This window comes from Physcomitrium patens, chromosome 1 (genome assembly GCF_059467195.1).
Source record: "Physcomitrium patens ecotype Gransden chromosome 1, ASM5946719v1, whole genome shotgun sequence".
NCBI classification, from domain to species: domain Eukaryota; kingdom Viridiplantae; phylum Streptophyta; class Bryopsida; order Funariales; family Funariaceae; genus Physcomitrium; species Physcomitrium patens.
The window spans coordinates 8,807,974-8,880,062 of NC_143410.1; the positions used below are offsets into that span (position 1 = coordinate 8,807,974).

The window sequence follows — 72,089 nt, forward strand, 5'->3', positions numbered from 1 at the left end:
TTAAATCTTAATCAATTCTTAGATCAAATCTTAATTGAAATCTTAATTGAATATTATTCAAACCTTAGGTCAAATCTTAATGAAATCTTAAATAAATCCTAAATTCTAAATAAATCTAAAAAAATCCTAGTCAATTTCTAATCAAGTTCTAAACCAAATTCTAAAGAAATACTAATCCTAACCAAATCTTAGATCAAATCTTAAGCCCTAACAAAGTTGTAGATAAATCCTAAATCAAACTCTATAGCAAAAAGGAACTTCAACAATTAATGATCAAATCTTAAGCCCTAAAAAAGCTGTAGATAAATCCTAAATCAAACTCTATAGTAAAAAAGAACCTCAACAACTAATCATCAAAACATTATTATCAACTCAAAATTTATACACTTATTAATATCTTAGTTAAAAATATGCATAAAAAAGATGAAATTGATTGCATTTACTAATGGAAAAAAATACAAGATAATCCAATTGGGTGTTAGAGGGCCTCCTATTTCAATCTAAATGTTAAACTTCCAGCACTAATACTTCTTTCTTGAACTATTGAATTGCTCTCAAATTTCATCTAAATATTGAAAATCAACTCCAAAATCTATATAAAATAAAATCATTTTAATTCAATCAATAAATTTTTAAAGATCTTAGAAACACTCACTAACCTTTAAATTCGAAATTTTGAAACCTCAATCCACAAAAACCTTTACATACTTTGATCTAACTATTTCATTGATCTTATAATTTGTGTACACATTTACAACTAATACACCAATATATTATCTTAAATTCACTTATGTACATACCACAAAACTCAAGAAATCCTCAAATTTACAAACATGTTTTTATTTCTTAAAATCTATACCAACCAAGAACATCACTAATTTTGAAAATCCCTCAAAGATTCAATATTGATTCAATTGACATGAAACCAATGTTAAAAAATCTTTTTTCAAGTTTGCTCTCAAATCCTACTCTCTAATCTATCAAAGAATCATAAAGTCACGACATAGGCATGGTTTATGTCTTAGAATCTGATTTGACCTAGATTGACAATTTGTCCTCTTTGAATATCAATTTTTAGTAATTTTAAATAAGATTTATTTTATCCTATTGTTAATTCTTTCTTTAATATGTTTATATTAATTTCTTATTTCAATTGCTTTGATTTGGCTTATTTATATCTCTACAAAATAAATAGAAGTTCCTTATACGAAAAAGAAGCATCAAGTCTAAATTTTTTATTACTTATCTATATTTTATCTTTATTTTTCTATTACATCTTTGTGTTAGGATTTTTTATAATAATATCTATATTTTATTTTTTACTATATAATCATGTTATCACATAACAATATATTTGTAGTTGATTACTAGGTTTAAAATTTGGTCAACAAGTTAACTACGTATTAGCAGCTTGTGAAATAAGCTAACTATGTAGTGCACATAAAAAAAAACTTATCTTACAAATTTAGATACATATCTTACAAAATTAACATGTGTTGGAAGTCCTATAGAACATTGCTACATAGCTTTTGATTAGACAGTGTATATAAAGGCAAGAGTGAGGCCTTCAAGTATTGCAAATCTTTACAAACTTGTCAATATTCTTAGAGTCAAAATTTCATGCATCACCAACACCAATCATGGAAGTATTAATCCTATACTTATAAAAAGAAGTTTAGGATATATGTCAAAAAATTATTATGTGTCATCCTATTTGAAATAACAGGTATTTGGCTATAGAAGGTGATGTTGTGTTTTACAAGTATCCAAAAATCCTAATATATTCCATGCTTATAAGAAGAATGTAATTAGAATTTTAATTCAAAGTCCTTAAATTCAATAAAAATTGCTCAAAAATACTCATTTTAGTATTCTCAATCATATGTAAATTCCAATTGTATTATTACTTATATAATTAGGTAATTTTAAATTTTCTTTGCAAGATCCTAATCCTAATTACAAAGCTTAAGTGAATTGTGGCTCTTAATCTAATTATCTACTTAGAGCAAAACTTTGCATAAAAATGCCACTATAAGTCTTTTATGTGTTCAAAAGAATATACCTCAATCCAACATAAAAATCGTGAGAAAACATCCAAAAACCACATTAATGTTACTTGGCTACTAACTTGAAAATTGATGCAAATATTTCAGAAGTGATTTTTCCTTCTCCAACCATTAACTTCAATTCAAAATTGGTGTATAGCTTGATCTTCAAATCTTCTAAAAACAAGCTGAATTTTGCTTTGATCCAATTAGTAGATCTTTAGATATCATAGAAATCCTATCCAATTCCAAACTGCCAACTTCTAATATCTTCTTATATCAAAATTCAAATATCTCTTAACTACACCATTAGATTATCACAAAATTTTACATATATTTGGCACACCCAATTAACCAAGCACTATCAAATTTTGAACCATAGATGTGACACCAATTTTACAAACTAGCCAAGTATGCTAGCCCTAATCGCATTGCATAAATCTCAAGTCACCAATATAAACCTTGACTTGGAACAAAAATTGCAAAGCCAAATCAAATCCTAAAAAAACAAGCCTTATATCTCTAGAAGAAGCTCTAAGCTAGCTCTCCAATCCTCATCCTTAATCTTTAAATGCCTCCCTATTTTGCCCTAGGCAGTCATTTTAATTGGCTAGTGATTTGATTTTGATCCTATCTCACAAATGGTTGACCCCCAAGTATCAATTTAATCTATCTAAGGAATTTTTTATTCCAATCCTATCTTTAAATTAATCTTAGTATCAATCGTGCTAATTATTTATCTCTTTTATCCTAATTTTATTAATTTATGGTCTTTTTAAGGAAGTAAAGAAGTCTCTACAACCTAAAAGGTAAAATTACTAACCAATCTTTAACCTACTAACTATTAAGACAAAAAAATAAATTAAGATGCTTTTGTAAAAGCCATGTTTAAATATCTTGACTTATTATTGAACCAAGATAATTAGATATTAATTAAAATTTTATTTTTGATTATATTTTTATGATATAGTCATGTTACAACATGAAAATATCGACTAGAATGACAAAGCCATATCAATCAATTTTGATATGGCTTGAAAGAAAACATCAAAGATTTGTTAATGATAATGATGAAAGTAGAATTTGTAGAATAATTTATTGTTCAAGCTATTGAATATAACAATCGATTATTTGAAATGTATCAAGTAATGATGGCAACTTTCAAGTTTTCATAAACTTATTTATTAACGCTTGAATCAATAAAAATTGATAAAATATATTTTAAATCCCTCACACAGTAAAAAAAGACATAAGGTCATCAAGAGGGTTTATACTTATATTATGGAGAAGCTAAGCATACTACTCAAAATTATTCAAAAAATAACACAATCACAAATTGAGGAGCATGATTACAAAAGAAGAAAGTATATTAAAATACAAGTTTTTTTAGCTACAAGAAGGACTATGTAATTAGAATCATGTATAATTCCTAGTAAAGGTTTTATTTTCTCCTCAGATCCTTCACCTTCTTTTACAATAGATGTGTATTTATAACCTAAAAATCATAAATTCTTTGTATTATTAGATTCAAGAATCTCAATTTTTTTTATAGATGGAGACTTTGTCAAAAAATAAGAAATATTTTTAATCAAAAAAACTAAATCTGTACATGTAAAAGTCATAAATGGTCACTTGTTGTCTTCTAAAAATGTTGCCCATGAGACTGTTCTTTTAAATGTAGCAATTAAAGATCACAATAGCATAGTGATATTTAATAAGATAATATTTTTTTTAATTTGATTATTTTAGGATTATTATGGTTAAAAAAATATAATCTTCAAATAGATTGAATTTCTTGTAATTTTAATCTTTTTAATAATTCAATCCAAAATCTTGTTAGTCAAGAAGAAATACATAAGTCTAATACATCCAAATCCTTACTGGTAGGTGCAAGAACTTTCAAGCATGTTATAAAAAAAGGATCATCTTTTGTTATATATGCTACTTCTATTTCTAATAGTTAAAAGATGTCAAGTGGTATTCTTAACTAATATCAAGATTTTTAAGAAATTAATTCAACTTCCATTCAAACCAATCTATAATTTATTATAAAATAAGTTAGATGCACTAAAAGAGTATATTGATGAGAATTAGGCTAAAAACTTCACGTGCCATTCAAAATCTCCAATATGAACTCCTATCTTATTTGTAAAGAAAAAATGATGGATCTTTGTAAATGTGCATAGACTATCAAGGGCTTAACAAGATCACCATCAAGAATAGATATCTCCTACTTCTAACTTCAAGAATTTTTAATCAATTCAATTGAGCAAAGATCCATACAAAAATAGATCTACAAAGAGCATACAACTTAGTTTGTATCAAAGAACAAGAGGAATATAAGACTATTTTATAAACTACGTATAGACATTTCAAATATAATGTCATGCCTTTTGGACTAACAAACACATTAGCTACTTTTTAATATCTTATAAATGATATTTTTTATGAATTTCTTAATGATTTTGTAGTTTATTATTTAGACTATATATATAACAAGAACCTCAAATACTTCATATCAATACAAGTTTTGATTTGCCGCAAAATCCACTGGACCATGTCTTTATCAAAATTTGATTTTAAGATTACTTATTCATCTAAAAAATAACAAGGTTTATTAGATATTATTTTTAGATATTCTTATTTTGCATCAAAAGAATAAAATAAAGCTTTTGATTAACAAAGAATAGTTGTTTTGAAGCCTACATAATTTTATCTTTAAGCAATAAAATCAATATAGATTATTAATTCTATATTTTTCAAGTAAATTCAATAAGTGTATCCTTTAATCTTATTGTTTATGATACCAAGACTAATTCTTTTAAATCTTATGATACTTCCAAATTTAAGTTCAAGAATAATTTCTTTATTTTTAGAAATAATTATATATTTTAGAAGGTAAAACACGATTACGTGTTCTTCAAGCTTGTCACGACTTTCCTATAGCTAGACATTTTAGATACAATAAGACTTTGGAGTTAATATTGAGAGGTTTTTGATGGCCTCAAATATAGAAGGTAATTAAAGACTTTGTGTAATCATGTGATATTTTTTTAAGATTAAAAATTCCTTGTCATAAATTTTATAGACTTCTTCAATCATTACTTATTATAAAAAAATCATAGTCTTTTGTTACTATGGATTTTATTATAGATTTGTTAGTCTCAAGTTCATATGATTCTATATTTGTGATAGCAGATTGTTTTATTAAGATGACATATTTTGTATTATGTACAAAATCTATCACAAGTGAAAAAATAGCAAAATTTTTTTTGATAAAATCTATTACTATCATAGATTATTCAAAAATATTATATCAGAAAAGATGACTCAATTTATATCAAGATTTTGGAGAACCTCTTTTAATATTTTAAAGATAGATATAAAGCTCTCTTTGGCTTTTTATTCTTAATTGATAGACAAATAGAATGGATGAATCAAGTTTTAGAGTAGTATTTGAGGTATACTATCAACTATCATTAAGATAATTAGGCAATTCTTTTGTCATAGATAAAATTTTCATATAATAATTTGGTACATTTTTTTATTCAACAAACTTCTTTTTTTCCAATTATGGTTATTACACATGACTTGATACTTTTTACTTTTCAAAAGTTTATAATCCTAAGACAAAAGATTTGATATATCATTTGTTAGAGCTACATACAATAATAAAGGCTCAATTGAAGGAAGCTCAAGAATGACAAAAGATTAATTCAAATGCCTATTGCAAAGAATAACTACAATTTAATGTAAGTAATAAGGTATAATTATTTTGTGGCAATATTAAGACTACTTGTCTTTGTGGCAAGTTGAACTATTGTAGACTTGGACCTTTTCTTATTTATAAATAAGTCAATCTTATTGTTTATCAATTATATCTATTAGAGTCTATGAAGATCAATCTTGTATTCTACATGTCTCTTTTAAAACCATATAAGATAGTGAATATCTTAAAAAAAAGACAAATGCCACCTCTTCCTATAGAAGAGAATAATGATTAAGAGTTTGAGGTAGAAGAAGTCTTATATTCAAGGTGGCTCCAAAATAGATTAAAATATCTTATTTATTAATACAAATATAGTATTAGAAAATACATATGAGAGCCAAAAAAGAATCTTAAGAATACAATAAAGAAGGTTGAAGATTTTTATCAATAACATGGACCAAAACCAAGATGAAGAAGAGTAAGATCCATAAAAGATGATGACCATTCTTCATAGAACTCGTTCCTAGAAAGAGGAGTAATGTCTCGGACATACATAGTTATTCAAATAATTTTCTACATAATTAGATAGAAATAAATAAAAGTAGATTAATTTCATAATATCTCTTAAAAAAGCTTCACAAAAGCTTCATAGATGTGATTTTGACTTTATATATGTTTATAATTAATTAATAGGTTAAAAACTTGATCAAAAAGGTAACCATGTATTAGTAGCTTGTAGAACAAATTAACTATGTGGCACATGTAAAAAAAAACTTGCCTTGAAAGTTAAGTTACATATCTTGCAAAGTCAATACGTATTGGAGATCCTATAGAATATTGCCACCATAACTTATAATTAGATAGTATATATAGAGGCAAGGGTAAAGCCTTCTTCACTATTGTTAGTGCTTTTTTAGTCTTTAGACTTGTTTTAAGACTTTTTATTCTTCTTATCTTTGTTAATAGCTATTCTAATTTAATATATTGAATATAAAATATATCTTTAATAAAACTGCTTTGAGATAGCTACTAGTAAGCTTATTTTTTTAAGAGCTAGAGTTATATAAATGATAAATGGTATTTTCTTCTTAGCTATCTTCATAAAAGTCTTTATTCCAAGAAATAAAGGCTTTATTGTTGATGATTTTTTGATAGGTTTTGCTTAAAAGGATTTTGTAGGAAATTTAATCTTATAAAACCTCTAATATATAAATAGATTATATCTTTTTAATCATGAAAGTCCTAGAATGATAGAATTGGATGAAATTCTAATCATATTGAATATTATTTTTTCACTATGGCTTTCAAATGATATTTCTAGCAATATGGTCTCATGAGTAAAGATAAAGATCAATCATTTATTATTTCTATATGTATAAGTTTTTACTTTTGTATTAAAATAATTTAATGAAGTTTAAAGAATTATTTATTTAAAAAGCAAGAAGATGCTCTTGAATCTAATAAGGTATTTGTTCAAAATTTTTGTTGGCCAAGAAATAAAAGAATAGTAAAACAATAAGAAAGGTGGATAGAGAAAAAGAGACCTTGATGAATTTAAAGAGTTAAAATGTTCAGCCATATGATCCCTCTCATATGAAAAAACCTCTTTATTTTTTTCAACAATCAAACTTCTAGTCTTGGTTTTAAGTTGTTTATTTGAACAGTTTTAAAATTTGTGGCCTTTTTTATTATAATACAATTATAGATCTTATTCAAATTGATGCTTCTTCTCTTCTAATATAAGAAATTTAAGTTGTATTGCATCAATTTGCATACCCTTAACTTTGAAGTGTGGAAATTTATTTGTTGAAGCAATAAAGTAAAAATTCTTAATACATTGCTTTATCAAAATTTACAAGCATTGATCTTGATAGAGTTAAAATAATTGATTATCACACTTCACATCTTGGTTGATAGCTTTATTGAGTATTTGAGGATCAAATAATGATAACAAAAAGTCTTTCACATTATTCTTTAGTCTCCAATAGAATCGGCTCATAAAAGCTTATTCATCCTAATTAATGTCACAAGCTAATTGCCTAAAATCAAATGCATAAATTGATATAAAGTATGACTTTTGATGTAATAAACATAATATCTAGCTTAGACTCAAGAAATTCAACCATACTAATATCTTTACCTCCAATTATTCTAAAAGAAAAAAATAAAACTTTTAAACAATATCAGTTTAGAGGAGGATATTTTGCAATCTCTTAAGTGCTTAGATGCCTTCAAAAAAAACGTAATCAACTCTCTATCAAGAAGAATCAAGCTTTAGTATTGATAAGAAGATAATCTTAACAAATTGTCATGAACACACTATACAAAAATTCAAACAAGAAATTGAAGAGAAAAGTTTCAAGAAGAAAGCTAGTAAAAACTTGATTTAATTAGATGAATATAAGAACAACACCAAAAAAGAAGAACTAAGACTCCAAGAATATATTTTTAAGAGTGAAGATCCTCTCAACCTCAATTCTAATATATACTAAGTATTATGAAGTTTCTTGAGAAATTTATATGTTGTTTGAAGATGAAACAACCTTAGGATGTTTTTTGGATAACTTCTTTAATTTTTTAAAAAAATTCTAAATTTTATTAGAATATGCTAAGAACCTTCTATAATTTTTTAGAATATTCTAAAAATATTTTAAAAATATTTTAGAACCTCCTATTAATATATTCTAAAAATCTTTTTAAACCTTTTAGAATCTAATAGAATATTCTAAAAATATTTTTAAAATCTTCTTGTTGAATGTCCATAACACCTTTTTCTACTTGTTGATGATGAACAAACTCAACAATCTTATGATTTTCTAGCTTAATATGTGTATCATTTTTTTTGATTGGATTGATCATGTTCTTGATTGACATTTGATTTCATAATAAAAGACCTCAAAATATGCCTACCATCTCTTCTTTGATTCTTTCTTTACTATTATTGATTTTTATGACTTCAAGTATTTGCTCAAATAATCCAATATCCTTGAAGCAGTTTTATATTATTATTAGAGATAATTCTTCTTAAGCCACAAGTCACCAATGGATTGCCATTGAATAGTCAATCTTGTATAGGTTGAGCTCATTTTGCTCATCTCAATTAAGTCTATTCTACAAATGGAAGCTTTGGTAGTGCCTCTTGAATGTCATGATAATTTTGATATGCATTGGCTAGATTTTCAAAGTGATATTTGGATAAGTATACAAATATCAACGTTGGGAGAAACTTGGTCATTTGTAACATGCAATGGTATATTGTCCATAAAGAGAAGGATCCATTGATGCCCCTTCTCCATTATTTTGTGAAGATTTTTGAGCTATTTTGAAAAATAAAAATAAAAACCTCTAGTCATCTATGATTTCTTGTTGAGATGATAATAAAAATTCAATTGTTTACTTATACAACTTTTGAAAGTAATAAGGCTTTTGGGCATGACCAATAATAAAAAGGTCGAAATTCATAGGTTCTATAACTATTTGCTATAAATGTAATAGTAGTCTTTATATTTTCTTCTTTGTAGCTAGTGATTTATTGTTGAGCGACAGTTTGATCTAGCACCATACTATAAAGCAATTCTATTTCATTCATATTGTATACATTGTATAAATTATATTTTACAATGCAGGTACATAAAGCAAGCATCATTGCATTTATATCATCTTAATTAGATAAGTATATCTCTCTATGTATTTTGATAACTTTGAGCTTGTAGTGAGAAAGAATTTTGTTAAACCAACCATTTAAAAATTTAATTCTATCTTCAAGGATTGCAAGCATCTTTGAAAAGCATCAGTTGCACTCTTTCATGAATTCTAATGACAAGAGCATATTTTGAGATTGATATAAGAGAATCCATAAAGTGTTAGGAACATAATCCTTAGAACCTTCTAGAGACAAGTTTCTAGAACCATCTAGAGACAAGTTTCTAGAACCTTCTAGAAGCAAGTCTCTGAAACCTTCTAGAAGCTTCTTAGTTGGTAGAAGATATTAGGGACATAGTCCTTAGAACCTTCTAGAGATAAGTTTCTAAAACCTTCTAGAAGCAAGTCTCTCAAACCTTCTAGAAGCTTCCTAATTGGTAGAAGTTGCTTGAGAAGCTTCCTAAATAGAAGTATATATTGGAATCGAGGATGAAGAGTTCTTCAGTCTCGACAACACATCTCTTAGAGCTCTAGTTCACCTCTTTGATGTTGTTCTCATTTGATTAATCTAGTTCTTGTCAGTTCTTCTTGAACTTCTTGTTAGATCTCGAGTCTATATTTCTGTGTCTGTGATAGTTTGTCGAGACTACACTCACCTCAGATATCAGAGCTAGTTTCTTCTTTGTTAGAGTGTGGATTACTCCTCTGCTTGGAAGTGAACTAGCATTTTAGAGGTTATGGATTACCCTCCTCTAAACTGATACTTCTTTTGTTACAATATTGGAGTCTTATTCTTCTTAGAGAGAGTGGATTACTCTTTTTCTTGAAGCTCTTAAGGTATTTTAGAGGTTGCGGAGTACCCTCCTCTAAACCAATATTGTCTTCTTGTAGAGTCATTTCTGTCCTTCTCTTAGAATGGCCGGAGGCCAAGACATTAGTATGACGGAAAGTTCGGAGTCCAAGTTGGATGCTATCATGAATGCCCTTACTACGTTATTGCAAAGAACTGCAGAGATTGAAGGAGTCGTGGCAAGGCTTCATAATGATGGAGCATCTGGGAAGGCACAATCTAGGTTGCACTAGCCTCAAACTTCTGCACTTGGAGAAACAACTTTGCCTCAGGTTCGACAAGCACCACTGGTTCTATAACATAAAGAGCCCCGAGTTAGCCTTCCGGACAAGTTCGATAGTACGCATTCTAAGTTTCGAGGATTCGTCAACCAAATCAGGTTTATAACAGTTTTACAGCCCGAACGCTATCCAACGGAAGAGTCATGTGTTGGACTTATTGGAACCTTACTTACAGGACAAGCTCTATCATGGTTTGCTCCTTTGTTTGAGAAACGATCCTCCATACTAAACAACTTTGAAACCTTTTTGGAGGCCTTTGTGGAAGCATTTGGTGAACACGACAAGGTTCGATGGGCTACAACAAAGATCCGATTACTACGACGAGGGATGCGCTCTACATCAGTCTATGCATCGGACTTCAAGCAATTAGCATGCGACATCAATTGAGACGAAGAAGCGTTGATGAGTCAATTCTATTGGAATTTAAGGGACGATGTGAAGGACTTGCTGTTAACTCTTTTTGATCCACAAACGATCAATGAAGCTATTAGCCCAGCTGTGAAGTACGATAACTGCCTATTCCAATGTCGCCAAGACCAACGTTCAAGACAACATACGGTTTGCCACGCCCCAACTATGTCGGCAAGCAGCGTGAATTCACATTCAAAGGTAGAAGACATGCAAATTGATGCGGTACGTGTCAAATTTCTTACTCTAGAAGAAAAAAAAATGGCATATGGAAGAAGGTCTATGCTTGTATTGGGGTGAAGAAGGCCACAAAGTTGGAAATTGCCCCAAGAAGCAAAATCGACGTATTATCAAGACTAGGGGCACATTTATTCAGGAAAATGAGGATGCCCAGCCACAATAGGAACCATGCGGCTGGACAGTGAAACATCGCAACAACAACCAAGTTCCTTTCTTTTCGCTCAACCTACCCTTTATTTTACAATCCCTTTGCTTATTGGCCCTCAAAAATTGAGAACTTTAGCATTATTAGATTCAAGAGCATCTGCTTGTTTCTTAGATGAAGAATTTGTGAAGCATCATAAGATCCCTTTAGTACAAAAATCCAAACCTGTTCACATTGAGGTCATAGATGGGCGACCTTTCTGTCTGGTAGTGTCACCCATGAATCAGAACCTATAGAAGTGACGTTTAAGGGCCATAGTAGTCATATTATTTTTAATATTATTAGAACCCCATCAAATCCTGTTATTCTTAGTCTTTCCTGGTTAGAAAAGCATAATCCATCCATAGATTGGAAGTTGCGGAAGATGACCTTTCTCACAAAACCACCTAAGAGTAAGCCTAGTAGAAAACCCCGAATAGAAAAATCCTTATTTATTGGAGCAAGAGCATTTATAAGATCGTCCAAGGAAGGCACATCGTTTATTATTTATGTGGCTCCAATTACCGGGGAGAAGATCTCGACAACAAGTATACATGAGCAATATAAGGATTTTAAAGACGTGTTTCAAAAGAAAAATGCCGACATGCTATTGGAACACCGACTATATGATTGTGCCATAGACTTATAGAAAGGAGCACAACCGCGTTTTGGCCCAATCTACAATCTATCGCAGATGGAGTTGGCGGAGTTGCGGAAGTACATCGACGAGAATCTAGCCAAGAACTTCATCCGTCATTCAAAATCGTCAGCTGGAACATCCATCTTATTTGTGAAGAAGAAATATGGCTCGTTGCGGATGTGCGTGGACTATCGAGGCGTCAACAAGGTAACAAAAAAGAATCTTTATCCGTTACCCTTGATTTTTGGTCTCTTAGAACAACTTGGACGTACAAGGATCTTTACAAAAATTGATCTAAGGGGAGCTTATAACCTCGTACGAATCAAGGAAAGAGATGAGTAGAAGACAGCGTTCCGTACAAGGTACGGCCATTTTGAGTATAATGTCATGCCCTTTGGTCTTACCAATGCTCCAGTAGTCTTTCAACATATGATGAATGACATTTTTTGAGAGTACCTTGACGATTTTGTTGTCATCTATTTGGATGATATTTTGATATTCTCCAAAAATGAGGAAGAGCATGAAAAGCACGTTGGTTTGGTCTTGGAGAAACTACGCGAGCGAAGACTATATGCCAAGTTAAAGAAGTGTTTATTTCACCAAATCGAGATGGAGTTTTTGGGATTCATTGCGACTATGGAAGGCTTGAAGATGGACCCCAAGAAGGTGGAAGCAATCATGTCCTGGAAGGTTCCGAAGACGGTGAGAGACATGCAATGCTTTCTTGGCTTTGCTAACTTCTATTGGATCTTCATCAAGAATTACTCTCAAATTGCTGCTCCTTTCATTCGGTTGACATGCAAGGATAAGTTGGAATGGAGACCTCTAGCAGAAAAGGCGTTTCAAGACTTGAAGACCGCATTTATTATGACTCCAATCTTGGTACATCCAGACTTTACAAAGGCCTTTTATTTAAAAATTGATACTTCGGATTTTGCTTTGGGAGCTATACTTTCAGAAATGGGAGAAGACAAGAAGCTCCATCCGGTTGCATTCTATTCTCGAAAGTTCTTTGCTGCTGAAATCAATTATGAGATCCATGATAACGAACTTCTTGCTATAGTAGATTCTTTCCAAGAATGGCGTCATTTTCTTGAAGGAGCTACATACCTAGTGACCGTATACACAAATCACAAGAATTTGGAGTATTTCATGTCGACTCGAGTTCTTAATCGATGTCAAGCTTGGTGGAGTATGTTGCTATCTAGGTTCGATTTTGTTATCACTTATCGACCTGGAAAGCAGCAAGGACTATCTGATGCCTTATTGAGGAGATCGTATCTTGTACCAAAGGCTGGAGAAGGAGCGTTTGATCAACAATGTACGATGTTGTTGAAGCCAGGGCAATTTCAGCTTCGCACTACTATTGTGCCAATTGATGCTGACTTCTTGAATCAGGTACGCGCCATGACCATTAAAGATTCAGTAGCCACTGATATCAAGCAGCGTGCCAATGACGACAAATTCAATGTGGAGGGAGATCTTTTATACTTTGAGGAGCGATTATATATCCCAAAAGGACTAGCACGACTCCGAGTTCTTCAATCTCGCCACGATTTTCTAGCTGCGAGACATTTTGGATTCAACAAGACCTTGAAGCTTATTTCTCAAGATTTTTGGTGGCCCCAAATGTGGAAGGATATGAAAGCTTTTGTCCTCTCCTGCAACATCTGTTCAAGATCCAAGAATCCTCGGCATTGCCTTTATGGACTCCTACAGCCATTGCCGATTCCACGTTGACTATGGTCTTCAGTTTCTATGGACTTCATCACGGACCTTCCATCATCGAACTCATTTGACAGCATCTTTGTCGTGATAGATCGGCTTACAAAGATGGCGCACTTTGTTCTTTGCAAGAAGACATCATCCAATGAAGTCACAGCAAGGCTCTTTCTTGATAATGTGTATCAATATCATGGACTACCAGATGATATCGTATTAGATCAAGGAACCCAGTTCGTATCAAAGTTTTGGAGATCTCTCTTTGAGATACTGAAGGTGGATATCAAGATTTCTTCGGCTTTTCATCCTCAAACTGACGTCTAAACGGAACGGGTGAATCAAGTCTTGGAACAATACTTACGATGCAGCATCAACTATCAGCAAGACGATTGGACCACATATCTGTCGCTAGCCGAGTTTGCATATAATAACACCTTCCATGCGTCGACTCAATACACACCATTCTTTTCTAACTATGGGTATCATCCGAAGCTTGATTTATTGAGTCCGTCAACAAATAACAATCCAGCAGCTCAAGGATTTGCGAAACAACTATCAGAGCTTCAAAATACGTTGAAGCTTCAAATACAATCCGCTCAAGAATCCTACAAGGCGTTTGTAGATAGATTTCAGAATCAAGCACCTACTTTCAAAATTGGAGATAAAGCATGGCTTCTTTGACGAAATATTAAGACCAAGCGACCATGTGATAAGTTGGACTATCGAAGATTGGAACCATTTATCATCCAGAAGCAAATCAATCCAGTGGAGTACCGTTTGGAATTACCGGCTTCTATGAAGGTACATCCAGTCTTTCATGTTTCTTTGTTAGAGCCTTATCGAGAGTCGTCTTTTTCTGAAAGAGTACAATGTCCGCCACCTAGTATTGAGATCGAGAACCACGAGAAATACGAGGTTGAAAAGATACTGGATTCACGACGAAGGTGGGGCAAGTTAGAGTATCTTGTTCATTGGTGCGGCTACGACATTAATGAGCGAACGTGGGAGCCAGCTGAAAATCTCGCTAATGCACCGCAAAAGGTATAGGAGTTTCATCAACAACATCCTCATAAACCTAAGTCGGTTCGACAATAGCTTCCTTCTGAAGCTTGCTCACCTAAGAATATAAGAAAGGGAGAGAGCACCACCAAAATTCGTAGTTGATGTAGTTATTTTCTCCAAGATAAAATAGAATTTTTTCAGTAGCCATAGTTTGGACTTCTGATATGGAGAGCCAAGAGATAGATACTATGCCAGTCAGATTATCTCAACCGACTAGCTCACGAAGGCGACCCCGAGATGAAGAACCACCTACACCACGACGACGACGGAGGATACCGAATAACCTATCACTGTGATTGTATTTGAGTCCGAGCGTGCTTACGATGGTCAGCTAGAAGGCGTGTTTGCAAGACAATTTCATAATGAGGATACGGAAGTTCATGCTTGATCAGAAGTTGAAGGAGTGGGCTACTACCATTGGCTTCAAGGGCCGATAAACCACTTGCCTCGTGAACAACAGTTGTTCATAGCAGACATTATGCGACAGATCTACATTTTCTTGCATTGGTACTGATCAACAACATTGCTTCTCAGAGACCTCAAAGCTAAAGGAGGAGGTGATGTTAGGGACATAATCCTTAGAACCTTCTAGAGACAAGTTTCTAGAACCTTCTAGAGATAAGTTTCTAGAACCTTCTAGAAGCAAGTCTCTGGAATCTTCTAGAAGCTTCTTAGTTGGTAGAAGATATTAGGGACATAGTCCTTAGAACCTTCTAGAGATAAGTTTCTAGAACCTTCTAGAAGCAAGTCTCTGGAACCGTCTAGAAGCTTCCTAGTTGGTAGAAGTTGCTTGAGAAGCTTCCTAAATAGAAGTATATATTGGAATCGAGGCTGCAGAGTTCTTCAGTCTCAACAACACATCTCTTGGAGCTCTAGCTCACCTCTTTGGTGTTGTTCTCATCTAATTAATCTAGTTCTTGCGAGTTCTTCTTGAACTTCTTGTTAGATCTTGAGTCTATATTTTTGTGTCCATGACATAAAGTAAGTGCTTCTTAGAGGTTAAGAAAGTGAACCGTCATTATGCACTTTACTTGAAGTTGGTCATTGTCCATTGCTTTGTCTTCATCATGAGCTTGCTAATACTAACTTGTGAAGGTACTTTTGTAAGCTTAAATTTAATTTTGGCCCACTGAGCAAAAGCCATTTATGAAATCAAAGGCTATGCATTCTTTTGTTTACAGATCTGCAATTATTGGGCATTGGTGATACATAACATTATATGCACTGATAAGGTGTTGGACATGGAGGGAGAAATGCATTAGGCAAGTGACAAATATATACTTAAATAAATTCATGATTTTAGCTATCTTGGTAAGTTTTAACCTCCTATAAGTTATATTTCAAAGGGTGAACCAATCCTATAACTTAACAGAGGTAATATTGTATATGTATTTATATATATATATATATATATATAGATATAAACGACAACAATAACAATAATAACAACAAAGGACTATAAAACATCATTTTATATCTTTTTAGTAAGTATGTATAATATGTTAATAATATTATCAAATAATGTATAATTATATGTTCAAATGTAATTATATCCATGTTTATATTTTTTTTGTATGATTTATTTTATATTAATCATAATGATTATTTTTAAAATATTATAAAATAAATGAATTTCTTATATTTGAATAATACATACATACACATTTGATTTTAAAATACAGTACAAAAATCCAAAACAAACCATCTGCATCCATGTAATGTATTACTGTTCAAATAATCTGACTATTCTATACTTGCAAACAAAAAATTTATTTATCAACTATTATGTTCCTTTCTTTTCTCTCTGTTTCCTTGAGCTGTATAACTACTAATGCAAATCACTTCTTAACTGAGAAGAAAAACTAATTAATTGATTAATTAAAATAAAAATGCATGCTTACTGCCGTTATGTGACTCCATGAGTCTTAGCATGTTCATCAGAAACTCCATTTGCACAAATTCAGCAACAATGGTCTCCAATAGCTCCTACGTGGAAACATCACTGCAGTGAACACAATTGAAGTGGGTTGTCGAAGCTGCCCCTGGTTGCAATTGATATTTACTCAGTGCATAGACCACAAAGAGCCAAAGTCTAACTAGCTAGATAGCCATCAATTGATGACCCATCAGACAGATTAAATATTTCCAACATAAAAATCATGAAAGAAATGACAATAGATGCTGAGAGCACTACACGCCAAGCAGAGCCACATCTGCAAATGTAAAGGTCCCCCCCCCCCCCTTCAAGGGCACCCAGGAATGTAACCCCAGAGCACATCGCTCAGCCCCCGAGATCTGGCGTCGGAGACGGCGCATGATCGATGAAGGCAGAACTAGAGGCACAGTCCCGATCGGAGACGATCATTCGACAGATGCGCCGCACTAGACGCCGATCCGATCAACTAGCCAGCTTCGCAGTTGCGCGCCGTGGCAAGGTTTGAATTAAATGCAAAATAGTGATCACTGGACCAGTGCCCGCTATCTAGCAATGCGGATGGGGCCCTGAAATAGAGCAGTGCCACCTGCGGATGCACTGGGTGGGGGCATATTCTCGGACTCGGTGGTTTCGGCTGGCAAGGGCTGCTTTTCCCTCCCTCGCAGGAGGTGCTCATGTAGACCTCGCGAGATGGTCAGTCGGGAGTTTGCACAGCCTCCGCCACCGGTCTGAGATCCGTCGTAGAGAATGTCAGGGGATGGTGCCTGATCGACTTGCTGGATTGGGTTCCGTAGGCCACACGGGGTGTGATCCAGCGAGGACTCTGAAGTTGACCCCGTTCTGCATTACTGAGCGATTCGATATTCGATCTCAGGTGAGTTCGGAGAGAGAGGTTTGTGAGGTTTATGAGTATGAGTGGCGTTTCGAGATAGATATTGTTGAGGTGGCGGTGGGCAAGATGTGTGTTGGCGCCGTATATCATCTTCGAAATATGTGATATTCTTTACCCTCATTCAAGAGAACGAACTATATGGTTGCAGTGTTGGATGAGTGGACATAATGATTCAGTCTAGACATTGAAGCATCAGACGACACATTCCTGTCGCATTCGTACGACAGTGGGATACATTTCACAAGGTTTAGGGTTCATGAAACGTGGTGTCTTCTAGATATCTCTACTTGTTTTTGTGTACCTGTGTGTACTTCTGCGATTGTTTCTTGTTTCGCACACGAAACAAGGGAAATGTCGCAATCCATTCTTCCGAGTAATTAAACGAAGTGAATGACGGCGACCGGCTTTCCTCTGACTAGATTTTCTACAAGCGACAAGATCGTATACGTAGCCTAAACCAGGAGTCGCTGCGAAATACCAAAAGTTATGGCACAGGAGGTGAAGGTCTCTGTCAGCGATGACCACACCCTTAAGCCATTGCAATCCGACGGCGAAGACGCTGATTTCCCTGAGTTCGAGTTCCCAGTAGGAGATGGCGGCGATGACGACATATCCAGTCCGAATTTGGAAGGGATTTCAGCAGTGTCAAACAAATCTGTTGACATGTCCCCAAAGAAAATGCCACCAGCTCTCCGTGAAGAAGCCACTGAAACGTTGCTGGCTCGGGTGAGTGTCAGGCTTTCGGAGGAAGTAGCTCAGCCGGAAGTTAGTAAGCATGTCGTTACAGAAATGTCGAAGCCAGCCAGTGTTCTACTTGAAGGCCCGAAGCGGAAGGTGTTACAGTCTAACCCCTCCTTCAAGAGCTTGGTGAACATTTTGGGCGAACGAACAGCCTCGCCGACGAGGTTAGATAGCCTGAAATTAGGGAAGAAGCATCGTGAGAATGGAGAGTTGAAGAATGAAACTGAGGTCGATTCTGAGGAGGGGAAGTTGACTGCACCCGCGCATATTAAGAGGTTAAGTCTCGTGTCGAGGGCGACCCAGACTCAATCGACTGGTGGAAAGACGAAGCTGGCGAATGAGCTGAGTGTGAATGCACTTGTGGAAAAGTTTTCCAGGAACAAGTTGTTGGAGGAGGCTGCTCGCGCACTTTCGGGAACTTCAACGCCTAGAAATTTGTCTGAGAGACGAACTATGGCTGATCGATCTAGGTCGCCTGTCCCTCGTCATCTCCAAGATAACGGCAATAGTGACGGAAAACGGGCTCTCTCACCTGTACCAGGCAACACCGCTAATGCGAAGAATCTCTTATGTCCACGGCGCTCGGTTACTACAGGTTCGACCCGCACTGTCTCTGATCGATCAGTCTCACCCATTCCGCGTGCTTCGTCTTGGAAGGATTCGGTTTATGGAGACGTCCCCAAGGAAAAGCGACCGAATTTCTCGGCACCAAGTCCACCAACGCCTCCTCCGCGGTTTCTCACTCCCACTCGAGCTGCGGCTCTGAAAGCTGTGAAGCCACCTGCTACGCCCAACCATGCTTCTTCGAAAGGCTCTTTGCACACAGCGTTTGGCATCACGACGCCAGCTAAAGAGATTCAGAAGAAAAACCTTGCGTCTTCGAAGCCGGATCACCCCAAGGCCACTGTCACTGAACCTGCAGGCTTTAATTTCAGGACAGACCAGAGAGCGGAGCGACGGAAGGACTACAATGCCAAGGTCGAGGAGAGGCTGAAGCTCAAGGAGGCGGAACGGAAACGACAAGAGCAGAAAGCACAAGAGGAGAAGGAAGCACAGTTAAGGGAGTTACGGAAGAGCTTGACTTACAAAGCGAACCCAGTGCCAAGGTTTTATCAGGAGCCCGCTCCTATCCCACCTGAGATTCGCAAACCGGCGCCCACTAGGGCGAAATCACCGAATTTTACTGCACCTCGACGGAGGGAGAGCTGCCCGGGATCTACTGTGAGCGAGAGCGGCAGGACGAGTCCGCTTCGGAGCTCCAGCCGGCTGCTCAGGTGCGCATCTCTAGAGAGCAATTCCGGCCACTCGGGGTATTATGCACAGAGTAAGCCGGCACCCAAGAAGCAGCCTTTCAGACCAGTCTAAAGCTGTCGCCAAATTGCTACTGACAAGCATGTTTGTTTCTGGAAAATCTCTCAAACAGATCGGGAGTTTCAAGCACTGGAAACGAGGTAATTGAGCTTAAAAATCAAGCTTCTCAATCAGGATTTCTCAGTCCTTGTTGAATTACATCCACAGTACCGAGCGAGAGGCAGCAATAAACTCGCGGGCGCTTTTGGAGGTGGAGAAAGAATTCTTTTTGCATCTCGCCGTTGTGATTATTTCTGGCCTAAGTTTCATCAAAGGACACTACGCCCATGGCGTGAAAGGGTTAGCGGCACATCTTGACACCACCAACAATGTCTTGTCAGCCCAAGCTTTACCATCAATTCTTTTTCTGCCTCTGCAAATGATAATGCGACTGTCAGTCAAGGTAGAAGATACGACGATGACCTCTAGCCCCACCAGTTTGCGATCGACACCATTTCCCGACATGTAGACATCGATAGAGGGAACGTAGCAGTGAAAGCACTATCAGAGTCGCGGTCTTTCTATACGACCAATCGACCTATAGTTGCAGTTTTTTCTGGTTCCGATCCTGTGGTAACTGCGTGTGAATTCAGTCCTGGACAATACAGAGAGCTCACGATGGCCAATTTCATGAGTTTATTTTCAACAGAGAAAGATTAGAGATTATGTTGTTGATCAATGAACTATTTTCATTTGTTGTAAAGTGCATCAATATACTGATATCAATTAGATGAATGAAAATCATTGAACTAATTTTGTGCATAGTTATGTGAAAGCGAGACCCTTTACCAAAACCTAGATCATACTTCTCCAGCCCATTGCATCAGCACTTACCACATTTGATGTCCTGCCAAACTACAGCAATGTCATTCCAGTCGTATTTCCAATTCCAATCAGGGTGTGAACACAGTTAACAACACCCCGTGCATTATGAACTACTCTACACTTCCTTTGAACAGCTACAAAATCTCTTAACAATGAAGTTGGATTTCAAATCTCATAAGTTACAAAAAATATACAAATGATGGCAGAATATCGTGCATCAGACACAACGGCGTTAATAGCCACAATGCTTTCACCTTGATGTGGCCCTAAATCATGGGTCACATTGAAAAACTTTAGTAGGAAAAGAGCTCAACAGTTTTCTGCACAATAGAATGCTGTTAACCAAGCTGTTCAAGCAAGCTCCCTACTAACCACAGCTGTTAACTACTTGTTACAGGATCAATAACTTTCCTAAAAGACAGACTAACTTGAGTCAATTTTCCTTCACAGTTCGTTAATGAGCAGATCACTACTAGACTATCGAACGGATGAATACTAGGAGCGAGAAAAGAAGTCATTAAGCGCAAGATTTGCATCTCCATGTGGAACAACGTCTTCGGGCTCAGGCATGAATAAGCTTGTTTGGCTCAGCTTCGCTTCCATAACTAACTCATTTGAGGTGCTATCAAATTGAAGATGAGCACCATGGGCCCTCAACCACTCCTCGCATTCCTCGAGCCCTTCGCTTTCTCCTTCTGAACTCGACTCAGTGGTAAAGCCTAGAGACCGAGCCACAGATGAGACGGGAATAGTGGGACGATAAGAGCGTGACATACATTTCACAGCTTCAAACCGCATCTTCTCGGTATGACTGTCCATCAAGCAAGGGCTCAGAACTGGAGCTGTTCTATACAGGCGAAAGAAAGTCGTGTAGTTGCCGACTGCCACTGCATGACGTACTTCCAGAGCATGCTTTACTACCTCGTCTCTCCTTCCTTCATCTGTCAACTTCGCCATGGCAGATAAAAGATCTCTGCTATTGCCACGGTTGAACAAAATGTACAACAAGCTGTAAGCAGCAAACTCATTACTACAACCTTTAATGCCTTCTCCATACAGGAACTTGAGTTGTGTCTGACACTGGTTGTATTCAGGTAAGTCACCGGCCTCCAAAGCCATGCGAGCATGTGTTTCATATACCTGAACTGTAAATTCGTCTCGAATCCGCTGTACAGTAAGATCTTGCCGTATTGACTTTAACTGATCACATTTAAACAGGTAACTCTTGGTTGTACTTTTAACCATCTCTAATGCTCTTTTCAAAACATTCTCCGGTCTCACTGTGTTGGGATCAGGCGCAGAAGTGAGCCGAAGATACCGCTTCTCAACCTCTTGACATGTTCCTCGTATAGTCAAAGAATCCCAATCAATATCCTCAACAGCCCGTCCATTTTGCCCATCCCCAGATCTTAGAGCTAAGTGCAGAGCCGTGGCTCTTCGTGCACTCGCACTTTCTGCCGCATGCCCCTTCCCTCCTCGTCCAGATCCCTTTCCTCTGCCAGAATCCTTACCTCGATCAAAACGTTTGAACCGACTTTGCCGTCTTTCCTTCTCTTCTGGAGTATCAGCCGTAGACAAAGATCCAAGATGCACCCCATGCCCATGCTCCTCATCACTATCGCTTGAAAGATTCTCACCTCCTTTTGAGGACAAAACCCCTTTGCGAAGCCTTTTCAAGCCCCTTTTAGACACATTCTTCAAGTGCTCACTATCTGTGATACTCTTACTCCATGAATCCTCGCGCTTTTCCCATTTGGAGTGAGACTGGAAACTGTCCTTCTCTTTAGAAATGTCATGACCACCTTCTCTAAAAATACCGTGAAAACCATGAGTTCGTCCTGGTTTACCATCCGAGTCCTCCGCAGCAGGAGGCTCCCAACGACTTTTCAAGCGCCTAGGAGGGCTCCACTCCGATTTCGTCGAGTTATTCTGTTGCAGCGGTGTTTCCTTCTTAACGGATGAAGATGATGGGGGCGGTATTTGAAAAAGTGGCTCCGTATCCCAATCCCTTGTGAATAAGGTTCCATCCTTAGAAGCCATTGTGATCATATCCTTCATTATCTCCTGGCAAGCTGCTTTCTGCGACTCATCTTTGCAACGTGACAGAGCTCTTTCAACATAGGCACGCAATGACGAGGGAAACCTTCCAGGCTGTAACGTGGCATCAGCGACGGCATCAGTAGAAACACTAGAAGAAGGTTGCTTGGCAGGAACGCTTACATAAGCTGGCTTTTGCATCTCTTTTCCCGACCCCAAACCACCGACATTAGCCGTAATCCGTGGATTGGTTACGATGTGCAGCTTAGCTGATCTACTTTGATGTTGCAGAGGGGTGTGAGAGGCCTGAGATTGTTGTTGCTGATGTTGATTTGCAACTGTTCTTGAATGCTTCGCTAAGGCCGGAAACTGACTTTGGTTGAAATGATCGCTTGGAGAAGTCTGACTAGAAATAGCATTCCAAGGAGTTTGAGATATCTGGTTGGAATTAGCATTCCAACGAGTGCCTACTGTATGAGCTTCAGTCGTTGTTGAACCCTGAGAAGATAGAGATGCAGCATATGACGCTGCAGCAGCTTGCCAAGAAGGTTGCGGTGCCGCAGTTCCGGGAGGCGGCGGTTGCTGCCCAGCTGGAGCGGCAACAACGCTGGCATATGACGGAGCTGACACCAGGGTGGTAGGAACACTGGAAACTGCTTGAGGAGCGACATTGCTCTCGGTGTCGGCTTGGGGAACGGGTTGTGGTGCGGCTTGCAAACTCGCGTAGTACTCAGCCCACTGATGCGAGTAATCTTGTGCATACTGCGCACTGTCTTCCAGCTGCGTATTGATATCACCAAAGACAGTGTTGGTATTCACATTTGCGGCTGCATAACCTGCATAGTTGTATTGCACCTGTTTAGGATCGCTCCAGGAGGCCTGCACTTGTTCATCCTCACCTCGATACCCAGTACTTTGATAACCATTAGGATCATAGTAGTTGGTGGTGTTTGAGTACGAGGCTACATCCCTGTGCTGATACTGATTTGGAGGCGCGTAAGGTGCACCAGCATTGCTATACATTGCAGCATTCTGGGGATATGATTCCACTCCCTGCTTCTGAAAAGCATTATTATTATATCCCTGATAATTGTATGCATTTTGATCAGGTATGTAATTATACCCAGCATATCCTTGCGCAAATGACTGTGAACCATTTGATGTCTGAGGATGAGCAAAGTTATTAGCTTGTTGCACTTCCCCTGTTACATAGCTGGAATACTCTTGACCCTGTTGTGATTGATGATTGTAGTTGTTGTAGCCAGCGTACGCAGTGTCCGCAGCACCATTTGCTCCCCCTTGGTCGCTTCCCGGCCAGGTCGGAGTAGTCGCCAAGCTCGGTGGTAATGGTGCCTGCGGCGGTGGCATTGCGGGTAGTGGAGGAGCAGCCATACCTTCTTGAACAGCCTGCCCTCTATCCTCCGGCTGTTGGGACGGATACCCGTAACCATATCCATATCCATACCCATACTGTTGCTGCTGGGCCGCTGGATCGTAGTGTTGACCACCCCATGCATTTCCAGGATCGGGATAGAAGTTTCTCCTGTTGTCATACTCATCTCCTACTCCTGCCATTAATAAACAGGATTCAACTCAATGCCGCAATGGTGGTGACCTGCTGTGGCCCATCCTCAGCATCACGGGGGTCAAACTAATCTGCACACCCGCACCGAAGTAGAAGCTCAGGAAGAAAAGCGATAGGTGTCCCTTACTAGTCTCAGCGACATACACACACACACACCAATATATATATATATATATATATATATATATATATGAATATTTATATCTTTAGCCCTCTGGATTAGGGTTACAAGAAAGAAGCACGATACCTAATCACTACTCGCTGCAACCGACTCTGTTCGCCAGCTCAACTGCAAATCCACTTCCCACAACCCGGCTAAAGAAACCCCTATCAATGCCGCTCCATCGAAGCTGCCTCCATGGCTGAGCGCAAAAGCAGCTCAACACAACCCCCTTCAAATCTAAAAATCATAACTCCAATCTGAAAATTTTCTCTTACATTTTCGCTCGCTAATTTATCCCAAAGAAATGGCAGAAGGTGAAAGCCTTTCTCAAAGACGGCGCCAGTCTCAAAAATACCCCTCTCCACCACACCAACACTACATTCCTCAATTTCATAGCTTCGATGCAGGATTTCTACTCGCATCAATTCCCGCTGATCTCCTTAAGAGAAATCCCACCTCACGACAATCAAATCTCATAGCAATTTATGGCGTCCGGAAACTACCAAAAAGAAAAAGAAAAAGAAAAAAGGACACGTAATCTCTACTCCTTCAATGTCAAAGCACTCATCCAACTCCACAACCTCCCATCCGAAACCTTTTCAATCTAAAATTCTTTAGACCCCAAATCCGTGAACTAAGAAATCCCGTGCCATCAAAGCCCCTAACCCTAGAGTCCAGGGCCATCAAACCACTGTACTGAACTATCCACACGCACAGCCCGAATGTCCAGAATAAGAAACTTAAAAAAGTGAAAAAAATAAATAAAAACTCAAAGAACGAACGCGAACTCACCCAGTGAACACCAGAAATGGTGAGGAGAGCTGCAGAATTGAGGCGCCAGCAGGGGGCCAGAGACACATCGAGCACGGAGCTGGAACCCTAACCCAAGCTCGGCAAGCCAAACCAAACGGAAGCGAAAACGTTTCCTCAGTGCAGACAGAGTGATAAGGATCCATGGCCATGGGGCGAGGAAGAAGAGGGCTGGTGGCCGCGGAAGAGGAGGGCCGGTGGCAGGGTCGCCTTCTGTGCGCACACACACACATACGCTCTGCATTGTTTTCATGTCGCGTGGATACCTCTTCTGCAGAGGACGGGGAACGGTCACTGGGGTGTCTAGGGAATCTCATGTGCTCATTCATTATTACTGTAAAAGAATGCCGGTCCATCTGCCCCGTCAGCATTTACGATCCTGAATTTTGGAATATTACTCATGACTTCCTCGATTTAACGCGGGTCACACTATCTGGCTCAAGCGGAATGGCATTTGTTCTTACAATATCATAAGTGAAACACTTTGTATCATAAAAAATAAAAAAATAAAAAATAATATTGAAAGGGTGAGCTTAAAATACTGTTCATGACACGTGAATTTATGAATATATGAAGGCATGAAGCTCTACACATAAAGTATTTCGACTGGATTGATTATGTTTGCAAAAAGAAAGATGGGGAGGGAGTGTGTGCTGACGACGCTTTCTGAAGGGTTAGCATACACAAACTGACGGAACAATCTGCGCGATGATGACGGCTGTGGGATTGGAACCCACGCCCTTTCATACAGCAGCCGTTATCCATCTCCTGAGACCGCTCGGCCAAACCGTCGAGAGCTACTGGGATAAACAGTTCTCCACAACGTTATAATTTGAATTTATTTTATGAATCCATGTCATGTAATGGCAACAAAAATGCAAACATTTATCATTATTAAAGACTGTTAAAAGATTCGTCATATTTTAAAGTAAAATCTTGAAATCAGGAGAAAACACATGAAGATATATGATTCTTTATTTTATTTTTAATTCAAAACTAATTTGTGTGTGTATATATATATATATATATATATATATATGCATCCATATATTAGTGGAAATCCATTTGTTGACTACAAAAAAGTTGCAAAAGTTTAATTTTTTCTTGTTAAGTCAAAAATTGACTATTTCTAAAGAAATGTTGACAAAAACTATATATATTACAATAGAACCATGTTTGTTTTTTCACTATAATTGGCAAAGACAATTTTTATTTCCTACAGCTTAAATAGCTAAATTAAAAGAACTTTGGGATAAATCATATTTATGGTAGTATTTATATCTTTATTATTTTTAGAATATATGATCTTGATCATATTTAGAGAAGTGTATTGTGAAATGACATTATGCAATTGACTATGTGTAAATATAAGGACTCTAAGATCTATTCCTATGTTCTTCAATAATTTTACTTGAGATTTGTTAATAATCATTGCAAATCCCACCATTATTAGAAACTAACTTTGTTACAACTTGAACAACATCTTGACAAAGAATGGGCATAATGCAATCCTTTGGAATAACAAACCAATTACCTCTCATAGTCTCCAAATAATAATCTTACATCTATTACTCAATCAATCAGCTATGTAATGACCATGCATGACCAATTGCAAAGTCTTTGACATGGATCAATGTTTTGTAATAATATAATAAGCCATTCAATCTTTAGCTTGAAGTTAAATGGAAGCAATCTAGATAGACTTATCCTATTCAAATACTTTGTTGGATAACAATTACCATTGTCAGCACCATTTAGTGAAAACTCATGCCATTGAGCACAAAAAAGCTATAAAATATTAATTTGTTAATTGCTAAGTCAAAAATTGACCACTTCTAAAGAAAAATTGATCAAGAAAAAAAACAAAACAAAAATAAAATAATATATATATATATATAAAATAAAAAAGCCATTAATATTTCTTTAATAATTTACAAAAAATATACTAATATTTTTAGTTTTTAATTGATAAATTTAAATATATGTTACATTTTATTTTTAAAAAATTAAAAAAAAAATAAAAAAACAAGAATAAAAACAATGTGTTTCATTATTTGTGATTTATCAATTTAAATAGGAACAATTATTGGCAAGTATATTTTTATATATTCTTAAAAAATGAAAGTAATTTGATTTATTACTCAATAAGTACTTCAATTAGATTTTTAAATTTATCCAGTTATATATTTAAACCATTTAAAATTATACTAGTAACAAATTCCACAAAATTCTTAACTAACATTTAATTAATCGTGATTCAAATTCTATATAATTTCAAATTATCATATTTTATAAATACATTATAACTAAATTAAAAAACATAGTTATTATGAACTGATTATTACTTGTTTCAAAATGAAGAGTGCAAGTCACCAATGGTATTTCAAGCATTTAAAATGGAAAGAAGTTCAAAGTGTTTTTTATGAGCTTAATTTTCTCATTTTAATTTTCAAAAAAAAAATTACCTTTAAAACTCAAATCAGTAATAATAATAATAGTTCATGAATTATATATATATTTATATATATATATATATATATATATATCAACATTAGAAAATGCAAATATAACTGAATAATTTGGCGAATTTCAAACACAGTGAAATACTATTAAAGATTACTAAATATATTAGCTAGGAAGTATAAATGACTGGTATCTTTACTGGTTCAAATTATCATTAATACAATCGTAATTGGTAGACTTTTGACATCCATTATCCAATTAACAACTTGCTGCATATGGTTGCAAACAAACAGATAATTGGGTTGACATTATTAATACTTACAATAATTATTTTTTCCCTCTATTATAGATTGTAATAATAAGGGATATATGATACATCTGCAACATCTACATTTCACAAAAATATCATGGATATTCCTTGATTTGTGCAACAATAAACAATCTTAAAACACTTGTGACTATTTTACAACTCAATGTTTCAAGCAATAATAATATTATTATATTTAGAATGGTATGCAACACAATTGCGCTCTAATCGCTTTCTACCAGGTAAGCATTCAAAATAAGCGTTTCCATTTGTGTCGTTAGGAAATGACGGCTGTGGGATTTAAACCCACGCCCTCTCGAACTGGAGCCTAAATCCAGCGCCTTAGACCGCTCGGCCAAACCGTCGCAAGTTGGGAGATGTGAAAGCATAACAGTACTCAGAATTCAACAATTATTTTTTGAATCGATGTCATGCAGTGGCAGTGGCAACAAAAATGCAAACACTTATCAATAAAGACAATAAAGATTCCATATCATTAAAACGGATGATTCACTTGTTGAAGCTTTGAAAATGGTATGACTTGCATTACAACATACACTTTCAGGCCAGGATGAAGAAGGAATAAAACTAGCACTACAACTACTACTACATGCAAATGTGAAGAAAAATTGGAACGGAGTGGATACCTGTCGGTGAAGAAGGGTCGGTGAAGAAGCGCTTTGCTTTCTTTCAGAACTGGGTTGTACTAACATGGCCGCTGTCATCGTCAGGAAGAGGACGCTGCTGTTTCCATTCACCAAGCGAAAGCAAGTTTCGAGACTACACAGTCGATTGTAATTCAGTATTAAGTCTATACAGATTGTACCCAAAAGCTGCAATGTATCATATCGAAGCTTCTGTATAAGTTGTGCTTACAAAAAGAAAATCTTCGCGACTTTTATGGCCTCGGATCAGTTGGGCAGGTCAGAGTTGAAGCTCGATTTCTCTGAACGGTTATGCACGATCAACCACAACACATTGTTTGCGAGGATGTGAGGGGTTTAAAAGAGCGGCTTGTTGGTCTCCACAAAGCTCTAGACATCGTACTCTATCAAAACTTTCAGAAAGATGTGTGAGTGATGAAGATGGTTGGATATAATATGACAAGTAGCACAGAAGGTGCTTTGTTTTCCAGTTTCAATAAAAGTATGGCAATCGCAAATGCTGTTATTGCATTCAGATCTAGTGTACACCATACCTTCTCGAATGTCATACAAAATTGTTCATGAGTCCAGACACTCAACCACGATTTTCTATACCCAGTGGTATCTTGTAGAGAGGAAATCAATAATTACGTCTTTCACTTAACACAAAGTAATTCTTCGATACGCAGCCTTGCTCTCAGCATTTATTAAACCCACTCAGTCTTCACTTTTGCCCAACGCGAGCTTCAGATCCCACTTCTGACACTTTACTTGTTTCGGAGACTTATGAGCTGATCAACCACGCTGGAATCTGCCAAGGTGCTGATATCCCCCACTTGATCCAATTCGTTGCTCGCAATCTTTCGCAATATTCTGCGCATGATTTTCCCACTCCTTGTCTTGGGCAGTCCTGGAGCCCAATGGACTACATCAGGTGCTGCGAACGCTCCAATCTGTCAACAAGGCATTTCGCAGGAATTAAAATGGTGATATGGACTTGTATATTCGGTTGGAAACGGCAAGTTGTCGAGGCATGTAAGCTAGTTCGGCTGGTTTTTATATTGAGCATGTATTACCTGTGATCTAACGGAGTTGATGAGAGCTTTGCGAAGATCATTGCTGTACTCTACGCCTTCTAGAAGTGTCACAAATGCGTAAATACCTTGACCTTTCACCTGTATCCAAAATGAAAATCCAGTAATATAAGTAAAAGTGTATGGACATTAATCTTACTGCGCGGAGGGAACATAGCTGCCTCTTCCCAATCAAAGAGAACTGTTAAAGATCTAAACGTGCACCTCTATTTGCGAATTTGTACCTCGTGATCGAACCCAACAACTGCCGCTTCAGCGCACTGGGGATGCGAAACAAGAGCAGACTCTACCTCGGCTGTACCAATGCGGTGCCCACTGTACAATTGCATTCACAAATTTTGAGACGTCCAGAATAATATCAAGGCATAAAAGCGAAATTGATCGGTCAAAATTCACCATGATGTGTTCAATATGACTCTTCCGAACTCCAACAAAGATGAGAGATCCAATGCAAACTTGCACAAAAGAAAAAAATGAGCTCTAATGAACGCGGGTAAAGCGTCACTGACCTAACATTGATGACATCGTCGACTCGTCCTGTCAACCAATAGTAACCATCTTTATCTCTACACGCGAAAGCTTCGAACCACATTAGAACCCACTCGCTGAATGTCTTATCAGAAAGAACTGGTTAGTATCTTGTAAAAACATGTCAAATATTTAGAAGCGGTTCGTTTAATCTGTTCTTAGTTGGCATCAAGGCCGACATCACTGACTTGAAGATTGGATGCCTCCCAAAAATGATGGAATCTCATCTATGAAGATCACAAAATAAAACAGGAAGATTCTAACCTGCGGCATCCATCACCACTGAAGTAGAATCCTTTAAAAGGAGCAAAATATGTGGTTTCATATCGGTCGTGGTCTCCTTGTAGAGTTCTCATCATGCCAGGCCAGGCCGCCTTGATACACAAGTAACCACTACATTCTCCAGACTGTTCTTGAGCATTATCGTCTACTACAGCAGGCTGCAGGTGAAAGCGAAAGCATGCCAACAGATCAGTGAATGAAATGATCTACATTAAATTCTACAAGTTTTTCCTCATTACAATATACCAATTGAATTATTCATTATGTCCTTACCTGTAGTCTAATAATCGCCGTAAGTTTTTGCATTCTAGGCAAAAAATTCCTTCTAAAATTTAAGTATCATAGAACGGCATTCTTCTGCTCTCAGACATGCAGATTTTGGTTCAAGACATAGTATTACGCTTGTTAAAAATAACAAATTTCAATATCAAGCTGCACATCGCACCTGGACACCAAAGAAGGGTAAGGTAGCAGATCCAGGTTTAAGAGCCCAAGCGCCTGGTTGCGGGGTAATCTGGAAACGACAAAATTCCACAACATCAGCATGTAGACTTTTGACAACGTAGACCAAGAGGGAAGTCCTTTGGCATATTATCAATCAACGTGGAATTAAGTAAGAAATTCTTTGGGTAACAACTCCTCGCAGACAGTTAGTAAATGAAACCAATAAACAGAGGGCTTGACAATGAAGAGAGCCTTTACCATGAAACCCCCCGTCTCTGTTTGCCACCATGTATCAACTATAGGGCAGAGTTTGTCGCCAACGACTTCATGGTACCACTTCCACGCACTGGGATTGATCGGCTCTCCCACAGTCCCAAGCACTCGCAGTGACTTACGAGAGTGCCGTAAAACGGGCTTTCACAACCACGTACCAGATACATATATTAGAACACCAGATGCGTGCATTTCAAACTGTCTCCAATAAACTACTGATAAATTTGGGCCAAGATATTATTCTCCAAACATTTGTAGGACAAAGTTACTAAAATTGAATGTAATGAGGCGCATCTGAGCAATCAGTTCAATTATGTCGGTCGAACAAGCCAGCAGCCACAACACTGCCAAAAATACCTCGTCACCCGACCGCATCAATGAACGAATTGCAGTTGGGGCAGTATAGAAGATGGAAACGTTATATTTGTCTACTATGTCCCAGCAGCGACCTGCATCTGGATAGTTGGGGACCTGTGCACACCGTGGTACCAATGCTCAGAAAGCATCCATGTAAGCACTGAATATCGATTTCTCCATACAAAAAAATGTGATTCACAGTGAACGACGTTTCGAAACAGATCACAAAGAAAGGGTCTCTAGATTGGCAAGAAGAACTCTACGAACAAACAACAGATGCTGCTTACCCCTTCAAAGACAACCATGCTAGCACCGTTGAGAAGAGGGCCATATGTCAGGTAGCTGTGACCAGTAATCCACCCACAGTCTGCTGTGCACCTGCACGAACATCCACAAGTATGCGGAATGTAAATTTCTGGTATATGACCTCTATGGTATGTGACCTTCAAGGAGAGACTTGAAATAAGAAAATAACTTGGGCGACGCAGTGGTAACATGCCTCCAGCTCAAGGCCACAAAAAACATCAGAGGAGCAAATAAGGGCTCACCAGTAGACGTCATCATCGTGGTAATTAAATGCATACTTGAAGGTTGTAGCCGCATATACCATGTAACCTCCTGTTGTATGCAGCACGCCCTGCCAATGTGAAAGCACTGGTTTCAGGAATTTCGAATTAAGTACAAGAATCAGCAATTCAACAGTAATCCGTGTCTGAGCATAATTTTTGAAGAATCGGGATCCACTCTACGCCTAAAACTTTATCGAGGAAAAGCTGGAAATATGAAGTGCTTTACCTTGGGCTTCCCAGTGCTTCCACTGGTGTATAACAAAAACAGCGTATCTTCTGCGTCAACCCACTCCACATCACATTCTTTTGCATATGATGGCACGATATCCTGATAGGAACATTGGAGAGGTGTCAGTCTTATCCAATTCAAACAACGTCGAAAATTTCAAAATGTTAGCAACACTCGCCTCTCTAACAAAGGATCATCAAAAACACAGAGAACAAGAGGGAAACAGACAAACTCAACCTGCCACCACGAATCACGGCCTTCTGTCCACGCGGTCTCCTCTCTCTTCAATGCAGAACTATTGTCATATGTCAGGCACATACCTGCACGCAAATAATCAAGAAAATTGCAATACGTTTAGAAATAGACCAGTCTTCCAGTAGTTGGTTAATATTGAACGAAATTCTTCAATTTCTGATCAAATAAACTCGGGCTATTCCTTGAAGGTGCCCACCTACAGTGTGACCATCCGCTGATGCACGTGATAATGCATCATCAACAATATCCTTGAGTTTGATAATCTTGGCGCCACGTTTCACCGCACTGCTCGTCAAAATAACGTTTGGCTTGCAATCCAGAATACGCTGATATAAAGATTCTGCGGAGAATCCGGCAAAGACAACCTGCACAAAAACATTATCTTAGTGGCCGGACTCGAACAGCTCTCCAAAGACATCAATCTAGTTTCAAAAATAGAAGTGGCCTCTTGGGGAAGCAAAGTGACTCATAACTGCTATCGAATGTACACATCCGAACGTGGGGAGAACTTTGCGTCAATGATGTGGGCTTACAGAATGAACAGCTCCAATTCGAGCACAGGCAAGCATGGCGATTGGCAGTTCTGCCAGCATAGGCATGTAGATTGCCACTGCGTCGCCTTTCTTCACACCTTGACTACGCAAATAGTTTGCAAGCTGCAACAACGCACAAAACCCATTGATCGCAAAAGCTTGCTTCGAGAACAAACTTCTTTTTAACCTGAAAGCGTGCAATCAGATATTCTCATGCGCTGGATATGAGACACGACCATAAAGATGTGTTCAGAAAATGCCACCAGCCAATGGGAACCAGCCAATGGGAACCAGCCAATGGGAGCCAAAGAAATCATGAAAAAAAAATCGACGTGAGGACACACCTGGCAAACTTTTTCCAGTACTTCCTTGTATGTCAGAGAAGCATCCACACCGAGGTCGTTACCTTCCCAGTAGAAAGCAACCTTGTCACCGAGGCCTGCTTCTACATGCCTGTCGATGGCATTGTAACAGATGTTGGTTTGTCCACCCTTGAACCACTGTCATGTACCAAACTCATTCATCAAAATCATCCTCTCGGATCATTCCAACGATCAATCAAATTCTTGCAATCGATTATCGATAACCCCAAGAACTAATTGCAAAAACTCACCTCAACAGCAACGCGCCCGTTGCGAACATCAATATTCTCGGTATGCACTTTGCCATCCTTGACGGGCCATCTCTTCTTCCAGAAAAATGTCGATGCAATGTCACCCCAGAAGCCATCGGGGTTCTCCACAGATCGCTTGTACATCTCATCATACTGCACACTCCACCTCAAATACGGCACTCGCGGGATGAGAATCTGACTGGAAGCAGAAAAAATCCTAAATGCCGTAAAAATCATCCGACTCAGAGACGCTTCAAACAAATCTAAACTTACAACTGACGGGTTATTAAGCACTCGCTAACAATTGTGGCGTCATGAGTCCACAATTTAACCATCTTTGACAGGGACATTTAAACGCAACATTTCATCCGCCTCTACGCCTGTAATAAAATCGGACAATTCCCATAGGTTGAATCCTAAGCAAGGATTGAGGATAGCACCGATTCAACCTCACAGAATCATCAAATTCTCAATCCAACCAACAATAAGCTCTCTCTCTCTCTCTCTCTCTCTCTCTCTCTCTCTCTCTCTCTATCTATCTATCTATCTATCTATCTAGCTGTCTCTGTCTCTGTCTCTTATGAGAAGCGAACCCACACAACCGGTCGATCAGTTTTCATATCAACGTCAACAGGACCCTCATGCAACATCAAGCCTTAACCAAACTAGCTCAATTGCACCACTCCATCAATCCCACTCAGATTCCTTCCCTCCTTCACACACTACGCAAGGCGATCCAGGCCCTTACTTGTGCCCGGGACGCCACCAACGCCGTCGCCTGAAACTCCTCGCTCGGTGCCACAAGCTCTTCCTCCTGACCGGCCACAACAGCAGCCTCTCCACTCACAGCGCCTGGCACGAATTTCGCCCCCACCGGCGAGCTCAAGACGTGGGCTCCCGGCCTGACGCTCCTCACCTCATGACCTGGAGCCATGGTCAAAACCCGACTCGAATGCACACCACCACGGAAACCCACCTCTGAAACTACACGCAAACTTCCAGAAATTGGACCACACCACCTCCCAGAGGCACCACTCGTCCAATTATGTGCCAGAGGGCGCGGGAAGGAATGCACTGCAGGAGGCATGGCCTCAGAATAGGAAAGCCCGAGGGGCTTGTCGACTCTGACACCGTGATTGAGTGTCCAACCACCAACACCGTATGTGTACTCTCCGCACTGCTATAATTGCAACGATGATGAGCTCGGGACAGGAGAATCGTCTGCAGCAGCTAAAGCGCCTAAAGAAAGTTTGGTGAAGAACATGTGGGGTAAGGTTCTGTATAAGATGCTCTCTCTCTCTGTGCGCGCGCGCGTGTGTGTGTGTTCTTGTTGTTCTTGTTAACAAAGAAATCAAGGTGACAAAGAGTCAAGGATGATGGCGAGGTCACGGCATCACGACGATAGCACCGTGAGAGCAGATGAGACAGCAGTGCGGCAATTGGCCACATGGGGTGTTCACCACGGTTGGGATCCCCTTTCACCGCTATGCAGAGTTCAGTCAGGTGAGACAACGTCTATTCTTAGCTTCTTACTGCCACTACCACATCCCCACCCACCCACCCTGCCTGCGAATTCACGCCGCACTGCATCCTCACTCACTCTCACTCTCACTCTCTCAAGCATCCCTTGATTCCTGTTCTTCCGCACTCTACCATTGGCCCTGTCTGGAGCAGTGCCGGCACCAGGGCCCCACGAAGTTCTCGCTCTCTCTTTACACTTGTTGCTACTTCCTCTGCTCTTGCACTACTACTCAACTTCCTCATTGTCTACATCTCTAATGCTTCACAGGGTTTCTCTTGGGGTTAGTGTATGTTGTTGTTGCTTAACCTAAGGTTGTCTACTTTTGCATTATTTGAGAATGTATGCTTGAAGATTTCCTTCATTGCCATGTTTTCCAGTATAACTCATGCATTTTTGTGGTTTTTATTGTTGACTTGATAACAATTTGTAAATTTGTGTGTTATTATTTACCTGCAATGTATTGTGGTATATTATGGCCCTTTTTCTTCTTCTTTTTTCGTGCACATGTGTAAATAATTTTATTTTTGAAGCATGCATGAAACTTGGGCTACATTTTATTTTAGTATCTTACAATAAAATGTTAACAAGAAGAAATTTCAAGCTAAATTTGATTTAATTGAATTTTTTCTAGTGGGGCTTTCTACACCTTATATCCATTATTATGCATTATATTCAATGAATTACTTTGAAAGAATTGAACAATTAATAAAGAATGTTTTGTGTTCATTCTTCCATCAAGTTACATGATTCTAATAAAAACTTATTCAAAAGTAAGGTAAAAGAAGAGTTACTTTACTTTTTACTTGCAAATTTATGCAACCTATAATACTATCTAAGACTGTGTTAAAAATGATATTTAAAAGTCTTGTTGTGAAGTAGCATATTATAAATTTACACACTAAGATATTAAATTTCATAAGATAATAATAATAATAATAATAATAATCATTTTGTAAAATTTTAATTTTTTGCTAATGTCAATATGTAAATTCTCTTATACATTGCTTGTTTCTTTTTAGAGTAGAAAAAAGATGAAAATATAAATAGAATTTTGAAATAAATAAAATTATATAAATCTCATAAATCTACACAAATAACTCATAATAATAATAATAATAATAATAATAAGGAGCAACTTATTTGTATAAGTAAAACCATTAAACAAAATCTATAATTTGCAGAGCAAAAGAAATTTAATTCATTGTGATACAAAACCACAAACTGGTTTTTTAACATACATGAGAAAAGAATATAAAATAATAATAACAATAATAATAATGTATTGGTTTAGAAGCTCAAGCATAGATGATGCAAAGGTGTTGAGAAAGTAAATAAAATCTAAAGAAATGAGGGAAGGAACAAATTTACAAAGTAGAGCACAGAAAACTTGGCAACATATTTGAACAAGAAAGAATTGGCCACATTTGTAAGCCTTTCCTGTGTAAACTTGTCCACAGAAACTTGCTAAGAACCAAGTGACACACACCCTTTGGACACTTCTTCTAAAATTTAAATGAGATAGGCATTGCATGCACAAGGTAAAGGAATTTTGAAACCAACCCCTATCCACTTTGCTTTTCAATTGAATACAATAAACGACAACCCATGCCATTCTATTGTCATTGTACTCTACTTCACTCTTCAACTCTTGCTCCTTCTTTCAAACTATGCTGGACTGCTCAAAATTAAGTTATGACTCAAAAAGCAAAAACAATAGCAACAGGAATAAGAAATTGAATCCATGCTCAGGGCTGGAGCTGCTCGGTTTCGCAGGATTGGGCAAAATTCTTCCTCTCACTGGGAAGGCTCTTCGGATCCTCCAGAACAGACATAGTCACACACTTTTTACGCTTATTCGATTATCACCGGTTGTTCGAATGCGTTGAATGCCTTTTTTGCTTCCAATGCATAATGGCATCTCAATCACACTCACACCACCTGAGCCATTGACGCCGACGGCGTCGTGGGATCATGCTCAGGCTGCATGATTGAGCCGCTGATTGCATCCACAGGGGGGACCAAGGAAACAAAACCCTAACAAGAACCTTAGATTGGCTTCGATGTCATCATTTGGTGTTGAGGGAGTTGTCGCGGAATCATGGGTCCGTCGCCGGAGGCGATTCGAAGCGCACCGCACCAGACGATCCTTCCTCTTCGTCTTCGGAAACCCTCCCGAGCGCGGACAGACCAGACTAGACCAAGTCCACGCGAAAACCTCGCGGAAGGTTTGGTCTGGAGGCGCCTGGATTTGGATGAGCAGCGATCTCAGCACAAAGAGGGCTGTTGAGAAGTCACGCCCCATGTCGGAGAGAGACGCGGTGCCCACGATCCCATCCAGCGAGCCCTCACCTCCCAGCGATCACGAGAAAGGTGCTATGTTTTAGGGTTTTATTTTTCTGTGCATGCCATGCATTTTTACCTCGCATCATGGAGGTGTGACGAATGGGATTGGCCCTAACCACAAGATGGGCTCAACCCCACTTTGTGCAATTGCTCAATTGTCCAAATCCACCTACCTGATTGTTGTTTGAATCTTCAATTCTTACAATATAATTCATTGGTTTCATTTTATTGTAATTGTGTAGGGCAGCATTGCAGCATTGCAGCATTGCAAAAGTGTTACAACGTGTTTTGAAGTTATATTGATGGTTTTTCTTTTTCTTTTCCTAGCATTATTGTACCTATTTTTAGATTATGTACTTGATTAAACTTGGTTTCATTTAACTAGTATTTTGTTACTATTGTACAAAGATTTTTTCTTCTTTCATAAAATATATTATTTTATATCTTTTTATAGTACTCTATGGCACTAACTATTGATGTTGATTTGTTCAACCTCTTTCCAAAGAATAATCAATATTAAATATGTTTAACAAAAAAAATCATTAAAGATGATATATTAATTTATTTTTTTATTGTATTTTTTACATTTTAAATTATGGTTTATAGAAGGAAAAAATATAATGTTAATTTGTGTATTTTAAAATTAATTTTGTTGCAATAAATTTATATAAGTATGTTTATCTTGTACTTTGTAAGAAGTTTTCAAATTACATTAATTATCATTGTATAGAATCTAATAGAAGTAGAATTTTTTTTAACTTCGAAATCAAAATCATGATTTATTTTTATTTTATTTTCTTCTATTTTATTATATTCAATTATTTTAGAAAATAATCACATGTTTTTTAAAACATCAAAGTTTTTTTTTCAGAAATTCGATTTTATATTTAAAGAACTTCAAAACATAATAACATTAAAATTTTAGAAAGTACTTAAAGTTCCAAGCTAAAATTTATTTGAACTAGTATGTTATCATATTAAATAGGGGAAATTATAAATATCTCTCTTAAGTATCTTAAATTATTAAGAATATTTCTACATTCTTGATGATATCAAATATATTCCTTGTTGATAGGATATCACCACAAATTAGTAAGTGTATCATTGTATGATGTTCTGCAAAGGAGAAGCTATGAAGCCGAATGTCACGGACAAGAACATGATAAAGACAAATAAACAAGTGAGACTTCTCTCAAAGAAAGATGACAAAATAGAAATAATTTGATATATATATTAAGAAAGAAACTGGAATGGCTATTGCCAAAGGCAAGAAAACTAGAGACCCTTGAAACTAGATTGGAAGCAAGAAAGGAGTTGACAAGAGTGAAGAGGGCTTCACTCTTATCTCTATATATACTATCTTACTAAGGGATACACGGCGACGTTCTATAGGACCTCCAATATGTGTTGACTTTGTAGGAGACATGCCTTGACTTACAAGGTAAGTGTCACGGACCAAAAATACAAACAAGAAATCTAAACAAGAAGTTCAAGAAGAAATGACAAGAACTAGATTATCAGATGAGTACAAGAGCAACGCCAAGAGAATTGAGCTAGAGCTTCAAGAGATGTGTTGTCGAGACTGAAGAACTCTTCAGCCTCGACTCCTATATATACTACTGGCCTATGGTTCTAAGGAAGCGCATCAAGAAGCTTCCCAAGAACTATGAAGCTTCTCGAGCAACTACCCAAGAGCTAGGAAGCTTCTCAAGTAACTTCTTAGAATCTACTAGAATATTCTAAGAATCTTCTAAAGCATTCTAAGGGAATCTTTAGGGAATCTTCAAAGAATCTTTAGGGAATCTTTAAGAATATTCTAAGAGAATATTCAAAGAATCTTCTGGAAGTTTCTAGAGACTTCTTTCTAAAAGGTTCTAGAAACTTGTCTCTAGAAAGGTCTAATGACTATGTCCCTAACATCACCTCCTCCTTTAGCTTCGAGGTCTCCGAGAAGCAATGTTATCGTCAGTCAATACCAACGCAAGAAAATGAAGATCTGTCGCATAACCTCTGCTATGAACTCCAATTGTTGTTCACGAGGCAAGTGATTCAATGGTCCTTGAAGCCAACGGTAGTGGCCCACGCCTTCAACTTCTGACCAAGCATGAACCTCCGTGTCTTCATTGTGAAATTGTCCTACAAACACTCCTTCTGGCTGACCATTGTAGGCAGGCTCGACCTCAAATACAATCACCAACGATCTGTTGCTCGGAATCCTTCGACGTCGTTGTGGTGCAAGCGATTCTTCATCTCGCGGTCGTCTTCGTGAACTAGTTGCTTGAAATGACATGACAAGTGTAGTATCTTGGCTATCCATATTCAAAGGCTAAAACAATAAGAACAAACTTGGGCTACTAACAAAGTTCTACGCTATCTTGGAGAGAATGACTACATCAACTATGGATTTTGGTAGTGCTCTCTCCTCTTTTCTGTTTTCTGGATGAGCAAGCTTCAGTAAGAAGCTATCGTCGAACCAGATTGGGTTTCTCAGGATATCGTCGATGAAACTCCTGTACCTTTTGCGGCGCATTCGCAAGATTTTCGGCCGGCTCCCATGTTCGTTCATTAATATCGTAACCGCTCCAATGCACAAAATATTCTAATTTACCCCGTCTTTGTCGTGAATCAAGGACCTTTTCCACCTCGTATTCTTCGTGGTTCTCTATTTCTATGCTAGGTGGTGGACATTGTACTCTTCCAAGAAAAGACGATTCTCGATAAGGCTCCAACAAAGAAACATGAAAGACAGGATATACCTTCATAGTAGCTGGTAACTCCAGACGATACGCTACAGGATTGATCTGCTTCTAGATAACAAATGGTCCCAATCTCCGATAGTCCAATTTGTCACATGACCGCTTGGTCTTAATATTTCGTCGAAGCAGCCAAACTTTGTCTCCAATCGTGAATTTAGGTGCCTGATTTTGAAATTTATCCGCGGACGCCTTGTAAGATTCTTGGGCAGTTTGCAATTGAAGCTTTAATGTAGTTTGAAGCTGCGAAAGCTCCTTCACCAATCCTTCAGCTGCCGGATTGTTAATCGTTGACAAACTCCATAAGTCAAGCTTCGGATGGTATCCATAATTAGAAAAGAATGGCGTTTGTTGAGTTGACGCATGAAGGGTGTTGTTATATGCGAACTCGGCTAGCGGTAGATATGCGACCCAATCATCTTGTTGATAGTTGATGGTGCAACGTAAATATTGCTCTAAAACTTGATTCACCCGTTCTGTTTGGCCGTCCGTTTGAGGATGAAATGCCGAAAAAAGCTTGATATCCACCTTCAATATTTCAAAAAGAGATTTCCAAAACTTTGACACAAACTGGGTTCCTCGATCCGATACGATATCATCTGGTAGATCATGATATCGATACACATTATCAAGAAAGAATCTTGCTGTGTCTTCGCTTGACGATGTCTTCTTGCAAGGGACAAAATGCGCCATCTTTGTAAGCCGGTCTACAACAACAAAAATGCTGTCAAATGAATTTGATGGTGGTAGATCCGTAATAAAGTCCATGGAAACCGAAGACCATGGTCGGCGCGGAATAGACAATGGCTGTAGAAGTCCATAAGGCCGATGTCGAGGATTTTTGGATCTTGAACAAATGTCACAAGATATAACAAAATCTTTCACATCCTTCCACATTTGAGGCCACCAGAAATCGTGAGAAATAAGTTCCAAGGTCTTATTGAATCCAAAATGTCCCGCAACTGGAAAGTCATGACGAGATTGAAGAACTCGGAGTCGTGTTGGTCCTTTTGGGATATACAACTGCTCTTCGAAATATACTAGATCTCATTTCATCTTGAATTTATCATCACTAGCATGTTGCTTGATATCAAGAGCTAGAGAATCTTCAATGGTTGCGGCCCGTACCTGGTCGAGGAAGTCAGCATCAATTGGTACAATAGCTGCGTTGAGCCGAAATTTCTCTGGCTTCAACAATGTCGTGCACTGTTGATCAAATGCTGCATCTCCAGTCTTTGGCGCGAGATATGATCTCCTTGATAATGCATCGGACAACCCTTGTTGCTTCCCAGGCTGATAAGTAATAACAAAGTCGAACCTGGATAGCGACATACTCCATCGAGCTTGAAGCCGATTCAAAACCCGAGCCGACATAAAATACTCCAAATTCTTGTGATCCGTATATACGGTCACTGGATGTGCAGTTCCTTCGAGAAAATGGCGCCACTCTTGGAAAGAATCTATTATAGCAAGGAGTTCCTTATCGTGGATCTCATAGTTGATCTCAGCAGCAGAGAATTTTTGAGAATAGAACGCAACTGGATGGAGCTTCTCATCTACGCCCATCTGTGAAAGTACAGCTCCCAAAGCAAAATCCGAAGCATCTGTCTCCAAATAAAAGGCCTTTGTAAAGTCCGGATGTACCAAGATTGGAGCTGTAGTAAATACCATCTTCAAATCTTGAAATGCTTTTTCTACGATAGATCCCCATTCGAGCTTGTCTTTACACGTTAACTGAGTGAGGGGGGTAGCAACTTGAGAATAATTCTTGATAAAGATCCGATAGTAGTTAGCAAATCCAAGAAAACATTGTACGTCCCTAACCGTCTTCGGAACTTCCCAAGACATGATTGCTTCCACCTTCTTTGGATCCATCTTCAAGCCTTCTGTAGTCGCAATGAATCCCAAAAACTCCATCTCAGTTTGGTGAAATAAGCACTTCTCCAATTTGGCATAGAGTCCTCGCTCCCGTAGTTTTTTGAGTATCAGACGAACGTGCTTCTCATGTTCTTCCTCGTTCTTAGAAAATATCAAAATATCATCTTGATAGATGACAACAAAATCATCTAGATGCTCTCGAAAGATGTCATTCATCATGTGTTGAAAGTCCGCTGGAGCATTAGTAAGACCAAATGGCATGACATTGTATTCAAAATGGCCATACCTTGTTCGGAACGCTGTCTTCCATTCATCTCCTTCCTTAATTCGCACAAGGTTGTAAGCTCCCCTTAGATCAATCTTTGTAAAGATCCTTGCACGCCCAAGTTGTTTTAGAAGACCAGAGATCAAAGGCAGTGGGTAGCGATTCTTTTTTGTCACCTTGTTGTGACCTCGATAGTCCACGCACATCCGTAGTGAGCCATCCTTCTTCTTCACAAATAAGATTGGTGCCCCAGTTGGCGACTTCGAATGACGGATGAAGTTCTTGGCTAGATTCTCGTTAATGTACTTCCGCAACTCAGTCAACTCCGTCTGCGACAAATTGTAGATTGGTCCAAAAGGTGGTTGTGCTCCTTCTTGCAATTCAATGGCACAGTCATAGGGTCGATGCTCTGGCAGCATATCAGCATTCTTCTTTTCAAAGACATCTTTGAATTCTTCATACTGCTTTGGAATAACCAAAGTCGGAGTTGCATCTTCTCGAGTCGGAGTTGCGAAGATGACAAGAGGTGTATTTTGCTTGGCTTCCTTCATGAAAGCCCTTGCACCTATAAACAAGGATTTGTTTCTAGACATTGTCTTGGCAGATTCCACCTTCAAGGAGTTTGTTGGAAATGTCACTTTTCGCAACTTCCAATCTATCAATGGATTATATCTATCAAGCCAAGATAGTCCCAAAATGATAGGACATGAAGGAATCTTGATAACATTAAACACAATATTGCTCTCATGGTTTTCAAGACGTACCTTCAATGGTTTAGTTTCATGGATAACATTGCCCGAAGACAATGGTCGTCCGTCTATGACTTCTACATGGATAGGCTTAAGTTTCTTTACAAGAGAAATATTGTGAAGCTTGGCAAACTCTTCATCTATAAAGCAAGCGGATGCTTCCGAGTCTAATAAAGCATCGACTTGTAGTTCTTGAATACCCAGATGTAAAGGTACCATAAAACAATCTGAAGGTTGAGCTGAGAGAAAGGGACCTTGATTAATTTTGGATGTTGAGATGTCCAGCCGCACGGTCCCTATTGTGGCTGGGCGTCCTTATTTTCCTGCATGCTTGTACTCCTGAGTCTTGTTGTTTGAGGCTTCTGTTTCTTCCGACAATCTACAGCTTTATGGCCCGCTTCTCCGCAATATAAACACAAGTTTTGTTCAAACCGTCGCTTCCTTTCCTCAGCTGTGAGGGGTTTGAAACGTACCGCATCAATTTGCATGGGTTCAGGATCTGTGGAGTGATTCTCTGGACCTTTTGAAAATGTAGCAAATGCTCCATCATTTCTCCAGCTTGATCGTCTTTCTTGTCGTAATTCAAAGAGGCGGTTGTCACAAATAATTGCCTGAGATATAAGTTCTTCTAAAGTATCCGCCTTAGGCATGGTGATCAATAAGTTCTTGACATCATCTCTTAGTCCATATCGAAATCGTGTCATGAACGCCTTATCATTCCAATCAAGATCACATGTAAGCTGTTGAAATTCTGCAGCATAGATTGCAGCAGAACGTGATCCTTGTCGGAGATTTTGTATCTTTCTTTCAGCCACTCTTTCTCGATCGCTATCTCCAAACACAGCAGTAAGTCTCTCTATGAAAGCCTCTAGGTCGTATAATATTGGAGAATCCTTCTCCAATAGTGGAGCAAACCAAGAGCGAGCATTTCCTGATAGAAGAGTACCTATGAAAGCAACCTGGGTAAATCCATTCGGATAACGAGAAGGGTATAGGCGTAGGTAAAGCCGTACTTGTTGCACAAAACCTCGGAAGTTGGCTCTTGTTCCGTCAAACTTGTCTGGCATACTCGCTTTTGGTTCTTTCGTACTAATCCTTGAAGTATCCATAGGGGTCGTATGTGACACATGTCTTGCTTCTCTCAGTCGAATAATCTCTTGTTGTAGGCTATGAATTTCGCGTCTAGCTTCTTCGGTCACTAGATCAATTTGAGGTTCTTTACTTGGATTGCGAAGAAATGCAATCTCCTTTCGTACACTATTCATAAGAGCTTGAAGATCTGCAAGAGTTGCCACTCTATTGTCTACTTGTAGAGATGCACTGTCTATGACCTGGTCTACTTCCATATTTAGAGAATAGATGGATTAAAATTTTGAGAGAAGAAGAAATTGCTAAGTCTCTTGGAGAAAATTGTAGCACTACTTGTCACTAAAACCTACTCGGAGAAAAGAAAAAAAATACTAAACGATTTCAATTTTAGAGGAGGGTAATCCGCAACCTCTAAAAATGCCTCAATGCTTTCGAGAAGAGGGGTAATCCGCACTCTATCAAGAAGGCAAAGCTCTGAAATCGATGTTAACAGTCTTTTTTACTAGCTATGCTAAACAAAAAGAAGGAATTAATATCAGTCCAAGAGAGGGTAATCCGCAACCCTTAGAACGCTCAAGTATCTCTAAGGAAAGGGGTAGTCCACTATCTGCCTCAAAGAACTAAGCTCTGATATTGTGATTGAGAAAATATCAGTTTAGAGGAAGGTAATCCGCAACTCCTAAAGCGCTAGAATACCTTCAAGAAGAGGGGTAATCCGCTCTCAAACAAGAAGGATTCAGCTCTGATATTAAGTTAAAGGTAGTCTCGACAAACTGTCACAGACCAAAAATACAAATAAGAAATCTAAACAAGAAGTTCAAGAAGAAATGACAAGAACTAGATTATCAGATGAGTACAAGAGCAACGCCAAGAGAATTGAGCTAGAGCTTCAAGAGATGTGTTGTCGAGACTGAAGAACTCTTCAGCCTCGACTCCTATATATACTACTGGCCTATGGTTCTAAGGAAGCGCATCAAGAAGCTTCCCAAGAACTATGAAGCTTCTCGAGCAACTACCCAAGAGCTAGGAAGCTTCTCAAGTAACTTCTTAGAATCTACTAGAATATTCTAAGAATCTTCTAGAGCATTCTAAGGGAATCTTTAGGGAATCTTCAAAGAATCTTTAGGGAATCTTTAAAGTATATTCTAAGAGAATATTCAAAGAATCTTCTGGAAGTTTCTAGAGACTTCTTTCTAGAAGGTTCTAGAAACTTGTCTCTAGAAAGGTCTAAGGACTATGTCCCTAACAGTAAGTTTTTCTATGTGTGGGCCACATAGTTAGCTTGGTCTTCAAGCTAACAACATGTGTGGTACATGGCCAACTTGTTGATGACGTTTCTAATTCCAAAAAATCAATTAAAGACACCAATAAAGTTAAAGTAGTGTCTGTAAAGCTTCTAGGAAGCTTCTATATCAAATACTATAGAATTAACTTACTTTTACCTATCTTTACTTACTTCTACCTACTTATTCATATAATTACTAGCTTACATGCATGTGTTCGTGATACTGAAAGCTTCGTAGTTACAAAAAAAAATGTTGACTTGCTCCACCTTAGAGTTATTCTTTACTACTTCATTGATAAACAAAGCAATTATTGATGGAGATGTTATTGTTGATTGTAAATTAATAGGTTTCAATTTCACTCCAATTTTCAAAAAAATATTTATTGGAAAAAAAAAAAAAAAAAAAAAAAAACTTTTCAAAATTTATGTAGAACATCTTATGAAGGGCATGAATATGAAAAAAAAGAAAAACTCAATGCATCCTTTAGTCACTTAAAAAGACTAGAAAGTCATTCAAAGATGGTAATACATTGAACTAGGTGTCTGAAGCATGAATCTCGAAGAAAGAGAATCCTGGATACACTCTCGTGTCAATGAAGAGAACTACAAAGTCACTTAAAAGTTCATGTAATATTAACTAGAATAATGATTGCCAAAAATAGGATGACTAGAAAGTCTTGAAACAAGACTAAAGATTAGAACGACATTGACATGAGTGAAGAAGGATTCACTCTTGCCTCCATATATAATCTTGATTAAGAGCTACAAGACAATGTCCTATAAGACCTCCAAAATGTATTGACTTTGCTAGCCACATGTTTTAACTTGCAAGGCAAATTATTTATATATGCGCCACATAGATAGCTTATTTCTTAAGCTATTATATGGAGTTAACTTGTTCTACAAGCTACCAACATGTGGTTAACTTATTCGCCAAGTTTCCAACCTACAAATACATCTAAAGTCAAAATCGCATCTATGAAGCTTTTAGGAAGCTACTCTAGAAGATATTATAAAATTAATCTATATTTATCTATTTCTACTTAATTATATAAGTAATTATTGAAAAAAATCTATATGTCTATTGTTGTAATGCACGATTTGCTATCTGGGAATACACTGAGTATTTAGGTATAGAGAATTTAACTTAAAATTTTATATGTATCTTGTCTTAGCTTCTAAAACTCCTTTAATTTGCATAAAATTCAAAATATAGTAAAATTCTTTCAAAACATATTTTTCCCACGAAGGATTTTTTCTTCCCAAAATTTAGAAATTCATAACTCTTGATCTAACTATTCAGTTTGTCTCAAATTTATAGAATAGGCAGAATTTATCCTTCAATTTTATTACAAAAAAAACCAACTAAAAATTCATTGTCAATCTTTTGGCATCTAAGAAATCCTAGCATATGCTCTAAATTCTAATTTACAAGCACCTGAGCACTATTTTCTTAATATCTCAAGAATCCAATATTCAAATGCCATTAAATTTATGTACAAAGTTTACTAATATGAATATACACATTCTTTGAAATACATAATTTATGCTCTAAACACCAAAGAAAAGAACCAAAATAAGTTTTCAAAGATCACCAATATCTAACAAAGATGACTCTAAATATTTAGAAGTTATTATCAATCAAAATCAATCTTAAAAGCTACTATCGAAAGAAAATAAAATCATACAAATTCTATAGTAATCTTTTTGAATATCCTCCTTTGAAGGTAATAATCAAATTATATTCTATAAACAACTAAAATCTACTAATATGGCTCTTATCATGTTACTTAGTAAATTATATATTAAGTACATAATTACATTATTTTTATATAGCAACTGAACCACAATATGACACTGTGACATTACTCTCTCTTCTAGGGATGAATTCTACAAGGAGCTATCTTCATATGTTGAAGAAGTTTAAGATGCGACAAATTATATTTACCACATATTCCAATCTTTGTCCTCTTTGAAGATGGTTGATAGGACCTCTCAGCCATTGATAGTGTCCCATACCAAGGCGAGAAGACCACCCTATTATTTGATCATTCTTGAGGCCTTTATAAAATATTTAGAACAGTGTCTGGAGTTGTTCCTACTTCTAATAAAATCACCAAATATCGAGAGTCTCTTTTAAGGTCGTGATATCAAATATGTTGTATCTTGCCATCTATTGAAGGAAGGACATATTCTTCTTGAGGATCTTCATATCAATTTTGTTGACTTAAAGGTTGTAAAAATTATAATGTTTTGTTTGATAAGTCCGCAAATGAAAGCTCTTAAGTTGAATATGCTGGTTGTTGATTCTCTATCTTTTTAGCATCACAAATATATTGAAGCTATAAAGAAAGATAGAAGGTAGAATATTATCTTTCTTTGATCTTGTTTCTCTTATATCAAAGATTTGTTATTCTTCAACTTAGTTTTGATAGATGTTGATGAAAGGCTTCAACTTTCTTTGTAATATTTGTAAGATTCATTGTTGGTTCCCATTTGCTTTTGTTAATATCATATCTATGCTAATGAAGAAGATATTCTAACCTATTTGGGTGCCACCTTGAATCTAAGACTTCTTCCACCTTGAACTCTTGATTATTATCCACTTCTATGAAAGGAGGTAGTATTTGTCTTCTTCTTGAGATATTCATTGTCTTATATGCTTAAAGAAGGGACATGTGAAATATTAGGTGGATCTTCATAGACTTTGGTAGATGTAATCAATAAGCAACATGATTGATTTGTTCACAAATAGAAAAAGGTTCTAGCCTACGATAGTCCAACTTATCACAATGATGAGTAGTCTTGATATTACGACCAAGTAATCATACCTTGTCACCTATATTGAATTGTGATTGCTCCTTGCAATAGACATTAGTATTGGTCTTTTTTCATTCTTGAGCTTCTTTTAATTCTGTCTTTATTATTGCATATAGCTCTAACAAACAATTTGTAAAATCTTTTGCCAGAGGATTATCAACTTTTAAAAGTTAAAAATATTAAGACATGGATGACAACCATAATTGGCAAAAAAAGGTATTTATTGAATAGAAGAATGTACCAAATTATTATATGCAAACTCTACCAATTGCAAAAGAATTGTCCAATCATCTTAATGATAGTTGATGGTATACCTCAAATAGTGCTCCAAAACTTGATTCACCCATTTTGTTGTTGTGTTGTAACATAATTATATAGTGAAAGATGATAATATTGATCTTATTATAGAAGAGCCAAGTTAAAAGATAAAATAGAAAAATATAGATAAAAGATAGGAAGGTAATAAAACTTTTAGTAGAAATGTTGTCTTTTTAAAAAAGTGACTTCTACTTACTTTGTAGAGCTATAAACAAGGCAAAACAAAGTAGATTGGAAAAATAAATAATATAGAAATCTTTAGAAGAAAGTTAAGAGTAAATTCTAATAAATATTACTTAGAAAAAATAGATATTGATATCTGGAAAAGGATCAGGATCGAAATCAGACCTGAAGACACAAAATCAAGCTTTGATGACAATTCTAGGATTTTTGGATAGATTAGAGAATGGAATTAGAGAGAAAACTTAATAGGATTTTTATGAGCATTGGTTTTGAATGATTTGAGTATGTATTGACTTTGTAAGAGCTTTGCAAAGTCAAAGTTTATTTTGGGTGACTTTAGACTTGTAAAATAAAGTAGGTGATAATGTTTTAGAGAATTTTGTAAGTTTGGTAGTAGATCTACAAGTGAAATTTTGAGGGTTTGTGGGTTTATATGTATTCAATATATATTGTGAGTTTCAACTTGATCAAAGGATTGGATTGAGGATTATTGAGGATTATTGAGGTTTAAGTGGATTGGGATCTTGGGAAGTAGAGTTTTAGGCCTAATGAGGATTTCTAAGATTTCTTACAATCTATTAGTTGGATTAGAGTGAAAATTATGTATATAGTTAGTAGGCTTATTTTCTTATATATGCAAGAAATTTGAAATCAATCGAATGGTTTGATAAGGAGATATTGACACTGAAAATTCAACATTTAGATTGAAGAAGAAGGCCGGCCAACATCCAAACAAATATTAGAATTGATATTCTTTTTGGTGGATTTAATATTCTTCAAAAAAAATTTGATTTTTTTCAATTTAATTTTAAAGAGGTATACCAATTTTTAGTTAAAATTAATAGTTCATTCATTAATTATTGAGGTTTAAATCTATTGTAGGAATTACTTGAGATTATTTAGGATTTGGTTAGGATTTGTTTAAGGTTTGGTTAGGATTTATTTAGGATTTTTTTAGGATTCGGTTAAGATTTATTTAAGATTTGATTAAGAAGTATTTAGAATTTATTTAGAATTTGGTTAGAATTTGTTTAAAATTTGTTTAAGATTTGACTAGGATTTGACTAGAATTTAGTTAAGGTTTGATTAGAATTTTATTAGGATTTGACTTAGATTTGATTAAATTTTAATTAAAGTTTTTATTTTAATGTTTTATTAAATTTTCTATTTTAGTATATTTTTGAATTTTATATTATTTATTTATGATTTCTTTAAAGGTTCTTTAAAAATATTTTGAGTTTCTTACATAATTCTTTTGAAATTTTGATTGAATTTGATTGATGTTTGATTATATTTGCTGATAATTAATTGAAACTTGTTTAATAATCTATTAGAATTATTAAGACTTATTTTTGCAATTTTCCTTTTATCTTCTATAGCCAGGTACCTAGCACATTCTCAAGCCAAATGCCACGTAATACAACATCGTTTGTCCATCAATTTGAGGATAAAAAGCTAAAGAAAGCTTTATATCCATCTTTAGAATCTTAAATAGGGTTATCAAAATCTTGATACAAATTGAGTCTCTCTATTAAATATAATATCCTTTAGCAATCCATAATAGTGATAGATAGAGTCAATGAAAAGTTTAGCTATTTATTCACTTGAAATGGATTTTGCACATAGTACAAAATGTGCTATTTTGGTGAAGCGATCTACAATTACAAATTTAGAATCATAGGAAACTGAGATTGAATGACTTGTCATAAAATCCATAGAAACGGAAGACTATGATTGTTCTAGAATTGGTAACGGTTGAAGAAGTCCATAAGGTCAATTGCGAGGAGTTTTGGATCTTGAATAAGTATCGCATGATTGTACAAAGTCTTTGACTACCTTCCATATTTGAGGCCACTAAAAATCTCTTAATATTAGCTCCAAAGTCTTATTGTATCCAAAATGTCCGACTGCTGAAAAATCATAATGAGCTTGAAGGACATGTAATCATACCTCACTTTTTGGAATATATAGGTGATCTTCAAAATATAGCAGGTTTTTCTTGAACTTAAACTTTGAAGTGTCATAGGACTTAGAAGAAGTATTTTTGATATCATAAATAAGAGGATTAGAGGACATACTTGATTGAATTTGCTTGACAAAGATTGAATCAAAAGTTAATGTTGATTTTATTGCTTGAAGATGAAAATACTTTGGCTTTAAGAGAGTCATTTTTTCTTCATAAAAAGATGCATGTCTTTCTTTTGGTGCAAAATAAGAACATCTAGAAAGGGCGTTTTTGGGGAAGAGAGAATTTGCCTCAAAAAAGTATTGGGCCCTTAGTTGTCAGTAATTGCTCAATGAAGTCTTGAGATAAGAAAGAACAAGTTTTTATATAAATTTTTTCTTTTTGAGCAATTACACCAAATACATAAGCCTAAAGTAAGCAACAACATCAAAAATATGATAAAATCTTCTAAAACTGCTGTCGTGTTGTAATACGACTATATCATGAAAATATAAATGAAAAAGATTTATTAATATTTAGTCAACTTGGATGTTAGAAACAGTGGCTAATTCTAGTGCCAATATTCAAGGGCCAATTAATGTCACCCCATTGTAAGCTATACCATCAAATGTGACAACAACATATGCTCCACCAGCGTCATCGAACCAAGTACCTTTTATACCAATGGGACAACCGGAATCATTTTCTAACCCTACATGGAACAAGCCTAGTAAGTATATACTGGTGGAGACACCCAACATGCCTGATAGAGGTGCAAGAAGATGATTTTGTTGTTTTTGCTGTAGACAGATTGGTCATTATGCTAGCGAATGTCTCAATCCCAGAGCCAGTGACGATTACACGCTAGTGTGTGGGAATTGCAAGCAGTTGGGGCATATTTATCAACAATGTAATGCTCCGTTCAATTTCAATAATCGGAATCAATAGATCTAAATACAAGGAAAAATTGAGGAGATAAATCGCGGTCCTCAAGATTCTCCAATAAATCAGATGGAATGTGTTCAAGCCGTTCTTACCAAGAATCAACAAAAGGAGAAAAGACCAATTCAACATTTTGGTGAGCTTAATGCAAAGGGCTAATTTGACTCGATTACGGGGACATCCAATCCAAGTCTTGTTATGGGCCTCTTACTCAGTATGAGATCTGACTCAGTTAAGCAACCCAATGAGGTTCCAAATACAGAGGCTTCGGTTCCATTTCAAGCTGTTCTATTCTCTATGCCGTTCTGGGAGAAACGTCCTTTCCGTAGAAAGATCCTCTTAGAGGCGGAAATTCTATGGAAGCACGGTCTGCTGTTCCAATTCCAAATCTAAGGCGGAAGAATAGGAGACCTCATGGAGTTAAAGGAAAAGAAAGAAAAAGGAAGAAGGCATTAGAAGATTGAGATTTTTGGGATCGGAGAGCTAGCTTCAAGCTCCTTCAAAAGGTGTAAGACTGAGTTTCATAGGATTTGGGAGGATTTTGCAATCGTTGCTCAAAGTCAGTATTTATATCGGTGAATTGGATTTTTTTTTGGTAATAAAGTTAAGGCTAGTACTCTTGACTGTTTTGTGAAATTAGAGAAACATCTGCGGTTGAAATTTTAGAGGTATATAGATTGTTGAGTATGCCAAGTACTTGCAAAAATTTGTGTTAATCTAATGGTATGAATAGAGGATATTTGATCATTAGTATAAAAAGGTATGAGAAGTCGACATATTGAAGTTGTTTAGGGTTTCTATAATATCTAGAGATCTATCAGCTAGAATAAGGTGAATTTTGACGTAATAAGTTGAGGACTTAAAGGCGGAGTTGCACACGAGGTTTGAATGAGAATTAATGGTTGAAGAAGGAGAAATTGCAAGTCAAGATTTTTCATCAACTTTTTAGGCGGCAGTCAAGGTACATCAGTGTAGATTTACAACGTTTTCTTGCAATCTGTAAGTTAGATTGGATTGAAACTTCTTGAGTATTTAGAAGACTTGCAAAGACACTAGCGATAGAAGTTTTACAACAATCGCACGGTCAGATTGAGAATTAGAGCTTGCTCAAGCTTGCTATCTAGGATTAAGGTTTAAAAATAAAAAAATAAAAAATAAAAAAATAAAAAAATAAAAAATAAAAAATAAAAATAAAAAATAAAAAAATAAAAAATAAAAAATAAAAATAAAAAATAAAAATATTAATATATATATATATAAAATAATAATAATAATAATAATAATAATACTAATAAAAATAAAATAAAATAAAACTAAAAAATAACAAAAGAATTTGTGCTTATAATATCTCGAAGTTATTAAAAATAGTGTTTCTAAGCACTTTGTATTGGGAGTAAGTTTTTATATTGAAATCTGAAATAGTTTGTATTTAGATGGTTGAAACCCATTAGACTACTCGGATACTTGCAAAACATCATTTTGTCTTCCACAACCAAACGTCCAGTGCGTTCTCAAGCAAGATAGCACGTAATACGACACTCCGACTAAAGAGAGCACTTTTGCAACTACACTTTTCGCACATTGCTTGCTGGATTCCAAGTTGGGATGTAGGAGATATTGGATTTTGATGTTGGCACATGTAATCTAAGGGTAATAAGTAAACCGATTTACTAGTGGTTGTGTCTTGAGCTATATTTTGAGCAATTTGACAAGGTTTTGTCTCAAAATTTCAAAGAATGTGTATTTTCATGTTAATTAAATTTATACATAAGTTTGATGGCATTTGAATATTGGATTCTTGAGATATTAAGAAAATATTGCTCAGGTGCTTGTAAATTAGGGTTTAGAGCATTTGTTAGGGTTTCTTAGATGCCAAATGATTGAGAGTAAATTTATAGTTGGTTTTTTTTGTGATGAAATTTAAGAGTGAATTCTACCTATCCTATAAATTTAAGACAAATTGAATAATCAGATCAAGAGTTATAATTTTCTAAAGTTTGGGAAGAAAAAACCTTTTAGAAGAAAAATATGTTTTGAAGGGATTTTGCTATATTTTGAATTTTATGCAAAACAAAGGAGTTTTAGAAGCTAAAATAAGATACGTATAAAATTTTAAGCTAAACTCCCTACAACTAGACACCCAGTGTATTCTCAAATAGCAAATCACGCAATATGACAATGTAAAAAAACTTACCTTGTAAGTCAAGGCATGTGTTTTACAAAGTCAACACATATTGGAGGTCCTATAGAACATTGCCATGTAATCCTTAGTTAGATAATATATATAAAGAGAAGATTGAAGCCCTCTTCACTCTTGTCAATTCTTTTACTACTTTTAGTTTAGTTTCAAGAATCTCAAGTTTTCTTGTCTTTTGGCAATAAGCCTTTTCATTTTCTTTTATTATTTGTACTTCTTTATTTATATTTTTTCACTCTTTCTTTGACACGGATTTCATTGGTTTATGCATCATAATTTAGTTCATGTCCTTGACACTTTTGAATTTAATAAGACAATGACTTTGTAATTTTAAGGTCCTAAACACACATCTATTATAAAATACTATGAAGGATTTGAGGAGAGAATAGGACCTTCATTAGGTATTGCACATGGTTTTAGTTGCACGGTGTCGTAATACGGAAGTCTTACTTGAGAATGCTCTGGGCACCTAGCTGTGGAAGATAGAATGGAAATTGTAACAACAAAATCCTAATGCTAATAGAATACTAATTAAACTCTAATTTGATCATAACAATGCTAAGCAAGCTTTAATCAAATTCAAAGAAACCTCAAAGGAATTACAAAGAAATAATAAGAAATCTTAAAGAAATATGAGAATGATCACAAATATATCTCAAATACATCTCAATTCAATCTTAATTTAATCTTAGTTAAAATCCTATTGGACTTCATTCAAACTTTAGGCCAAAAACTAATTAAATCTTAAATTCTAAATAAATCCTAATAAAATCCTAAATCCTAAACCAAATCCTAAGAAAATCCTAAATCAAACCATAAACAAATCTTAAATCCTAAACCAAATCCTAAATCCAAACCAAATCCTAACCAAATCCTAATCAAATCCTAAATCAAACCCTAACCAAATCTTAACCTAATCCTAAATCTTAAATCAAACCTTAATCAAACTTTAAATCCAAAATCAAACCCTGAACTCCATAAATAAATCCTAAACTCTAAACCAAATCCTAAATCCCATAAATAAATCCTAAACAAATCCTAATCCTTAATCAAATCCTAACCAAACTTTAATACTAAATCAAATCCTAAATCAAATCCTAAATCCTAAATCAAATCCTAATCCTAAATCAAATTCTAATCAAATACTAATCAAATCCTCATTCTAAATCAAATTCTAACCAAATCCTAATCCTAATCCTAAACTCTAAACCAAATTCTAACCAAATCCTAATCCTAAATCAAATCCTAACCAAACTCTAGTAATTTCTACAACAATATTAAACCTCAATAACCAATGAATGAACCATTGATCTTAACTAAAATTTTGTAGACTTCTTAAAAACTAAGTTAAAAACAAGTACAAATTTTTTGAAAAGGATCGGAATTACCAAATAGACAATAACCTCAAAAACATGTTCGGGTATTGGCCGGCCTCCTTCTCCAACCTTAATGCCAATCTCCTAGAGCCAATATCGTTTTTATCCACCATTCGATTGATTTCAAAATTCTTATACATATAGAAAAACAAGTCTTATATTCTTTCACACAAATTTCATTCTAATCCAACTAATAGATTGCAAGAAATCTTAAAAATTCTCACTCAACTTAAAATTCTACTTTTTGAGACCTTTACTTACTTAAACCTCAATAATCCTCAATTCAACCATTAGATCAAGCTAAGATTCACAACACATATTAAGCACAACTATGACCATTAACCTACGAAATTTCATCCATAAATCTATTACAAAACTCTTGAAATCATCCAAAAAATAAACCCTATTTTATTTCACAAAATCCAAGTCATTCAAAAAAAACTTGACTTTGCAAAGCTCTTACAAAGTTAATAGAGATCCTATTCATCCAAAACCAATGCTTATTGAAACCTTATTAAGTCTATTCTCTAACCTCACTCTTCGATCTGCAAAAGAATTTTGAAGTTGTCGTCAAGACTCGGTTTTGTGCCTCGGGGACTGATTTCGACCCTGGTTCATAACCGATCCTCTTTGGGTATCAATATCTAGTTTTTCTAAATAATTTTTGATATAATTTATTCTTAACTTCCTCCTTAAGATGCTCATATCATTTATTTTTTCAATCTACTTTGTTTTGCCTTATTTATGGCCCTACAAAATAAGTAGAAGTCACTTTTTTAAAATGATAGTATTACTACTAAAAGTTTTACTACCTCCCTATCTTTTATCCATATTTTTCTACTTTATCTTTTAACTTGGTTCTTCTATAATAAGATCCATATTATCATCTTTCACCATATAGTCTTATTACAACATGACAACAGTCTCTATTATAGTTGGAGAAACTCGTTTTCTAACACATTATCTTCTGTGGTAATTAAGCTCCTTATTTTGTAATTGCGTTGTTTTTTTGGACATTGTTGAGTAGTATGCTTAGCTTCTCTATAATATAAATACACATCCTCTTAGCAATGTCAAGCCTTTTTCAGCTTTGTGAGAGTTATAAAATGTATTGTATTAATTTGTATTGGCTCCAGCCTTGATGAATACATTTTCAGCAAACTTGGAAGTTGTCGCCATTACTTGACTTGTTCCACTCATGCCAAGTCTTTGTTCTTGATGCCTTTCAAACAATCAATTGTCGCATGTAATGGCCTAAATAATAAATTATTCCAAAAAAAATTCTTTTGACATTGTTAATAAGAAATCTTTGACACTATCCTTCAATCCATATTAAAATTGATTGATAAGTGCTTTGTCATTCTAGTCCACATCGCAAGCAAGGTTTTTGAATTCAATAGCATATGTAGTGCTTGATCATGTTCCTTATTATAAAGATAAGAGTTTGGTCTTTGCTCCTCATTTTAGATCACTTTTTCCAAATGTGGCTGTAAATACTTTTAAGAATGAATTCAAATCATGAAAGAGTTGCAAATCATTTTTTTATTAAAAGTGTAAACCAAGAAAGAGTACTTTCTGATAGAAGTGCACCTATGAATCCAACTTGAATAAATCCATCAAGATATTGGAAAGGGTACAACTTTAGATAGAGCTTGATTTGTTGTAAAAAGCCTCAAAATTTTGATCTTGTTCTATTATACTTCTTAGGCATACTAATCCTTGTACCTATCATACATATAAAAAAAAATTCCCTAAATTTGATTGTGAGGTCGATCAACTTGCTTCTTTCACTTACACAACTTCTTATTGTAGACTTTGAATTTCTTCCATTGGCATAGGAATAGTACTTCTATAATTCACGTTGGAAATATGTGAGATTTCCACTTTTAGAATTTTAACAAGCTTGTTAAGAACTACAATAGTTACAAATCTATTCTTATTTCTATTAAGAGTAGTATTTATAATTTTTCCTTCCATAGGCAACTCAAACAAATTCAAAAAATTAAACTAGAAGAGGGTAATCCACAATCTCCAATAAAAAATTTCCACAAAGAAGAATACTCCACTCTCTTTAAGGAAAAGATCAGAGTTAGAAAATAAGATTTTTTGTCTAAAGGTGGATAGTCCGCAACCTTCAAAATACAACAATAGAAGTAGAATAATCCACTCACTTCTAAAATAAGATAGAAATAGTATATTAGCACTCTTTTCAAACTGTCAAGGACATGAATCTTGAAAAAAGAGAATCTCCAATTCACTCTTGTGGCACTCAAGAGAACTATAAAGTCATTCAAAAGGTAATATAATATTAATTATAATCACTATTGCTAAAAATAAGAAAACTAAAAAGTCTTGTAATAAGACTAAAGACTAGAATGGCATTGACAAGAGTGAAGAAGGCTTCATACTTGCCTCCATATAATCTTAATTAGGGGCTACATAGTGATATTCTATAGGATCTCCAACATGTGTTGACTTTGTTAGCCATATGTCTTAACTTTCAAGGCAAGTTATCTATGTATGCGCCACATGGTTAACTTGTTCTACAAGCTATTATATAAAGTTAACTTCTTCCACAAGCTATTAACACGTGGTGAAATATTGGCCAAGTTTCCAACCTATAAACACATCTAAAGTCAAAACGACATCTACGAAGCTTTTAAGAAGCTAGTCTAGAAGATATTATGAAATTTATCTATGTTTATCTACTACTTTTTAATCATATAAGTAATTATTGAAGTAAATCTATATGTCAGTGAGACTAGGATGGCTATTGCTTAAGACAAAAAAACTAGAAAGTCTTGAAATAAGTCTAAGAATTAAAAAATTGTTAAGAATGAAGTAGGCTTTATTCTTGCCTCTGTATATACTATCTAATTAAGTGCTACATGATGATGTTTTATAGAACCTTCAATATGTATTAAATTTGCAAGATACATGACTTAATTTATAAGATAAGTTCTCTATTTGCACGCTATCCTAATATGTGAAGTCTTGCTTGAGAATGCTTTAGACACTTGATTGTCGAAGGTAGAATGGAAATTGCAATAACAAAATCTTAATTCTAATAAAACACTAACTAAACTCTAATTAGACCATAACAATGCTAAGCAAGCTTTAATCAATTCAAAGAAACCTTTAAGGAATTATAAAGAAACAATGAGAAATCTTAAAGAAATATTAGAATGATCAAAAATATATCTCAAATATATCTCAATTCAATCTAAATTTAATCCTAATTAAAATCCTATTAGACTTCAATCAAACTTTAGGCCAAAAACTAATTAAATCTTAAATCCTAAATAAATCTTAAATAAATCTTAATTCTTAAATCAACTCCTAATTAAATCCTAATTCTAAACCAAATCTCAACCAAATTCTAAATCCTAAATCAAATCCTAACCAAATCCTAAATTCTAACTCTTAAATCAATTCTTAACCAAATCCTAAACCTTAAACCAAATTCTAACCAAATCCTAAAGTTTAAACCAAAGTCTAACCAAATTCTAAACCCTAAATTTAATCTTAAATCCTAAACCAAATCATAACCAAATCCTAAACCCTAAATCAAATCCTAACCAAATCCTAAACAAATCCTAAATCCTAAACTAAATCTTAATCAAATCCTAAACACTAAACTAAATTCTAAATTAAATCTTAACCAAATCTTAAACTCTAAATCAAACTCTAACCAAATCCTAAACCAAATCCTAACCAAATCCTAAATCCTAAATCAAATCTTAACCAAATCCTAAACCTTAAATCAAATTCTAATCAAATCTTAAACTTTAAATCAAATCCTAACCAAATCCTAAAAAAATCTTACATCCTAAACGAAATCTTAATCAAATCCTAAATCCTAAACTAAATTCTAACCAAATCCTAAACTAAATCTTAACCAAATCCTAAATCCTAAATCAAATCCTAACCAAATCTTGAATAAATCCTAAATCCTAAATCAAATCTTAATCAAATCCTAAACCTTAAATTAAATTTTGACCAAATCCTCAAATCAAATCTTAACCAAATCCTAAATCCTAAATCAAACTCTAACCAAATCTTAAACCCTAAATTAAATCCTAATCAAATCCTAATCAAATCCTAAACAAATTTTAAATCCTAAATCAAATCTTAACAAAATCTTAAATCCTTAATCAAATCCTAATCAAATATTTAATTCTAAACTTTAAACCCTAAACCAAATCCTAACCAAATTCTAAATCTTAAATCATATCCTAACCAAATTCTAATCCTAAATCAAATCTTAACCAAATCCTAAACCTTAAACCAAATCCTAATCAAATCCTAAATCCTAAACCAAATTCTAACCAAATTCTAAATCCTAAACCAAACACTAACCAAATACTAAACTCTAAATCAAATCCTAACCAAACTCTAAATCCTAAATCAAATCTTAATCAAATCCTAAACCAAATTCTAATCAAATCTTAATCAAATTCTTAACCCTAAATCAAATCTAAGTAATTCCTACAATAAATTTAAACCTCAATAATTAATAAATGAATTATTTATTTTAACTCAAAATTTTTACAATTCTTAAAAATTAAGTTGACAATAAGTTAAAAATGATTGGAATTATCAAATAGATGATAACCTCAAAAACGAGCTCGGGTATTTACCAACCTCTTTCTTTGTCCTTGATACCAATCTCATAGAGCCAATATTTCCTTCTTTTACCAATTGATTGATTTCAAAATTCTTATATATGTAGAAAAACAAGTCTCCTATCCTTAAACATAAATTTCACTCCAATCCAACTATTAGATTGCAAGAAATCTTAATAACCCCCACTAGACCTAAAATTCTACTTTTTGAGATCTTAACCAACTTAAACCTCAATAATCCTTAATTCAACGATTCGATCAAGCTAAAATTTATTATACATATTAAACACAACTATAAATACTAATCTACAAAATTTCATTTGTAGATGTATTACAAAATTCTTGAAATTGCCTAAAACGTCAATCTTATTTTATTTTACAAAATTCCAAGTCATCTCAAACAAACTTGACTTTGTAAAGCTCTTACAAAGTCATTATAAATCCAAATCATACAAAAATAATGTTCATAGAAACCTTATCTATTTTGCTATCAAATCCCACTCTCCAATATGCAAAAGAACTTTGGAGTTATTGTAGGTGCTTAATTTTGTGCTTTAGGATTTGATTTCAATCCAGATTGATAACTAGCCCTCTTTGGGCATCAAATTTTGTCTTTTTGAGTTAAATTTTATTAAATTCAAGTCCTAACTTCTTCTTATAAATACTCATATTCTTTATTTTTCTAATCTATTTTATTTTGCTTAATTTATGGCCCAACAAAGTAAGTAGAAGGCCATTTTATAAAAGGCAATATTGGTACTTTTTAGTTTTACTATCCTTCTGATTATTAACTTTATTTTTAAGATAATTTGCTCTAATACTTTGAACTAAGATCTCCTATATTATAATAATTTCTACAACCTTTCACCTATTAGTCATGTTATATCATAACAATGCTATATTATTAATTTGTATCATAAGCTATCAACTATCACAAACATATACATTTATCTCAATAGTTACTTATATTATTAAATAGAAATAGGTAAATATAAATTAATTTTATAAAGTCTTTTAGAAAAGCTTCCTAGAAGCTTTATAGATGCAATTTTGACTTTAGATGTATTTGTAGATTAAAAACTTAGCAAAGAAGTTAACAATGTATTAGTAGATTATGATATAAATTAATTCTATATATTAGATTGTGGAACAAGTAAACTCTATGTAGTAGCTAGTAGGACAAGGTAACTATGTAATGCTGTCATGTTGTAATATGATTATATGGTGAAAGATGATAATATGGATCTTATTATAGAAGAGTCAAGTTAAAAAAAAGGTAGAAAAATATGGATAAAAGATAGGAAGGTAGTAAAACTTTTAGTAGTAATGCTACCCTTTTAGAAAAAATAGCTTCTACTTATTTTGTAGGGCCAAAAATAAGGCAAAATAAGGTAGATTGGAAAAATAAATGATATATATATATATCTTTAGGAGAAAATTAAGAATAAATTCAAGTAAAATTTACTAAAAAAAAAATAGATGTTGATACTGAGAGAAGGCCGGTTATGAACCAAGGTCGAAATCAGACCCTAAGGCACAAAACTGAGTCTTGACGACGATTCTAAAACTCTTTGGCAGATCGGAGAGTGGAGTTTGATAGAAGATTGGATAGGATTTCTACAGGCATTGATTTTAGGTGATTTGGAATTGTTATGACTTTGTAAGAGCTTTGTAAAGTGAAGGTTTGTTTCGAATGACTTGGGTTTTATGAAATATAAGAGGGTTTACGTTTTGGTTGATTTCAAGAGTTTTGTAATAGATCTATAGGTAAAATTTTGTGGATTTATGGTTATAATTATTTTTAATATGTATTGTGAATTTTAGCTCGATCTATTAATTAAATTGAGGAATATTGAGGTTTAAGTGGGTCAAGGTCTCAGAAAGTAGAATTTTAGGTCCAGTGGGGGTTTTTTAAGATTTCTTACTATTTACTAGTTGAATTGGAGTGAAACTTATATGAGAGGATATTAGACTTATTTATCTATGTGCTTGAGAATTTTGAGATCAATCGAACAATGCAAAAGAGAGATATTGGCTCTAGAAGATTGACATCAAGATTGGAGAAGGAAGCCGGCCAATATCCGAGCACATTTTTGAAGTTATCATCAATTTGGTAACTGTGATCCTTTTCAATTTTTTTGTGCTTGTTTTTAACTTATTTTTTAGAAGTATACAAAATTTGAATTAAGATCAATGGTTTATTCATTAATTATTGAGGTTTAAATCTGTTATAGGAATTACTAGGATTTGGTTTAGGGTTTGGTTAGGATTTGGTTTAGGGTTTAGGATTTGGATTAGGATTTGATTTAGGATTTAGGATTTGGTTTAGGATTTGGTTGGAGTTTATTTAGGATTTAGGATTTGGTTAGAATTCGGTTTAAGATTTAGGATTTGGATTAGGATTTGATTAGGATTTGATTTAGGATTTAGGATTTAGTTAGGGTTTAATTTAGGATTTAGGATTTGATTAGAATTTGATTTAGGATTTAGGATTTGGATTAGGATTTGGTTAGGGTTTGATTTAGGGTGTAGGATTTGGATTAGAGTTTGATTAGGGTTTGATTTAGAATTTAGGGTTTAGTTTAGGATTTGGTTAGGATTTGGTTTAGAATTTGGTTGGAATTTGGTTTAAGGTTTGTTTAGGTTTTGATTCAGGGTTTAGGATTTTATTAAGATTTAAGATTCAATTGGTTTTGGCCTAAAGTTTGAATGAAGTTCAATAGGATTTTAACTAGAATTAAATTAAGATTGAATTGAGATGTATTTGAGTGATATTTGTGATCCTTCTAATATTTCTTTGAGAATTCTTATTGTTTGTTTGAAATTTCTTTGAGGTTTTTTTGAATTTGATTAAGCTTGCTTAGCATTATTATAGTCTAATTATAATATTATTAGTATTCTATCAGAATTAAGATTTCATTATTATAATTTCCATTCTTCCTTCCACAGCTAGGTGCTCGGAGCATTCTTAAGCAAGACTTCATGTATTACGACAATGCATACATAGATAACTTGCCTTAAAAGTTAAGACATATGGCTAACAAAGTCAACACATGTTAGAAGTCCTATGGAATATTGCCATGTAGCCCCTAATTAAGATTATATATGGAGACAAGAATGAAGCCTTCTTCACTCTTGTCAACGCTGTTCTAGTCTTTAGTCTTATTTCAAGAGTTTCTAGTCTTCTTATTTTTGGCAATAGTGATTATAATTAATATTACATTACCTTTTGAATGACTTTATAGTTCTCTTGAGTACCAAAAGAGTGAATTGGAGATTCTCTTTTTTCAAGATTCATGTCCTTGACAGTTTGAAAAGAGTGCTAATATACTATTTCTATCTTATTTTAGAAGTAAGTGGATTATTCTACTTCTATTGTTGTATTTTGAAGGTTGCAGACTATCCATCTTTAGACAAAAAATCTTGTTTTCTAACTCTGATCTTTTTCTTAAAAAATGTAGAGTATTCGTCTTTGTGGAAATTTTTTATTAGAGATTGTGAATTATCCTTTTCTAATTTAACCTTTTGAATTTGTTTGAGTTACCTATGGAAGGAAAAATTATAAATACTACTCTCAATAAAAGTGAGAATAGATTTGTAACTATTGTAATTCTTTATGAGCTTATTAAAATCTAAAAATAGAAATCTTATATATTTTCAACATGAATCATAGAAGTACTATGCCTACACCTATGGAAGAAGTTCAGAGTCTGTAATAAGAAGTTGTATAGTTGAAAGAAGCAAGTAGATTGACCTCACAACTAAATCTAGGGAGTTTTGTTTCTATAAGTATGATGAACACAAGGATTAATATGCATAAGAAGTTTGATGGAACAAGGTCAAAATTTTGATGATTTTTATAATAAGTCAAGTTATATCTAAGATATTCAATACCTCGATGCGGTTAGAATCATATGCAACATCTAATAATGGTCTTATTCTCTCTTCTAATTTTTTTACCTTATTTTATAATAGAAGTTTGTTTAGGACCTAAAAATCACAAAGTCTTGGCCTTGTTGGATTCAAGAGCCTCAGCCTATTTTATAGATGAAGAATTTATAAAAAAAATAAGATATATCTTTAGTTAAGAAAATCAAACCTATACATGTAGAAGTAATAGATGAATATTCATTTTCTTTTGATAATATTACACATAAATCTATTATTGTAGAAGTAGCAACTAGTGGTCACAATAGTTTAATAATATTTAATGTCATTAAATCTCCTTTCAATCCAATTGTTTTAGGATTGTTGTGGTTAGAAAGATATAATCCTTAGATAGACAAGATTTTTCACAGTGTTTATTTTTCCATAGTTTAGCGCAAGGTACTACTAGGCAAGTAGAAATCCATAAGTCTAGTACATCCAAATCCTTATTGATAGGTCCAAGAGCTTTCATTCATGCTGCAAATAAAGGACCATCTTTTGTTATATATGCTATCCCCATTGTTGATGGTGAGAAGATATCAAGTTGTATTCTTATCTAATATCAAGCTTTTTAGGAGGTTTTATTAAAAAAAATACAAATATTCTTTTAAAACATCATCTTTAAGATTGTTCTATCAATCTTCAAGAAAGAACTCAACTACCATTTGAATCAATCTATAGAAAATCACAAAATGAATTGGCTGCTTTCAAAGAGTACATTGATGAAAATTTAGCTAAAAACTTTATATACCATTTTAAATCTCTAACTGATGCTCCTATCTTATTTATAAAGAAAAAAGATATATATGTATGGATGTGTATGGACTATCAAGGACTTAACTAGATCACCTTCAAGAATAAGTATTTTCTAGATTTGATTTTAAGACTTCTTGATCAACTAAATCAAGCAAAGTTTTATATAAAAATAGATCTATGAAGAACATATAACCTGATCCACATTAAAGAAAGAGATGAATGGAAGACTACTTTCCAAACTTATTATGGACATTTTGAATATAATATCATGCCTTTTGGACTCACAAATGCACTAGTTATTTTTCAACATTTAATGAATGATATCTCTTATGAGTTTCTTGATGATTTTATTGTCTGATATTTGAACAATATTTTAATCTATTGTAAGAATATAAAAGAACATGAAGTTTATGTATGTTGTATATTAAAAAAATTAAGAGATGCAAGATTATACATAAAGATGAAAAAGTGTGTATTCTTTACTACAAAAGTTGACTTCTTAGGATACATCATTTCTAATGAAGGCCTTATGATAGATCCAAAGAAGATCTAAACTATCATAGATTAGAAGTTTCCAAGAATAATAAGAAATGTATAATATTTTTTGAGCTTTGTCAATTATTACTCAATCTTTACTAAGTTATCATTGTAATAACAAACTTAAGTGGAATAAAGAAGCGAAAGCATTATTTATTGTTTTGAATAAAGAATTTACTTCTGCACCAACTTTATATCACGTCAACTTTTTTAAGGCATTCTCTATGGAAATAAATGCATTAGACCTTGCTTTGGATGTCAACACGTATTTTGAATTGTTGTCAAGTCTATTAAAATATATCATTATCAAGATTTAATTTCAAGATCATATATTGATCTAAAAAATAATAAAGTATAGCAGTTGCTCTTTCTTGATATTCTTATCTTATACCAAAAGAAAGTAACATATCTTTTGATCAAAAAAGAGGAATCTTCTTAAAGCCAAAGCATTTTCATCTTCAAGCAATGAAATCAACATTGACTTTTGATTTGACCTTTATCAAACAAATTCAATGAAGTATGTCTTTTGATTCTTTTGTTCTTGATATCAAGAATATTTCTTTTAAGTTTCATGATGTTTCAAAGTTTGAATTCAAGAACGACCTATTCTCCTACAAAGGATGCATATATGATACAAAAATAGATGTATATTTATATATTCTTCAAGCATGTCATGACTTTCTAATAATAGGATATTTTGGATACAACTAGATTTTAGAGCTTATATCTATAGATTTTTGGTGGCCACAAATGTAGAAGGAAATAAAAGACTTTTTTTAGTCATGTGATATTTGTTCAAGATCAAAAACTCCTCGTCATTGATCCTATGGACTTTTTTAATCATTGCTTATACTTCAACAATTATGATCTTTCATTTCTATGGATTTTATTATAAATCTTCTAAGTTCAAGTTCATATGATTTTATATTCAAAATTATAGATTGCTTCATCAAAATGGATAATTTTGTATTCTGTATAAAATCTATTTCAGGTGAAGAAACAACTAAGCTTTTCATTGACAATATCTATTATTATCATAGATTGCCAAAAGATACTATATCAAATAGAGGGATTCAATTTATATCAAGATTTTAAAATATCCTATTCAAGATTCTAAAGGTAGATATAAAGCTCTCTTTGGCTTTTCATCTTCAAATTGATGGACAAACGAAATGAGTGAATCAAGTTGTGGACCAGTATTTGAGGTGTACCATCAATTATTATCAAGATAATTAGACAATTCTTTTACCATTGGCAAAGTTTACATACAATAATTGGATATATTCTTCTACTCAACAAAAACCTTTCTTTGTCAGTTATAGTTATCAATCATGTCTTCATACTTTTGACTTTTTAAAAGTTGATAATCTTATGGAAATTTTTTTAAATCTACATACAACAATGAAGACATAATTAAAAATAGATCAAGAACAACAAATGACAAACGTGAATGCCTATTGCATGGAACAATCACAATTCAAAATGGGTGACAAGGTGTGATTACTTTGTGATAAGTTGGACTATCATAGGATGACACCTTTTTTTATTTATAAACAAATCAATCTTGTTGCTTCTTGATTACATCTACCAAAGTCTATAAAGATCTATCCTATATTTCATATATCCCTTTATGAGCCATATAAGACAATGAATATGTCGAGAAAAAGACAAATGCTACCTTCTCTTATAGAAGTGGATAATAATCAAGAATTTGAGGTAGAAGAAGTCTTAGATTCAAGGCAACGCCAAAATAGGTTGAAATGTCTTATTCATTGGCATAGATATAATATTAGTGAATGCACATGGGAGCCAATAAAAAATCTTCTAAATATGGCAAAAAAAGTTGAAGCCTTTTATCAATGACATCCATTAAAATAAAGATGAAGAATTAGAAGATCCATGAAAGATGAAAAACTGCTCCTTGTGAAATTAGTCTCTAGAAGAGGAGATAATGTCATGGATATATACATTTATCTCAATAGTTACTTATATGATTAGGTAGAAATAGATAAATACAAATTAATTTCATAAAGTCTTCTAAAGAAGCTTTTTAGAAGCTTCATAGATGCGGTTTTGATTTTAGATGTATTTGTAGGTTAGAAATTTGGCCAAGAAGTTAACAATGTGTTGTTAGCTTGTGGAACAAGTTATTTCCATATCATAGCTTGTATAACAAGCTAACTATGTCATGCATACATAGATAACTTGCCTTACAAGTTAAGACATGTGACTAGAAAAGTCAATACATGTTGGAGGTCCTATAGAATATTGCCATGTAGCTCTTAGAGAGTATATATGGAGGCAAGAGTGAAGCCTTCTTCATTCTTATCAATGCTTTTTTAGTCTTTAGTCTTGTTTCAAGACTTTATAATCTTCTTGTTTTTAGCAATAGCCATTTTAATTCAATATTATATCATGTCCTTAATACCAACATGTACAACTCCTGGTTAGCTTATTGGCCAAGTTTTTAACCTATTAATTAACTATATATAATATCAAATATATGTATATAAAGCTTATAAGAAGCTTTGCCACAAGATAATATCAAATCTATATATATTTATCTACTATGTAATTCTTCTTATTTAGGTAAATATATATGTCTATAATATTATCTCTCTTTCTAAAAATAAATTCAACAATGAGCGATCATCATTTTTTTTGGATTTATTATTTATTTATTTATTTATTTATTTATTTGCAACAAAGATTTATTATTCTCTGTCTTTTTTTTAATGGATGTTGTTGATGAAAACTATCAATCTTTTTTGCTACATTTTCAAGTTTTTTGGCAAGCTCCTATGTATGTTCTCTAATATCATATCCGTGCCAATGAGTAAGATATTCCAACTTATTTTAGTGCTACTTTTAATTTAAGATCTCTTCTACCTTAAATTCTTTATTATTATCTACTTTTATAGGAAGAAGTGCCATTTGTCTTCTTTTCAAGATATTTATTGTCTTATATGGCTCAAGAAGAAACATGTGAAATATATGATGGATGTTCATAAACTTTGGTAGATGTAATCAATAAAGCAACTAAATTGACTTATTTATAAATAAGAAATAGTCCAAGTTTATGGTAATTCAATTTGTCACAAAGGTAGCTAGTCTTGATATTCGAACAAAGTAATCATACATTGTCATTAACATAGAATTGAAGTTAGTTCTTATAATGGGCATTCATATTGGTTTTTTATTGTTTTTAAAATTCTTTTAATTGTGCCTTTATTGATGTATATAATTCAAATAAATAATTTGAAAAATCTTCTACTATAGGATTATTAACTTTTGAATAGCCAAAAGTATCAAATTGTAGATGATAATCATAATTAATAAAGAAATATATTTATTGCATAGAAGAATGTATTATATTATTATAAGAAAATTCTACAAATGGCAAAAAAATTATTCAATCATCTTATTGGTAATTATTGATACACCTTAAATATTACTCTAAAACTTGGTTTATATATTCTATCTATCTATCAATATGAAGGTAAAAAGATAAAAATAGCTTTATGTTTATCTTAAAAATCTTAAAAAATATTATCTAAAATCTTGATATAAATTAAGTTCTTTAATTTGATATAATATCCTTCAATAATTTATAATAATTATAGATTTTGTCAAGAATAAACTTAATTATTTCTTTACTTGTGATAGATTTTGTACATAATAAAAAATGTGCCATCTTTGTAAAATGATCTACTATCTTGAATATAAAATCATACAAACCTAATATTAAAAAATTTATTATAAAATTCATAGAAACAAAAAACCATAATTGTTCTATAATAGGTAATGGCTAAAGAAGTCAATAAGGTTAATGATGAAGAGTTTTTGATCTTAAAAAAATGTCATATGATTGTACAAAATCTTTAATTACCTATGACATTAGAAGCTTCTAAAAATCTCTCAATATTAATTCCAAAGTCTTGTCATATCCAAAATATCAATCTATTGAAAAGTCATGACAAACTTGGAGAACACATAATTATACTTTATTAATTGAAATATATTATTGTCTCTCAAAATAGAATAGATTATTTTTGAATTCAAACTTAGAAAAATCATGAATTTAAAAAAATTATTCTTAATATTATGAATAAGAGGATTAAAAAATATTTATGATTGAATTTGCTTAAAAAATTTTGAATCAATAGTCAATGCTGATATCATTGCTGAAAGATGAAAATACTTTAGTTTCAAGAGAATCATTCTTTGTTGATCAAAAGCTATATATCATTCTTTTGGTCAAAGATAAAAATGTTTTAAAAAAGCATCCAACAAATCTTCTTATTATTTGGATTAATAAATAAATTTAAATCAAATCTTAATAAAGACATACTCCAATGACCTATGCAATAATTCAAATTATGTGTTTACATAAAAAAACTTGACATTCTTATAATCTATATAGAAAATTATTGGATCAAAGGTACCTTCTAGATAATAATAATATTCATGAAATAAATCCATAATTATGAAAAGTTTTTTATTATAGATCTTATAGTTTATCTTGGCTGCTAAAAATTTCTTGGAATGAAAAGCTATTGAATGGAGCTTATTATTTGCTTCAATTTGTGACAAAATGATATTAATAGCAAATTTTGATGCATCTATTTCCATGAAAAATATCTTTAAAAAGTTGACGTTGTCGATGTAGAGAGAATTTGCCTCAAGAAAACACTAGACTCTTGACTATCACTAATTATTCAATCAAGTCTTGACATAAGAAAGACCAAGTTTATATATATATATATATATATATATATATATACTTTTAGGTACTATTACACCAAATATATAAGTCTTAAGTTCCCACAAACATCCAAAATATGATAAAACCTCTAAAACCTTGTATATCCTTATAGAATATTATTCTTGAAGTTCAAAAATTCATATCTTTCAATCGGACTATTCAAATACACTCAAATTTTACATGAAGTACTGATGTACTTCTAAAAACTACCATAACAAATTTCAATTGCAAATTTATTGCGGATCTTAAGATATCACCAAAATCCTAATAGTAGCTTCAAATCCTAGTTTTCATATACCTGCATGCAATTTTCTTCTTATCTCACAAGTTAAACATTTAAATGCCACAGAATTTATATGTATAGCTTTTTAACATAATAACCTACTTTCTCCAAAAGGTTTGAGCCAAAAATTCTTCCAAAAACTCAAGATATGGCTCCAATCATTAGTATGAACGAAATCACTTACTTACTGCCTTTGATTTGGATGTGCTAACTTCAACCCTCTATAACTTCTTTATTCGGAATCTAAATTCATCAAACAATACATGAAAAATATGGTTGAAGAAGTATTCTCTCAAACTCCAGTCGCTAATCCTTCGTTGCTATTTGTAAACGTATGTTATGCCCCAAAGAGTGACAATAGGTGTGAAATTGACACCTTAACTTTAAGCACTAATAACTCCTTCATAAAAACTCCAAATCACATAAAATTTGCACCCAATCCAAATCCAAAAACCTAAAATTGATGATGCTAGTCTTGAAGGCTCAAATGAATTCAAAAAAGAAACCCTAATTCCTAATAAGGCCTCAAGCAGCCTCCTTGAAGCCCATTGAGTATGGCCTTCGACCAATAGGAATGAAGATCTCTATTCCTTGCCTTTATCCAACCATGCCTTGCTTTCATCCCTCCCAATAAGCCTCCTACTAGTTAAGATTTTCTTCTTTAGACTCTAATCTCCTCTCAAGGCTTCATATTGAATATTTAGGTTTTATAATTTTTTTTAAATGTTGTTATAAAAAAAGATAAAATTTGAAATAAATTTTCTTAAATCCACTCTCTTTAAATTAATATATTAATAATTTTAACATACATCTAGATTTATTAACATATAATATATTTTAACTAATTTTTACATACTATAAGCTTTTACAATACAACAACGTGATATAAAATTGATACAAAAATAAATGTTGTCTTTAAGACTTCAAAAGATGTTTCAACTTCTTTTTTCTATTCAAGTCTATCTTTTCATATAAAATATCTAAAAAGAGTCATATTTTAGAAAAAAATCTTAATAAAGATCCAGTAATAATTAGCAAAACTTAAAAAATATTATACATCTTTGACTATTTTTGTAATCTTCTAATCCATGATATTTTAAATCTTCTTTAAATCCATTATAAAACCATTGTTTGAAATTATGTATCTTAAGAAGTCAACTTAAGTAGTGTAAAATATACACTTTTTTACCTTAGTATATAATCTTACATCTTTTAATTTTTGTAACAAACAACAAATATGAATTTCAAGTTCTTTTGTGTTTTTAGAATAAAATAAGATGTATAAATAATAAATGATAAAATCATCAAGAAACTCATAATAGACATCATTTATTGAATGTTGAAAAATAATTGATGTATTTTTGAGTCCAAAAAATATGATATTATATTCAAAATATCCATACTTCATTCAAAATGTAGTTTCTCATTCATCTCCTTTTTTAACGCATACTAGATTATATGTTCTTCATATATCTATTTTTATATAGATCTTTACTTGATTCAATTGATCAAGAAGTCTTGTTAAAAAAAAATTTAAGATACCTATTTCTAATAGTGATCTTATTGAGTTTTTAATATTCCACACACATCTACAAAGATCCATATTTTTTCTTCATAAATAAAATAGGAGCCCTTATAGGAGATTTAAAAAAAATGAAGTTCTTATCTAAGTTCTTATCAATGTATTCTTTAAACAAAACCAACTTCTTTTGTAATAGGCTATATATTGGTCCAAATAGTAGTTAAGTTCCTTCTTGAAGATTGATAGAATAATCATAGATATAATATTATAGAAGAATATTTAAATTTATCTTTTTA

The 72,089-nt window shown here is 34.3% G+C and overlaps 4 protein-coding genes and 1 non-coding gene across 13 annotated transcripts; 2 read left to right on the forward strand and 3 right to left on the reverse strand.

The window, feature by feature from the left end:
- Positions 1-17,454: 17,454 nt before the first annotated feature.
- Positions 17,455-20,455, forward strand: LOC112293146 (uncharacterized). Of its 2 annotated transcripts, XM_090249347.1 has the most exons (3): positions 17,455-17,593; positions 18,031-19,626; positions 19,776-20,455. In XM_090249347.1, the coding sequence occupies exons 2-3, from the start codon at positions 18,098-18,100 to the stop codon at positions 19,855-19,857; spliced, it is 1,611 nt and encodes a 536-aa protein (XP_090105473.1). In that variant the 5' UTR covers positions 17,455-17,593; positions 18,031-18,097; the 3' UTR covers positions 19,858-20,455. The 2 variants fall into 2 exon arrangements, with proteins under 2 accessions (XP_090105473.1, XP_073389235.1); XM_073533134.2 differs by having other exon boundaries at positions 18,031-20,455.
- A 320-nt stretch (positions 20,456-20,775) lies between these two features.
- On the reverse strand, positions 20,776-25,381 carry LOC112291674 (SAC3 family protein A). Of its 3 annotated transcripts, XM_090249343.1 has the most exons (3): positions 25,105-25,243; positions 24,397-24,743; positions 20,776-24,220 (listed from the first exon to the last, which is right to left on the reverse strand). In XM_090249343.1, the coding sequence occupies exon 3, from the start codon at positions 24,137-24,139 to the stop codon at positions 21,023-21,025; it is 3,117 nt and encodes a 1,038-aa protein (XP_090105469.1). In that variant the 5' UTR covers positions 24,140-24,220; positions 24,397-24,743; positions 25,105-25,243; the 3' UTR covers positions 20,776-21,022. The 3 variants fall into 3 exon arrangements, with proteins under 3 accessions (XP_090105469.1, XP_024395611.2, XP_024396412.1); XM_024539843.2 differs by lacking the exon at positions 24,397-24,743 and having other exon boundaries at positions 20,776-24,132; positions 25,105-25,381; XM_024540644.3 differs by lacking the exon at positions 24,397-24,743 and having other exon boundaries at positions 25,105-25,247.
- Positions 25,382-28,177: 2,796 nt separating this feature from the next.
- On the reverse strand, positions 28,178-28,257 carry TRNAL-UAG (transfer RNA leucine (anticodon UAG)). The gene has a single exon. It is a non-coding gene; the product is annotated as a tRNA-Leu (tRNA).
- A 731-nt stretch (positions 28,258-28,988) lies between these two features.
- Positions 28,989-35,482, reverse strand: LOC112286963 (acetyl-coenzyme A synthetase, chloroplastic/glyoxysomal). Of its 3 annotated transcripts, none has more exons than XR_016502372.1 (17): positions 34,462-35,251; positions 33,714-33,866; positions 33,445-33,600; positions 33,101-33,223; positions 32,764-32,932; positions 32,550-32,632; positions 32,310-32,411; positions 32,063-32,151; positions 31,802-31,892; positions 31,515-31,628; positions 31,143-31,298; positions 30,886-30,954; positions 30,423-30,598; positions 30,140-30,167; positions 29,855-29,945; positions 29,613-29,711; positions 28,989-29,489 (listed from the first exon to the last, which is right to left on the reverse strand). XR_016502372.1 is itself a non-coding variant. In XM_024529463.3 (17 exons), exons 1-17 carry the CDS (start codon positions 34,798-34,800, stop codon positions 29,304-29,306), a joined length of 2,253 nt encoding a protein of 750 aa, XP_024385231.1. In that variant the 5' UTR covers positions 34,801-35,482; the 3' UTR covers positions 28,989-29,303. The 3 variants fall into 3 exon arrangements, 2 of the variants coding, with proteins under 2 accessions (XP_024385231.1, XP_090105489.1); XM_024529463.3 differs by having other exon boundaries at positions 30,140-30,196; positions 34,462-35,482; XM_090249363.1 differs by having other exon boundaries at positions 30,140-30,196; positions 33,714-33,879; positions 34,462-34,602.
- Positions 35,483-36,293: 811 nt separating this feature from the next.
- LOC112281565 (uncharacterized) lies at positions 36,294-38,117 on the forward strand. Of its 4 annotated transcripts, none has more exons than XM_073533145.2 (3): positions 36,294-36,859; positions 36,985-37,605; positions 37,826-38,117. In XM_073533145.2, the coding sequence occupies exons 2-3, from the start codon at positions 37,296-37,298 to the stop codon at positions 37,879-37,881; spliced, it is 366 nt and encodes a 121-aa protein (XP_073389246.1). In that variant the 5' UTR covers positions 36,294-36,859; positions 36,985-37,295; the 3' UTR covers positions 37,882-38,117. The 4 variants fall into 4 exon arrangements, with proteins under 4 accessions (XP_073389246.1, XP_073389249.1, XP_073389252.1 ...); XM_073533148.2 differs by having other exon boundaries at positions 36,294-36,773; XM_073533151.2 differs by having other exon boundaries at positions 36,294-36,773; positions 37,009-37,605.
- The last annotated feature ends 33,972 nt before the right edge of the window (positions 38,118-72,089 follow it).

What these genes read in the sequence shown, in the direction of transcription:
- LOC112293146 (XM_073533134.2), top strand. Translation starts at nt 18,098, where the DNA reads ATGGCACAGGAGGTGAAGGTCTCTGTCAGCGATGACCACACCCTTAAG.
- LOC112291674 (XM_024539843.2), bottom strand. Translation starts at nt 25,375, where the DNA reads ATGAAAACAATGCAGAGCGTATGTGTGTGTGTGCGCACAGAAGGCGAC. An exon ending in CCATTTCTGGTGTTCACTGG is followed by an intron (nt 24,133 to 25,104) that starts GTGAGTTCGCGT and finishes TATTAATGGCAG; the next exon opens with GAGTAGGAGATGAGTATGAC.
- LOC112286963 (XM_024529463.3), bottom strand. Translation starts at nt 34,800, where the DNA reads ATGCCTCCTGCAGTGCATTCCTTCCCGCGCCCTCTGGCACATAATTGG. An exon ending in CAGAGACGGGGGGTTTCATG is followed by an intron (nt 30,955 to 31,142) that starts GTAAAGGCTCTC and finishes TGTCGTTTCCAG; the next exon opens with ATTACCCCGCAACCAGGCGC. An exon ending in GACGATGTCATCAATGTTAG is followed by an intron (nt 29,946 to 30,139) that starts GTCAGTGACGCT and finishes GCAATTGTACAG; the next exon opens with TGGGCACCGCATTGGTACAG.
- LOC112281565 (XM_073533145.2), top strand. Translation starts at nt 37,296, where the DNA reads ATGTCATCATTTGGTGTTGAGGGAGTTGTCGCGGAATCATGGGTCCGT. An exon ending in TCCCAGCGATCACGAGAAAG is followed by an intron (nt 37,606 to 37,825) that starts GTGCTATGTTTT and finishes TGTGTAGGGCAG; the next exon opens with CATTGCAGCATTGCAGCATT.